The following is a 62,512-nucleotide window of genomic DNA, read 5'->3' as shown; positions in this document are numbered from 1 at the left end:
AAAAATATCCGATTTTGGACGACATAGTATAGTATGGCATTTTTGTCTAATTTTGGACCAAATTCTTATTCCAAAAAAATGGTCAGATTTTGGATGAAATAGTGTAGTATAACATTTTGGTCGACGACATAGTATAGTATGGCGTTTTGGTCACATTATGGAGTAAAAAAAAAAATTCTAAAAAAATATCAGATTTTGGACGACATAGTATAGTATGGCATTTTTTCTAATTTTGGACCAAATTTTTTATTTTTAAAAAATGGTCAGATTTTGGACGAAATAGTGTAGTATGACATTGTTGTCCACAACATAGTATAGTATGACGTTTTGGTCACATTTTGGAGTAAAAAAAAAAATTATTTTCAAAAAAATTATCCAATTTTGGACGACATAGTATAGTATGGCATTTTTGTCTAATTTTGGACCAAATTTTTTATTTAAAAAAAATGGTCAGATTTTGGATGAAATAGAGTAGTATAACAAATTTTGGACCAAATTAGTTTTTTCAAAAAAAAATGGTCAGATTTTCCACGAAATAGTGTGGTATAGCATTTTGGTCGGCGACATAGTATAGTATGACGTTTTGGTCACATGTTGGAGTAAAAAAAATGTAAAAAAAAATATCCAATTTTGGACGACATAGTATAGTATGGCATTTTTGGCTAATTTTGTACCAAATTCTTATTCCAAAAAAATGGTCAGATTTTGGATGAAATAGAGTAGTATGACATTGTTGTCGACGACATAGTATAGTATGACGTTTTGGTCACATGGAGTAAAAAAAATGTAAAAAAAAATATCCGATTTTGGACGACATAGTATAGTATGGCATTTTTGGCTAATTTTGTACCAAATTCTTATTCCAAAAAAATGGTCAGATTTTGGATGAAATAGAGTAGTATGACATTGTTGTCGACGACATAGTATAGTATGACGTTTTGGTCACATAGTGGAGTAAAAAATTTTTTTTTTTAAATGATGCGATTTTGGACGACATAGTATAGTATGATGTTTTTGTCAAATTTTTGACCAAATTTGTTTTTTCAAAAAAATGGTCAGATTTTGGACAAAATAGTGTAGTATGACATTTTGGTCCACGACATAGTATATATGACGTTTTTGGTCACATGTTGGAAAAAAAAAATGTAAAAAAAATATCTGATTTTGGACGACATAGTATAGTATGGCATTTTTGTCTAATTTTGGACCAAATTCTTATTCCAAAAAAATGGTCAGATTTTGGATGAAATAGTGTAGTATAACATTTTGGTCGGCGACATAGTATAGTATGACGTTTTGGTCACATGTTGGAGTAAAAAAAATAAAAAAAAAAATATCCGATTTTGGACGACATAGTATAGTATGGCATTTTTGTCTAATTTTGTACCAAATTCTTATTCCAAAAAAATGGTCAGATTTTGGATGAAATAGAGTAGTATGACATTGTTGTCGACGACATAGTATAGTATGACGTTTTGGTCACATAGTGGAGTAAAAAATTGTTTTTTTTAAAATGATGCGATTTTGGACAACATAGTATAGTATGATGTTTTTGTCAAATTTTTGACCAAATTTGTTTTTTCAAAAAAATTGTCAGATTTTGGACAAAATAGTGTAGTATGACATTTTGGTCCACGACATAGTATATATGACGTTTTTGGTCACATGTTGGAAAAAAAAAATGTAAAAAAAATATCTGATTTTGGACGACATAGTATAGTATGGCATTTTTGTCTAATTTTGGACCAAATTCTTATTCCAAAAAAATGGTCAGATTTTGGATGAAATAGTGTAGTATAACATTTTGGTCGACGACATAGTATAGTATGGCGTTTTGGTCACATTATGGAGTAAAAAAAAAAATTCTAAAAAAATATCTGATTTTGGACGACATAGTATAGTATGGCATTTTTGTCTAATTTTGGACCAAATTCTTATTCCAAAAAAATGGTCAGATTTTGGATGAAATAGTGTAGTATAACATTTTGGTCGACGACATAGTATAGTATGGCGTTTTGGTCACATTATGGAGTAAAAAAAAAAATTCTAAAAAAATATCAGATTTTGGACGACATAGTATAGTATGGCATTTTTTCTAATTTTGGACCAAATTTTTTATTTTTAAAAAATGGTCAGATTTTGGACGAAATAGTGTAGTATGACATTGTTGTCCACAACATAGTATAGTATGACGTTTTGGTCACATTTTGGAGTAAAAAAAAAAATTATTTTCAAAAAAATTATCCAATTTTGGACGACATAGTATAGTATGGCATTTTTGTCTAATTTTGGACCAAATTTTTTATTTAAAAAAAATGGTCAGATTTTGGATGAAATAGAGTAGTATAACAAATTTTGGACCAAATTAGTTTTTTCAAAAAAAAATGGTCAGATTTTCCACGAAATAGTGTGGTATAGCATTTTGGTCGGCGACATAGTATAGTATGACGTTTTGGTCACATGTTGGAGTAAAAAAAATGTAAAAAAAAATATCCAATTTTGGACGACATAGTATAGTATGGCATTTTTGGCTAATTTTGTACCAAATTCTTATTCCAAAAAAATGGTCAGATTTTGGATGAAATAGAGTAGTATGACATTGTTGTCGACGACATAGTATAGTATGGCGTTTTGGTCACATTGTGGAGTAAATTTTTTTTTCAAAAAAATGATGCGATTTTGGAGGACATAGTATAGTATGGCGTTTTTGTCAAATTTTGGACCAAATTAGTTTTTTCAAAAAAATGGTCAGATTTTGGACGAAATAGTGTGGTATAACATTTTGGTCCACGACATAGTATAGTATGACGTTTTGGTCACATGTTGGAGTAAAAAATTTTTTAAAAAAAATATCTGATTTTGGACGACATAGTATAGTATGGCATTTTTGTCTAATTTTGGACCAAATTCTCATTCCAAAAAAATGGTCAGATTTTGGATGCAATAGTGTAGTATAACATTTTGGTCGACGACATAGTATAGTATGGCGTTTTGGTCACATTATGGAGTAAAAAAAAAATTCAAAAAATTATCCGATTTTGGACGACATAGTAAATAGTATGACGTTTTTGTCACATTTTGGAACAAATCTGTTTTTTCAAAAAAAAATCTGATTTTGGACGAAATAGTGTAGTATAACATTGTTGTCGACCACATAGTATAGTATGACGTTTTGGACACATTTTGGACCAAATTTGCTTCTTCAATAAAATGGTCAGATTTTGGACGAAATAGTATAGTTCGACATTTTGGTCAACGACATAGTATAGTACAGGGGCCACCAACGTGGTGCCCGCGGGGACCTGGTAGCCCGCGGGCAGCCAATACGGTGCCCGCGGGCTCACTTCACTTCACCTCACTTGCATGTATCCGTATGATCTGTCAGTAAAATATCTTTGATATTGTTTACAAAAACTGGTAATCGTTAGGAGTAAGCACTGGAAGGAATGTGTATGCAGTTGAATGCATAATATTAATCATTTATATGGTAAACAAACAAAAAAATATTATATGGTAGCCCTCCATATTATTTTTTACCCTTAAGGTAGCTCTCTGACTCAAAAAGGTTGGTGACCCCTGGTATAGTATGACATTTTAGTCAAATCTTGGACCAAATTAGTTTTTTCCAAAAATGGTCTGATTTTGGACGAAATAGTGTAGTACGACATTTTGGTCGAAGACATAGTATAGTATGACATTTTAGTCACATTTTGGACTAAAATAATGGTTTCAAAAAAATTGTCAGATTTTGAATGAAACAGTGTAGTATGACATTTTGGTCGACCACATAGTATAGTATGACGTTTTGGTCACATTTTAGAATAAAATCGGATACTTTTTTTGAAAAAAAAAGTATCCGATTTGGAAGACATAGTATAGTATGACGTTTGTGTCAAATTTTGGACGAAAAATAAAAATTTCAAAACATTTTGGATGACATACTATAGTATGACTTTTTGGTCAAATTTTTGACAGCCTAAATGCTTTGGGTCCTATTCATAATTGATTTTTTTTTACTAAAATTCTATATTTACTCTATATCTGATGTCAATTGTCCAAAAGGCAACTTGAACCAATTTACACACTCGAAGGATTAAAATCCACTGGGAATACTTAAAGAAATGTAGGAAATGCTTATAATAATAATGTTTGTCTTTATTCATTTGGCAGATTTGTTCTTACATAACAAACAGTTGAAGTATCCTCTTAGAGACTAGTTGCTTGTCACTCATATTATTAGGTGACTGCTCTGTTTTGTCCTGATGCAGGACAGCTAATAATAATCACTGAATATAGTGATTGTTTGGTCAAGTCTCATAGTAGTTTTATATTTTATTTTATATTTCTTTAAAAAAGATTTTTAAAAATGTGCTGGAAACCGAGTGAAACAGTTCAGGAAGTCTGATGACTGTTGGCTCTCATCACTGCACAGAGAAAAAACTAGATGAAAGACTATCAGAGTAATCCAGTACTGTTACATGACAAGTGCGACAATCATCCGACATGAACACATGAATTTTTTGTCTCATATTTTTATTGCATTTCTGTAAAATGTGTACATTTTGTTTGTGTTGGAATTGGTTATTGAGAAATACAAGTTTCATGCCGATTAAAAAAAAATATCTGTTAGTCGTAACATTAGTCGTGAAATGATTGTCTCCAGCTGTAAAAAAGCAGTAGATACGGTAATGTCAGTATTTTAAGAGATTCTACATCAATTATATACCAAAATATCTCATGAAATAGTTTCTGTTTGACAAGTTTTGGCAGAGTGACAAGATCACACTCATGTGTCTGTGTGGTGAATACAAAGAGTCTTTGTTAGCATTAGAAACAAGGAGAAACTGAATGGCATGATGAAAACTATCCTTTCGTTCGTTGGACTATTTATTAACCTGGACTCGTTCAGGCTTAAATTAACAGCAATAAAACAGGAAATTATTATTTTTGTACAGATTCTAGACAAATTACATCAATTTTGTGAGCTTATTATTCACCGTACAGACACTAGAGTATTGGTTCTCAAAGTGCGGCCCGGGGAAACATTTCTGGCGGCCGGCAGTGAATTGTGTGTATTATTGGGTTATAAGCTGGTAATAAGCAGGTAGCTACAGCCCCCAATTACTAGCTATTTACCCAGTAATTATATGGTAACAGAAATGTGTTACTTGGTATTAACCTGTAATTAGAAGGTAAGAACACTGGCCAAAATACTGGGTAATTAACCAATAAATTATAAAGTGTTATAACATTAATGCTTAAATTACATTATATTAACGCTTATATTACTTAACAATAAACTGTAGAACTGCACTCTGGTCATTAAAATGATTACAAATGGGATTTCTTTCTGTTTTTTTTTCCTTTGGCGGCCCTCAGTTCAATGTTGGGTTCCTAAATTGGCCCTAAGGTATCAAAACTTTGAGAACCCCTGCATTTAGATGGTTTTATTTTTGAAGAATGAGGGACATTTTCGGTGAGAAATGCAGCTAAATACATGATTTTTATGGTTTATCTTTAGAGGTACGCACAGGGCACGAGAGCATCTCCTGAGGCTCCAGTCGGCTGAAAAGCTTCTCGATTTCCATCGTGTACACACCGTGTGATTTAAGTGCGTACATTCATAAAGAGAAGAACAGATCAGTGGCCTGCTCCTCAGTGATGCTCTCGTCACCGTCTTCTTGGTCTGTATTCACAGTGCAGACAACATGGACGTTCTTCTTGGCCTCAGGTTCAACAGTTGTAAACCTTCAGTGATTCGCTGTAGTTTGTCCACAGCGAACTACTGAAGGTGACACGACCTGGATTACTTTAGGCCTTCGGCTCAGATGTGAAGTGATGGGAATGGATTTTGATTCAAATTTTAAAACAACAGAAGTTAAACCATGTCGTGCAGTGTGAATACAGCACATTTTTTATCCTCTTATGGTGACATCGGTTCTTCCGATTCTCTAGCGTTGTCCCGCGTCAACTTTATTCTTCACCATTTGCGCAATCTGTTCGTATGAAACACACAAATACAAGTTCACTCATTATTAAGACACAACCATAAATCATGATCTGATCAGATTTACTTTAAAAACTAAACTTACACTACCGTTCAAAAGTTTGGAGTCAATACAATTTTGTTTGTTAAATAAAGTCACACTTTTGTTCATCAAAAGAGTTCCAAAATGAATAGAAAATATAGTCAAGACATTGACAAGATAAGAAATAATGACTTTTATTCCAAATAATAATTTAAAATAAATAATTTTATAATTGCACAAGGGTTTTCAAGGGTCTTCTAATCATCCAATAGCCTTCTAACACCATTAGCAAACACAATGTACCATTAGAACACTGGAAATGGGCCTCTATACACCTATGTACATATTCCATTAAAAACCAGACGTTTGCAGCTAGAATAGTCGTTTACCACATTAACAATGTATAGAGTGTGTTTCTGATTCATTTAATGTTAGATTCATCGAAAAAAAGTGCTTTTCCTTCAAAAATAAGGACATTTCTAAGTGACCCCAAACTTTTGAACGGTAGTGTATGATGATATTTTTATGAAATTGCAGATATCAGTGTCACTGACCTGTCTGGCATTGGGAAATTTTTTCGTCGCCAGTTTCGAGAAAATCAGCTCATTATTCACCGTCACCTCAAAGCTGTCTGTGTGAAAGAGCACACATGCAAATTAGATCCACCCAAGGTGATAAATCGAATGTTTTATCTGCAACCAGTCAAACAGGTTCATGGTGAGCTTGTGAGAGCGGCACACCAGGATGTAGTACTGTGCACATTGTTAAATGTCCGGGAGTCTTTTTTTGCTCTTGTATATGAAGCAAGTCATTGGTAAGTCTAGAGAACACGGACTGGCTAAAATGGAGAGATGTTACACAGAAACTGTGTGACTGGATGATGGCGTAACCTTTCTGCCACAAAGAAAGAAGAAAAGAGGGAAGGGCATTTTGCAATGAATCTAATTTCCTTGTATGCAAATACGCACAACATGAGTGACTTCAAAATACAGCAGTTTTACAAAACACTTTTTCAAAGTTTTTTCTGAAATGTTGTGTATTGTCTCTCTATCACAGCACACCAACAAAAACAAACAGTGGCTCACTGTTTCTTTGTGTCCCGGCTTTCTTCACCACCGCAGTAGGGACCAGGCCTTCGATGGCGGCACGCACTTCATTGAAGTAGGAGCCGTAACCTCATCCTTTGCTGTTAAAACAATGCAAAACGTGCAGAATTCATTCCCTGCTTCAGTTTGTAAATGAGTGTGCAGAGATGATCATGTTCAAACAAGATGAGCAAGAAGAAAAAATGCACTTGCACAAATGTCTATGTCATCCATGAGTCACTAAGACAAGTAGGAATGAGAAACTGTGGTAGAACTTTAACTAAAACTAAACTAAACTGATGAGGATTTGCAGCTCTTGTTGCTGCGAGTTTTTTTCATCCATTTCCCCCCAAAATGAGCCGTTTCAGTTTGCTTTGAAGTGAGCACATCCTTGGTTTGGCTCCTTTTCTCTTTCCCAATAACCACACCTTTGTTATTGAACGCAGGCTTATAAGCCTCATATTCTTAACTCTCCATCTTTAATGTCATTAGATCTCTTGGAATGCACAACTCTAAAAATGTGAGCCTCTTTTTTTTGAAACAGTCACTTGCTCCCTCCTCTGACTGGCTTTGATGGACTTTGAGCTTGGCACTGACACTGATCTGCAAAACCAAACAACAGAGTACGTTGACTTCTCTTAATGAAGTGAATTTATGAACTTACCAGTGTTCGATTATGACTTCAGCCATGGTTTTATGGTTGTTTTTGAGTAGACCTGCAACACAGAGATGGAGACGTCCTTCGATTACGGAGACCAGCTGCAACAAAATGCAATGTCATGGCTGCGCTTCCTTATATTATGAACCACACCCACGAGGGAGGAGAGCCAGTCTGTGTGGTTCTTGCAGCATTATTCCAGCCTGACTCACCTCATCATTACTTTAGTCTGTTGTTGTTTTTTTGCTGGTACTTGATCCAAGGCTGAGAAAAACAAGAGAACATGAGGAGTGTAGCATGCATGGGCAACATCAAAGTCATTTAAGTGCACTTTCTTCAAAGGTGTGGAGGAATTCCAAATGCAACACCACAGCTGAGCTTATAGACGTGAAGTGAGAAAAGCAGCCCGGTGGAAATTCGCTGCTGCTGCTGGTGAAGGGAAATGGAGACTTCTGCCGGGCCGACAAGGTTTTATTTTCTTTGCAAATAAAAGGTCAATCTACACACGAGTGGAGTAGATTGACCTTTCATAGCCTTTTTGTCTGTTGAAGGGGTCTGCCTCTCCAGGCCGTGCTTTCACACACTTTTGTCTACTGCAGACCCCCCCAGAGAGGTATCCTGCAGGATGTTGTATTTACTGTAGGTGCAAGTTGAGTCTAGACATCCTAATTTTAATACACAAAAGGACCTGGTATCTTGTGTTAGGAAAGGCACAGGTGCAGTCATTGCTCAGCTTGACAGAGGTTATTGAGAGTGTCCTATTTTTTTGGCATAACTGTATACGGTAAATTAGGAAAAATCTACTAAGAAATAGACATCAATAGGTCATCCAGGCTGAGGTAAACTAGTTGAGACTCAAGATTGGGGTGTTTCTTCCATGAATGGAAAGTGAAGCTTGAACATCAAATGCATTTCCAGTAAATGGATAATAATGTCAGAACAATCATTCTCTTGCATCGTTTTCTCGGGGCGAGGCCGAAAGACGAAAAGACGTGAGAAACGCGACTGGGTGATCCTCCCCACGTTTGCGTGTGCTCAGGGCGTCCACACGTGATGATAATGTTGGTCTGTGTGGACCAAAAGCATGGACACTTGGTTAAGGTTGTGTGAGGATACTTGCAGTACTCGAAATAATACCAGGAAACACAAATCCTGTACAAATGCGGGGCGGAGTTCACAGGCGTGGAACTCTAAACAGACGTTTGATGGAATGAACAGTGCAGCGGGCTTGCGCGCACATAAGGAAATGCAAAAGAGGCAGAGCGCATCAACTTTGACTACATATGACAATGCAGATTCTTTTTTTTTTTTTTACATTTATTTGTTTCAAATGATGTCCAGTACAAAATGTATACAGTAATACCCTTAACATTTGTCAGTTCCCCTGAATAAAATATTTCAATCTTTTTCAGCTCATGCCAGATAAACAGTATCTATAAGATACACTAGATTGCTCAAACAACAGTTGATGACAAAGATATAGCAATAGTACCTTTGTAACAATAAAAACCATCAGTCATATTTTGGTGGACACACTTTCAATACAATAAAATTACATACAACGGTCTGTAAAAGTTGCATTGCAATCTGCCCATAAATTACAAGACTTTCAAATTCATGTATATATTTTTTTTAATTAACTAAGACAAAACTCTGAAACACAAGCCTACACACCGATAAAAAAATGATCTGTTGGCAAACTGCAGCGCTGCAGTGACCGAGTGTCAGCGTGCCGTCGTCTCAGACGCTGCTTTAACAGGTGAACAATGCACTTCACGATTTCATCTTTTCTCTCGCTTTCTTTTTTTTTCTTAAAACAAGGCAACTTTTCAAACTTTATAATAAATAATAAAGCCTCTGCAATGGTATTGTACCTGTTGATATATCCAGTTTTCATAATATATTTCTATATATATATATATATTTGTTAATGTGTACACAATCCCCCCTCCCCCATGTACGTGTTACAAAACAAAAAGTTTAGATGCTTGAATTGTGTGCTGCACAGCATTTCCGTGGGATTAACAAAAACATGACACAGTCTGCATGCACTGGCTTTCATGGAAACCCAGGTGGGGACTTTTCCAGTTGATTGGATGCACCTTCTTCCTCCTTGGCTTTGACTAAAATTAAATCTTTAAAAAAAACAGTGAGGACTCTTGATCACTCACATCCTCTTGCTCTCACTTTGCTTTGGACCGATCACAGCATCAGCCTCATTGACTGACGGGACTCCTTCATGTCGCCTCCTGAGTTGGAAGGGTCGTCTTGTGGGAATGTCACCTTATCTGGCGTGTACTCGTTCCTCTTCAGATCTGAAGAAAAGCAAAGGGAAAGTCAAAGATACAAAGAGATTTTTTTTTTTTTCAATACTGATTTAATAATAAAAGGTATGAGCATGTTGAAGGAAACCAAGTTTAAGACCTTTCAGGACCTTACAGTCACAAAGTGTGTGCCTGGTTCTAAGCAGCAGAGCAATGATCGTCTTAGTTTGCAGTTTAAAATATACACCCAGAGGGAGGAGGATTTCCAGAAGGAGAGCAGATGAAAATGAGAGCTAATGGTCAAACTAAAGTGAAAGACAAACATGTAACCTTCATATCTGTGTTCAAAAATAACTTATACAATCATGATAACTTTATTCTCCACAAGATTATGTTTTACCCCCCACTTGCTGGTTTTCCGTTGCTCGCTAGCTACCAGTAGCTCCCAGCTTGCCAAAGGTCTCAGTAATTGAACTTACATTTTTATCCAGTCAAACATCTACATGCGAGTACTCTGATGAAGTGATACAGTGACATGTGGGCAGATACTAACAAAATGAAATGTGTGTTAGCCATAATATTGGTGCATTAGTGCTTTAATTTAAAGGGTGTGATATGTACTATGTACTGTGCTAGTTTTGATGTGTACACTTTCATAATTAAAGTTCTATTTGGACGGGGTTAGTTTTAAGATAACAGCGACTATCTGGGATAAAAAGGTCTTTATCCCAAATTATCCCAGGTAACGCTAATCCAGTGTAAATGGACCAGCAGTAAACGTGCGGAAATATTCCGTCATCTCCTGTTTACAAGTAGTTTTCTGCAGATTTTCAAGCATGGAGGCGATGTGTTGATGTGCGTCTGCCCTTGTGTGATATCAAGAAGCGGCATAGACGTGGCGACAGAAGGTGACGATGGTGCTTAAATCGAGCACCATTCGTGTCAGAGAAGTCGAGGTGAAGTTTGATGGCCGTGGCAGCGGCTACGTGACGGAGCCCAGTGAAGGGCTCCTGGGACAAAGCGATTTACCCCTCCCAATTTTGGTAGATCTAGAGGAGATTTCATATCCCGAGTGAATTGTCCATTAATATTACAGCTGTCCAATGGTACAATGACATTACTCCACCTACTCATGTTGAACTAATCCATTTAGCAAAAATGCAAAACACCAATTACAAATTTGTCAAATTGTCAACATAGACCCCCCCCCCCCCCCGAAAAAAAAAATAACCATCTATATTATAGTGACTGTTGAAAGCCAGATTTAAAGATTAATTATAGTTTTTAAGGATGAAACCCGGATATAATAAAACTTCCACATTTGAGAACAGACTGTATTTGACCACATTTGAGCTATAATTTAGTGCAGGAATAAGGAACTAAACAGCAGTTGTGATGCAGCTCTTACCAGGAAGTTTGAGTTTGCGACAGCAGGAGTTGCAGTGGTGTTTTGCACGGAAGTTCCTTATTGCGTCATCCCCAAGGTTGGCCGGTCCAAATATCATATCATATGATCTGCAGAGTGACACGCAAACCATTTATAGAAGTATTCATAGAAAAAAAGAAATGACATTGTTATAGCATTACAAGAAAAGAATGAATCACACGACTAAAAGAATTGTGTGATAAAAAGTACTTACCCTTTCTCACCACTCTTTATGACGGAAGGATCTGTCAGAATCTCCCCAACACCTGGCAGAGGAACACAACAAATACACAAGTGATGCCATTAAAAGACATTAAATGAATAAATAATGCTGATAATGCTGGATGCTGATTGGCTGCTTGAGTACAGCAGCTATTTGGACACTGTTCCTCAGCTGATGAGATGAGTAAAACATATATAACCATGTTAATAAACTACATACTAATGAGCGTTTGCATTAAGAGGCAAATCAAATGTTTGGAGTGCACGTTCTAGTGCTGCTGATTTTTACCCTGCAGGTCGAGCACCAGCAGCTCTCCTCGTGTGTATTCGTAGGTCCAGTGGCTGAAGGCCAGCATGGTTTCCTCCAGGAGGTTGGTGGGGACGATCTCGTCCCCGTTGTTATTGTTGAACTTCCTGAACTCCCCGGTGATGCACTCCTCGATGGCAAACCACTGTCCGGCAGAGTGACAGTAGAGCAGAAACACCTCCAGGAACCTGAATACACACAAAGTCAAACGCATCATGATTACAGACAGCTACGAAAGCCACTGTTGGATTTGTGTGAACGAGATTTCTGTGTGTGCGTTTACCTCGGTGAATAAGGAATCGTCTTGGGCCTGACTTGGTTGAAGGCAAAGGTCAGCTTCTGTGCAGCTCGTTGTTGTTGGATTTCCTGGAGGTATGCACAGAAAAACAAGTGATAGATATGATGTATATTATGATGCAATATGGCATGCAGTAAATTACATTACTAAATATGTGCATAAAATAAGAGCTTCCTAAAATAGAGCAAAATGTGTCGAAATAATGTTTGAAGAGATTGTGAAGTCAAGTGGAGTTAAAGGAAGTGTTGTGTTGTTTTCCTGTGCGTTTGCACGGTGGAGGATACAGCGGCAGAAAATCGATAAGCAGTTCTGATCCATAAGTGACAAATACACACAATAACATGGAAAAACAAAAGTTATCACACTTCATCGGGAAGTTAAAGAAGAGACTGTGATTTTGTGTACATCAGCAACAGCGGAATTGAAAGAAGTATACAACAAAAATTAAGTCACAAGTTGTTAATAATCTCTGAGCCCAGTGTTACATAGATGATGATACATTTCTGCTTCATACCCTGAGACAAAGGTGCAGAACTGTGTCCTCCTTGTAGATGCTCTGCCAGGTTTGGACCACCTCAGGGAGGAAGGACTTGACTATATACAGGTGTCCTGGTTTGAGGATGTCGTACTCTGACCAAGTGCAGAGCACCTTGAGGGCTCGTCTGAGTCCTCCACCCATTTCCTCCTTGCTGAGGAACTCGATTTTGGCACAGAGGCCGCGCTGGGCCCAGGAAGACATGCTGTTGTTGATCGTGTTGGGAGAGCTCTCCTCCAAACAGTACACGGTCACAGGCTCCCCTGATGAAGAGAGAGAAAAATTAAGAGAGTTAAGAGTCTGCTTCATGACATATTCTCTTTAACAACTGTCCACTGTTACCATAGTTCAAAAACTAGGCAATACCTGCTGTTAATCGCACTAGTGTCTGCCCATGAGTTGCACTTTGTTTATTTTACTCTAAATGGGAATATAATTTAAAATATTTTAGTGCTGTCAAAGGTTAACGCATCAACGGCGTCAACGTTAACGCACGTTAACACACGGCGCGTTTCCATGACGACTGACCGGGTAGACGCACGCAACGTCATGTTTACATGACTCCCGATTGTTAAAATGAGTCTCTACAGTAATGCTAAACTTTAAAAACAGAGACACACATACGCAGTACACAGGTATGCTGATTATTTGTAGCGCTGCTCTTTTCCTTTAATAAACACACCGCTCCAGTTTGACTGTAGGCGCGCTAGCAGCGCTAAAAGGAGCTAATGCAGCTAACAGAGCTAACTGGTAAACGGTGCCTGGACTCTGGTGTCGCGGCACGTAAACATGACGTCGTGCGTGTCTATTTCCGGTCAGTCGTCATGGAAACGTGACATGGGTTAACGAGCATTAACGTGCGTTAACTTTTTGCACAGCACTAAAATATTGAAATTTTTTCACATTTGTAATTGAGACAATTAACTCTTCAAAAAAAGTTAAGTTAATAGACGCTATAAATCAAACAAGTAGGCAAGCAGCCTTATTTTCTCATAGGCTACTATTGAAACTGAGTTTTAAACCTGGAGCAAGTGTCGTATGGTCTCTTAATCAACAAGGGTGTAACATGCAATAAATCAGTCAGTTTAATAACCCATTTCCTTTAAAGACCAGCAGATCAGTTGTTTTGCAACCGTGCCATCCAGTTTGTCAGCACCAAAACAAAAATGCAGACAGAAACAATGTGTAATTATTCTTTAAAAGAAAGATGTTGGACAGGAAAATGACAAGCATGTCCGTCTGAAACTGGCAAAGACGCAGTCCTGGCCCTGTAATTACTTCTTAAAATTCTATTTCAAGCTTCTACTTTTGATGGAAAAATACCAATTTAAGTGAAGTGTTGTCATCCATATTTACCTTTTGCCAGTTGTTTGTTGTGTGAGCAATATTAAGCAAAAAAGATGCTCAAAAACAAAAACAAAATGCATGTTTCCTCTAACTCTGCTCAACACTTACCTCTCGGGGGCACAGGAGTGAAAGGAATGCTCTGCGACAGCCTCATCAAGTTGTTTCGCTCAACAGCTACAGGAGAAGCACAAAAGGTAGACACACACACGGAAACAAAACAAAAGCATGTTAAAAGAGCTGTAGAGAGTAGTGCATTATTCATTCAAATGCAATGATTTTTCAACTTTGTATAATGAGCAAAAATGAAACACATTTAGTTTTAATGACAAATAGTAACACAGCAAAACCACCATGTCTACATATCCATTCCTCACCTGAGTACTGGTAGCTTTCCATGGGCTTGAAAGGTGATCCAATAGCTGCAGAGAACACAGATTATTCTCAGTAATCAGTTGCAGCAGGAAGGAAATGATGGTGGTGGTTTGACATGCAACAAGGTTTACAGGATACGTTCTAACCACGCGTATTGTGGACAAACGTATTGAAAAAGTTCATGTCATTTCAATGAACATGTAAATGAGAGTTCACAGAACAAGCCTTTGTTCATGTAGTAGGCAGGAGTGAAAAAAACAGCTGATTGTGGAGTTTCATCCACAGATTATTAAAAATACTTTTCAGGGCTGTTGTGGGATCATGTCCGTCTCTCCTGAGGCCGGATAAACACACTCATTTCATTCATCACAGACAACCTGAGACGATCTTTCCATCTCAAACTCTCTGCTGATACCGACACGGGTTTTATGGCTTTCATTATTCATTGTGATGCGTCAGAGGGGAACTGCATAGATACAGTGAAAGAGTCGAGGAGCATCTGCTCTGTCATTGGTCAAAGTCTCCCATCACTCATATAACCGCCCTGTGATCTGATTGGTCAAAGATTCATGCTACAGATTTAGTTGTGAGGCTTTTACATCTAGCCCAGACGAGATCACTTCATTTATATTATGCTGAGGTTTCTATGGATTTACTGATTAATATTGCCTAAAACTCCTGCGTAGTGAATCTTTATTTCAACTAAAACGACCTGTAGATGTCACTGCACAATAACAGATACAGAGAAGCAGGCCCTCCATTGAGTCACTACACCCGTTTCGTTTCCTTCACCTACAAGCGTTGATGTTTTTGCTGGCATTTGTGAGCAACATAAATCAAAAACTTATGAATAGATTAAAATAGTTTTTTCCTTATAAATAACTTTTATAATAACCTTGTGTGTGTAATGACAGTGTGAAATTGATCTGCCACTTTCCAAATAAACAAATAAAGAGCAACTAAACTAAGACTTTTGTTGATTTCATAACAATGACAAGATCTATCTCAAGATCTCATTTTTAATTTATCTGCACATAATTTTTACCTTTTTTTTTTTTTTTTTAATCCAAACAAAGGTTATAGTTTATAATAAGAGAAAAATCACATTGTAGGAGCTCAAAGGGTCTAAGAAGTCTAAGAAACTAATGAATGAATCCATCATTAAAACAAATGCACACTGATTTCCTTCTGATTAACGAGTAAATTCATGTCTGTGAGTGTTTTCAGCAGTGCACATATTAGGCAACTAGACGCGTTTTACTTTTCTTGGGAGATGGTTTGCCTCTCATCCAAGACGGAGGGAAAACATTTCAAGACATCTCGAACAAGTTCCAGTTGTCCTTTATCGAAACTTGTGAGGATAATTAATTAATGGACTTGGTGCTTAAAGGTTTTGTTGGTTGTGTTGATTACTCACAGTCCTTTCTGGCTCCCAGGTGCGTGTGTCGTGGCATGTAGAGAGGAAGTGCAGCTGTGACCATGGGAGGAAAAAAAGGACAGTCAAACTTCCACCCATCACATATTTACACACAAGAGCCAACATCCTGCTTCTGTAAAATATGCTTTAATTTCCATAATTTTGTTAAAGGGTTTTCCCAAAAAGTAGTTTTTTAAATGACAGATTCAATGGCAGAATGCTGCTGAGTGCAATTTTGTAAGCTGGAATAATGAAGAGTTTCCTTTCTCATCAAACTAGTGATTGTCAAATTATATACAAGAAAAACACATGACAGGATCCTTGGATATTTCTTTTCAGAACTTTGGCTCAGACAGAAAAAACCAGTGGAAAAGAACCACTAATGTAATGCAATGTCCACAATATTGATCCTATCTGATTATTTGAGACTGTCTCATATTACACACTGATGTTGCTTGAGATAAATAACGACCAAACAGAAACGGCAATCCAATAATGTCAACGTTGCTGGACAAAATAAATCCACTCGTCTTACCATTTAGAGTATCTTGGTCAGTTGATTGTCTAATAAAAAGGAAAACACAAGCAAAGCAGAGAGTAATGAGCTAAACAAGAAAACAAAATATTACACGCATACATATCACAGGAGCTTTTACTGCTGGATTGCATTAGAGAAAACAAGCGAGCAATTTAAACACAAACTGGTCAGACTCTTGTCTGTATGCATTTTCATATAAAATAAATAAAGTATTATTGTGTGTCTGCACTTACAGGCTGCTGGCTTGGGCTGATTTGAACTGAACTTTTTCCTGGTGAAGAAATGATTAAATGTTAAACAATGACTGATATTAATCAAGTTAGTTAGAGATCTACAAACAAGACTTTTGTACTCATGGAAGTATAAACAGACAATTCTTACCAGTACTGCCCTGGGATCCTCATGGATGAGAATGTCTTCAGCGGACACTCTGCTTCTATCCCTCTTTGTTAGAGCTAAACAAATGAATTGATGACCAACGGTCATCATGTGTTATTGTAGAAACAGCATTTATGAGATGAAAAGGTCTACAGTTAATTTGAGAAGAGGCATAATTATTATGGGCTTACTGGAGTCAGGGTGGAGAAAAGCTGGTTTTCTGTCAAATTCTGTGAAACCAGCGTAGGAGTTGACAGCTCTGATCTGACCGTGACCTTCATGCTGAGCCTGCGGTCATAAAAAAAGACACAAACAAAGAGAAGCCTGAGAGAGTAAAACATAACTCTGAAAAACTGATTACTTGGCTACGCTAAAATGCAGCAAACTAGCATAACACTGAGGCTGTGAAGGAAGGAACAATGATTATCACAATTTCACGATTCAAGTTTTCCTGCTGTTTTTGGACTGGAGGCCATTGACCTCTTCTGAAATAAAGTGCACCTGCAATAATGTTATTTACCGAGTAATGCGACTCAAACCCACCATCAAGTATGGACTAACTGTAAATGATTAATCAGAGAAGCTGGTGCACATTTGATTTGCTGCTTCCAGAAGCTGAAATGTGACGTTTCAGTTAAGTGTGGTATTTCAACATTTTCTGAACTTTAAAGTAGACGTACTATACCGTTTTTCTACAAGGGAACCTCGTTCTCTGGTGTCCTAATGAACAGGTCTGTGACATGCTTTGGTCAAAATACCATAAGGATGAAGCACCACAGCAGTTTAATCACTCTGCCAAAATAGCCCTGTTCAGAACGCTTGCTTTTGAGTGCCTGTCTCTTTAAATGCAAATGAGACACAGGAAACTACGTCAGCGTCACTGTGGCTACAGGGAGCTAACAACAGTTAGCATTTGGAAAAGCCATCATTTGCCGACTCTAACAGGCACATTGCTGTCATATATAAAATGTATCCACTGGACAGATAAATCCTCTCAGGCTGGAAGTTAGTGTAGGACTCTGTGCTGCACTGTGGAGCCAAGAATAGGACACTTCAGGGACTCTTCCAGATACTATTGCCCTCGTCTGCACTCTCACGTTTTTTTTAGGGACAAAGCGGAGCTCTGCGAGACAACAATTCCAGGAATGTCTCATTGTGACGTAGCAATGAGTGCAGAAGTCAAAATTACTTAGACTGAGGTGGACCACAAAAACATGAGTGAGTCATCTTTTTTTCATACTTTGCCTACTCATAGGGCCTCCAGAGTCCCAAATATAAGTAATAAAATTATTAAAAAGTTGATTTTGCATAATGTTTCTCCTTTAATGCATTTCCACTCAGGCGTTTTATACATAAACTGAAACTGTGCATAAAACCACCTGATGATGCATGCAAATAATCACCTGTAATCTGGTCTGTGTGGATGGGCTTTGCCGTGTGCTGGAGGAGGTGGTCTCTTTGGGTGTAGAGTGCTGCAGGTCCACACTGTCTTTATGTCCTGACAATAAACAAATAATATTAATTATTTTTGTCATATTATACATTTTTACCCTATTTCATCAACACAATTGTTCATATATTCAGGACCGACACCACAATAATACAATCAACAGTTCAGAAGGATGATTTTTATGAGAAACACCTTCATACACCTCCACCCACCAAACAACTTAATCAATCACTGGAATAAAAAATTATTTGAACTCAATTGTCATTAGGTCTTGAAACTTTTGTTTTTTGAAAACCTCAGAACCACGCAGGAACAGAAAGTAAAAAAAAAAGGCTTCAGTTTGAGCAGAGAAAGGAAAAAGATCAAGTAGGATCCTGATCTTGGAGATGGACAGACCCGAGCACCCTGCAGATGAAGCCCTCAACTTCAGACTGAAACTCAAACCTCTTATTGTGTCTGGCTCTCTTGCCGTGTTCCTCTTGTCAAATGGGCCCTCTGACTCACTCTGTCCCTTACAGAACTCTGGTGGTCCTGAACCGTTCTGCTTCCTGTTCCTTCTTTTGCAGGGTCTCCTGGACACCACAGCAGGGGCCCGGGCAAATCTTGGCTTTGAGTTTTTTCCGTTAGAGTGACCCAGTGGTCTTTCGGCTTCGGGAGCCAGAGGGAGTTCTGCATTTGTTGTCTGTTTATTTGGAGTGCTTGAACTCCCTTCGTCATCACAAAATGCCTCATTCACATACCCAAAACTGACCTTAGGGTCTCTCTCCTCACTTCCTAATCCCTCTGTGTTCTCAGGGTTCACAGTGCAAGCAGGCAGGCAGGGAAGCCGAGTAGAGCCCGAGACAATGACAACAGTAGGATACACACACACACAGCTTTCATCCTCCTCTTTCATCTCTTCATCTACACCAGATTCACTCTTACACTTACCCACAAATGCACCAAACTCTACAGTGGTGCTCTCTGGCTGGAGGTGCTGTTGGTAAAGCCCAGCTAGCGCAAGCTCTGGGTGGCTGGAGCCACTGGGCTGGGAAGGGGTGCTGCTGATGTGGAAGTGAACATCAGAGGAGGAGGGTACGTTGGGTAAGCTGGAAGGGGAGTCGGAAAATCCCGGCTCTTGTGGACGGGTCAGCTTACTGTGGGTGAGGGAGTGGCCTCGGAGACGAAGCCCTGGAGGGGAAGTGGCCGCAGTACTTTGGACAAAGGCACTGGAGCCAGCACTGCCTGAGGAGCCAGCCTCTACAGCAGGATGACGGAGCCAAAACAAGTCTCTTCTCTCTGGACTCAATGATGGGTTCATGATGGGGTCCTGCCCCAGTCCTGCTCCAGGGCTGGGACGCACTCTCCGGACACCGTCTGTCCCAGCTCCTCCCCCCACACCTATCCCAAAAAGAGAATCTGCTATGTCACCTCCTGTCAGGGGGAAAGAGGACTCAAACAAAGGCCCAACTCTGCTTTTGCCTATCACAGACGATTTCGAGTGGGGGCCAGTGTCTGTTGCCACAGCGGCAATGCTGGGAACCACGTTCTTTGACAGGCTGAGCTCCCGGGTGATCTGATTGTGGACCTTGCAGGCCTCTGATGCCCTCTGAGCAGTGAGGGTCTTCAGAGTGTCCACAGTCAAAGCTGAGAGGTCCTGCAGGTGGCCGATTTGAGAGTCCAGTGTGTGCAAAGAACGTTTAATAAAGTTGACCTTGTTCCCGACCTCCTTCAGCTGCAAACACATGGTCTCAACTCTGGAAATGACAAAAATGAAGCTTTAGTTAACTATAGCTCATCTCATGTGTAAAAAAAAAATCAATGTTAACATTTAATTGCTTAAGTGAAAACATAAAAGGATTTTTTTTTTTTAACCATTTCTATATTTATAGTCTCACCTTTCTGAGGTAAGACGTATGCGCTCCTCACTCCCAGTGTGAAATTGATCATCCTTTTCATGGAAGTACGTCTCCACACACTGCTCCTCAAAATCGTGAAGCTTCTTCTGGTCTTCCTCAGTTAGAAATAGCTCTAAAGAATATAGAGAGATTAAAAACGAGATTAAAAAAAATACACAATAGAGTACACTTTTAGAAATAGCTTTGTTACTTTGTTAACTAGTGCACTAGTTTACATAGACATACAGTACATCCTGCACTAATGTTCAGATTAATCTACATTTGTTTAATCTTTATTGAATATGAACCTTCTTTAATCATATGTTCTTGTTAATGCGTTTGTTATGCACCATAATACCAAAAATCAATTCCTTGTATGATAATAACAACTTGGCACAAATACACAAAGAAGATTCTGTTTCTGAGACTGGGGCCACACTGGAGGCATTGCAGAATAAATCTATTACTTTTCATTTCAGCACACACATTAACAGATTTAAGTAGCCACCAAGTGAGCCATGCTGCTCTTTTTTAATAATAAGAGTTTCCGTCTACTTTTAATACAAGCAGCACACAGTTCACAGCAAAACAGACAGTAAAAATGATGTTTGACCACCGTTTAAACATCTGCATCTGTTTAAATATGTCAGAAATACAACAGTCTCTACCAATTTTGAAGTAACCGTAACATTTCAGGTCCCTGAATTTCTTTATTATCAAATATGTGTAGCATAGGCAGAAGCACTGGTTCTTTCTGAAGCATTCTGGCATTTAGTCAAATACAGAGGCATATTTTTATTATTTGCACGTGTTCACTGTGGCTACGGCCTGACACGTCGCAGAGAGTGACAGCACGGCGAACGTACTTGGTCCGTAGGTATGCTCCTTCTTCCTCTTCCCACACATGCAGAAGAGGGAGTAGATATGGCACAGGAAGATGAAGGGTGGCGGGAGGACAGGCTTCTCATGGTAGGCCATTATGAAATGGTAGCGCTGGTACTTCCACACCAGGTTAGAAATGGACTTGACTTGAATATACACATTGCTGTAGGACAGAGTACATTAATGGCACTCATGAATGTATTCTGTGAGGACTGCTGGATTAATCGACACTGAAAAGTTGTGCACTTACTTGAAAAAGGCGATGAGGAGGTTAACCATTAGTATATACTGTACAAAGAGGTAGACTGCTTGTAGAAGAGGAGTCAGCCATACTCCTGCCGTACACAGCTCCTTCACTTCACTGTTATTGGCACACACTGTGAAGAGAGGACGCAAGACATTTGCTGCTTATTGGCACCTACTTAAATTGGGGACACAAAAACACTACAACAAGGATTGTGCTTGTACTGCCCTGATAAAAACCTACTAATACAGTGATAGTGATAGACCACGTGAAAAATTTCAATGGTGTGATATTGTCAGGATGCCAACCCAGGTTAGGGAGCAGAGCTGAGTGATTTGTTCCACCCGAGCTTGATTTTTGCCTTTCATAGATCCGTTATAGCCGAGTAAAGACAGTCAAAGCTGCCGTGAAGCAAAAAAAAGCCCTGCATCCAAGGACACCTGTGTCGGCTGCCTCTGCCTGTGAACCATGTTGAGTGAAAGAGGCTGTGAGGGTGGAACAATGATTCGTCCATTGTGGGTTTGATTTCAAGTGCTTGTTTTCTGTGGCAATCAGCTATCATGCCGTGGTGAGAGGCTTTGAATAAAACTGTTCTTACCCTCGTAATCTCCCCTACCATCCTCATCGTCCTTACCATCGATTTCATAGGCATACACTTCACCGTACATCATCCAGTACGGTTGGAAGACCACATCCTTGGCCAGTGTCCAACTGGGCTCCTCCTCTGGGTACAGAATCGCTTTCCTGGGTACGCCATAGCTCAGCAGGACTATAGCCATTATTACCACAATATAAAACATGTTGGCCACCTGCAACACATGTCACACAGACTGAATGTAACAGGATGTATGGTACTTTGATTACTTATGAGTGAGTTATAAAGGACAAACCAGAGAGTTAGTTTAGTCTATTCTGGAGATCCCAAGCCCAATCTATGATATTTAGTTTGCTTCAAAGAAAACATCAAAACAAAATTAAGTTCCTCTATTTGATCTGGTGTTCACCGTTTCAAACTAAGTTTTATTCCCAATATTGAAATCCTGTGCTAGCTTCATAACAGCTATGAGGTGTCTGCGGTGGGTTCTAATTTAATGTGGTTTCACTTCAAGGAGGAGTTCACTGCTTTGGGGTTGCAATATTTTTAGGAAAAACATATTTTGTTTCTATGTTAGCTTAGCTTAGCATAAAGACCCCCCCCCCAAAGCCAAGCCAGGAGACATTGCCAAATATGGCCCCCTATACAATAACTGCATCCTTTAACATTCCTGTTTTAGTTGTTAATAAGAGTTATTCGTTAATCCCCAGTGGTAGTCAAGTTAGTCTAAGCTGCTTTTTCCTTTCACAAAATGTCAAGCAATGGAGCTTTATGGGACAGCATATAGTATGTCAAATGTAGTATAATACCTGGTTACAGCGATGCAGGTGACTTATGATGCATGAGTGTTATAAATGTTTCAATAAAACAAAATTGAATATTACTTCAACAACTTTATAAATGCAACAAGTGCTGCAACAACTCACAGTATGTTTGGACTACAAGCTTTAACACAAATGGAGGGAAACATCCATAGTGTCACAACCTGAAGTAGCATAAGAGATTTACAATGATATTTAAAAAACCATGATCCTGATGATACTTCTCGAAATCTGTTCTAGTCTTATTCAAATGCAACAAAATTAACCTCACTATCATTGAGATGTTCCTCAACAAAATATTCTGGCAATTCAAATAACAAAGCACTCACCATCTTGGCGATCATCATGACATACGGCCCAGCTTGCTGGTTGACAGCCAGGATATCCAGGAGTCGCACATACCAGAAGATAATATTGAGACAGTAAACTGTCCTACCAGGGACAAAGGCTGTGCCTCCAGCCAACCTCAGACCAAAGCCGATAAAGAACATCATGATGGCCACAAAGTCAGACACATTGAAATAGTCACTGAACCAGACCTTTATCTTCTGGCTAATTTTGCCTGCTTCAGACATGAACATCTGGGGAAAAAAAGAGGTCAAATAATGATTCGCTAAAATGGAGGAGGTTAGCTTACAGGATAGGAAAAAAGGAAACTGGTATCATGCATGGAGTATGCTCACCACTTTGTAAAATCAAAGTCTATCAATAATGATTCCTATTAAACAAAAAACCTCTGGATAACATACCTCTCTGATTTTCTCAATGGCAGAGGTGAAGATGTAGAGAATGACCACCCACTCCTGAGGAGAAGGCCACTTGGGCATTTTCACGAGAACCACATACGAATACAACATCAAGAAGGCAAGGTAGAAGAGCTGAGAGTGGGAAACACATAACCAAGAATAAAAACAGAGCTCAAAAGGGTAGTAGGTGGGCATATGTTACATTTGGAACAACATATCACTCTTTTATAGAAATTTAAATATAATAAATTGGCTGTATGTAAAGGAAAATGAATTGCTCATAGTTATTAAACTATACAGAATCACCACTACATACCGTTGGGCCTCTTTTGCTTGTTTGGATGTACCACACTAGTACACACAATGGAACCGCAAGTCATACTAACTCTACTATGAATTTGAAGTTTTAACTTTTACTGCCACCAGATCTATAAAGCAGCTAGGTTCACATTTTTTATATTTTCCTGTAGAGAAAAAAGCACATGTAACATGTAAACCAAGGGAACAAAAAGCCCCTTGACTGTGGGAAAGCTGCTTATTTAGCATATAGGCAGGTAAGGTTGGATAAGTCAACCTTTAAAAAATTGCTGAACCTTGACATGCAACAGGTGAATTTGTTGGAAAATCAGCCATTAACTCTGCCGTCTGATGGTCAACATGTTCAAATTGAGAGAGAAGCAGGTACAGCAGATGTAGATAAGCTCAGACACGGGCGATATTACACAGACTTGCAGTTTCAGTGATGTTATCAGCACCACTTGGTTTAGAATGGCCAGAAAAAACAGCCCTGACGAGAACAGCAAATACGAACCCTCAGTGACGGCTCCCAGGCCCCTGAGAACCAGCCTCAGGCCTGTATATATAAATAAACATAGCCCAAGCCACTCAATTCAGTTGGGAAAATCCTGGCTTCACCCACAAACCAGAACAATATTATCTTACAATCAACTGTGACATCATAATGAGATGCATGCTGTAAATTGAGAAATAATGAATGATCACGTTCTGAGTGTTGGCGGTGCCATGAGAGCATTATGTACAATGCGTGAGCCATACACTGCTAACATAACAAAGAGCGTGTGTTTCTGTAGTTTGTATATTGTGTCTGATTAAGTCGCACCTTGATCTCTTCATTATATCAAAACATCTAACGGGAATTTACAAGTTAATTAAAATAAAGGGCGAGATTGACCACTTGCAATGGTTTCAATAGATCCGGTTGTGTGGGCCATGCCTGTGTGAGACAACAGTAAGCTCCAAGGCAGACATCTTTTCACCTTCAAATAAATGTTTAAGGACATGCATCTGCATTCTGTAACATCTTCCCTTTTTAGGTATTTATGCAGATTCGACACAAGAATGGACAGACAGAATGCCATGTGTATAGATGAGTTTTCACTTCTGTAATATTCATACCGTGCTGGACCAGAACTTGACGATGGGAGCGTGGTAGAAGGCATAGATCTTCCTGGTTAAAGGCAACTTCCTGGAGCGAACGTGCGTCTCGATCTCATTTTTTACCTCCACGTTGTCATGGGATCTGGACTCCTTAAACACATCCTGCAGAGAGGGTCAAAAGGCCCATATTAGGACATAGGATATAGATTTTATTTTGATTTTTTTCACAAAAGATATGCAGCACATGTACAGCCAAGCATAAACAAAAACACTTCTTTGATGGATTTATACTTTTTAAAGATTTCATTATGTCACACTTAGGCCACAGATATTGTGATCGCACATTTTTAAGATGTCAAAAGGGGAGATAAAGAAGGATAAAACAGTGGTACTGAATAAATCTGACCATTTGGATATCTTCAGGTATGTTCTGAAAGTTGTGTTCGCTGTCTTCCATGGTCATCTGGTGGTCATCCTGACTCTGCGGGATGTGAGCCATTTCAGCCTTGGATTTGTACTCCAACAGTAGGACGGCAGGCGGAACCAAGATACTCAGAATCACCTACAGCCAAACATACAGACGTATGTGGGTGGATGCTGCTATATTTGTCAAGTTCGTCCTCTGAATTTTTGAAAATGTTAACTTTTTAATGGCATAAACCCAAATGTAAATATGAAAATTAAAATGACATCTACCTTAATAAAAGCACATATTTAACACACTATCCTAATTTAGCCACTTTTAGCCAATTTCAATTAAAATTACTTGATTGCATTCCGGACTTATTTTCTGTTAAGCATTGACATTGACACCAGGGAATTTGTGCTTTGGCCTATTGGGTTGTTCCGATCATCAAGTTTGTAGAGCGAGATCAGACACCAGGCTCTAAGCAGGTGACTAATCAAAAAAGACGAAAAAATTAAAATCTGAATGGAACATGAACCTTGTACCAGGAGTTCTTGCGCATGTTCAGCCGTCCCATCCACATGTCTGAAAGCAGCATCTGAGTACACGTGTGAGCCACAAATGGCCGCAAGTGGGAGGAGACGGCCAGCTTCAAACAGGTGGAATTGCTCCAGTTCTTCAGCTCATAGGTCAACAACTTCATGGCCATGGTCTCATCCTGCCTGAATGATTGCTCCAGCAGGTCCACAGCCAATGTTCCAAACTCACTGGAAAACGACAACACACAACACAGCTTCTACATACAGTTTCTGAAAGAAAATAAAGTTTAATAGCCATCTAACATGTAGCTAATATACTTACTTTGAATACTCCTTGAGCTCCTCTGATGTGTCGTCCACTACATCGCTCTTCTTGGCCTCGTAGCCCATAGATCGACAGAGTTTGCAGGCCACCAGGGCCTTTGCCATGTTCTCCTCACCGTGCTGCCAGAAGAACAGCGACATTTTCTGCCTCTTCAACAGCACGGCCCATACCAAGAGTTCATTGAAAGGGTAAGGAAATCGCCGTGTCTCTGGGTCATCTATGTCCACTATCTCTTCTTTGCTCCTCTTTTTGTTCTGCTCTACGGAAGACTCGAGCTGTGAGGAGAAGAAAGAAACAGTGAAAGGATAGAAATAAACTAAATAAATAAATACCTCTTTTAATAGCAACTGGTAAGACAGCTGGTACAGATAAGCAGACAGGCAGGGCTTTACCTTTGGTTTGTATGGCTGTGCAGTCTTGATGAAGTGGTTGTGCCTTGTCTTCTCCTTCTTGTCGGCCTGCATGCTGAAAGACTCGTGATTTTTCCGCAAATGAGAACCAGGACCTGCTGGGTGGCGTCCTGATCTCTGTCGCCAGACATGAAAATATCATCAGATTTATTTATTTTTATTGATTATTAAAATCACCCCATTGAATGAAGTTAAAAAAACGCAGCAATTTCAGATATCATTATCAACTCGATAAAAAGACTCAAGCACTTCAAACTCACTCTACTGTTTCCATGGAGATTGTTGTAAATGATCCGGAAGCGTTTCCTTGTGTAGTTGCACCTGTAAGTCCCGCCCATCAGGAACTCAATAACCAGGCCCACATCAATCAAAGTGATTTTGTAATTTGGAGGCAGATGACTCTGGGAGAAAAGAAAAAAACAAAAATAAAACAAGGATGGAATTCAAAAGACCTATATATACACACATATATATATGTATATATACGTATACATGTATACGTACATATACACACATATATATATATACACATATAGACATATACATACATACATATATGTACTGTATATATGCATACAAAAACTATGCAATTGAGCCAACTACCTGTTTAACATCTCTAACCAGGTGGAGGAGGGTTGGGTTGTAGGGGGGTTGTTTCTAAAAAGAGAGAAACAAAAAAAGCTTTATTGCATGTGATGTAATGTATATTCATATTTTGGTTCGATGTTTTATAATATTACCGTGTTGTAGAGTTCCTCCAGTCGACTGATTGTCAGGAAACGGTGCATGCTTACACCGTTCTCGATGAGCAACTTGACAAAATCCACCCTGTCCATGATGAGTGCATCCAGCATGGCTTGCTCTAGTGAGCTCACCTATTCAGAGATAAACATGATTCTATTAAGTACATTTTTTTATTGTAACTTATTAATCGAACAATAAAGGTGAAGACTTAAAACAAAGTTTAAAAATAAACACAAGCACAGCTCATGAAGGCAACAGCAATGCAGTTCATGTTGTCAAGACAAGCACTTCACAGCAGTCTGACAGAGTCTAGGGGACGAGATGTCCCGTGCAAACACATGCGTGCCAACACCTTTTATTCACACAAACATGCAGACGTACCAGGAGCTGCTGTCCGTACACAAACACATGATTCTTGGCGATGTCTACGCGGTCCCAGGCCAGACAGAGCACAAGCTGATCAAAGGCAGATGCGTGTGTGCCTAAAATACAGGTGTAAACACAGAAAAAACTGATATTAAATTGAGTGGAATTCAAGCCTTACTAAGATTAATGAAGCCGTACTTCCTATTAGCCAGCTAGAAGAGTGAGGGAGTAACAAGAACAACGATATTAGTCCCAAAGTAAATCTCTGCAATATACAGCTTTCTTTCAGTGTAATCTGCCACGTTATCCTAAGGAATCCTTCTAAAAAATCATCATCAATTGCAGGGATGTCAAATAAGTATTTCAGTTTGATTGAAAAAAATAAAAAAATAAATCAATAAAGGAGTAATTTCACTCAATGCTGTGGTGGTCTGTTTAAAAATCCACACTTGAAAAAGATGCAATGTGCTCAACTATGATGATATCATTTTCAATGATTCTCCAAACCTCCCATTTAATATCCAATGTACTCAATTAATTCTTCCATTGTAGAAAATGGAAAAGTCTCTTAGCAGTCGACACATTATTTAAAAGGTCTGAGAGCCTTTGTACCCCAGGGTGCTCTTAACGATGAGTTACTGTTTCACTAAGACGAATGTGCTCTTGGCCAACAAACATTTGAATGGGTGGGCATTTCTCTCATAGTCCAGCAGTTTGTCTTTTGACGCCTAAACCCGTTTCTCCAGATTATTTATCAGCTGCTGTCAGTCACAAATTCCCAGGCTTTGTTTAAATTGATTGGAATGTGGATGAAAAACCAGCTCTGCTGTGGACAATTTGTCACACCGAGTTTCAAGTGAAAAAATGTGTTCCATACTTGAAATGTGTGTTTAACAGAGTGCCTGTTTTTGCCGTTTCTTTTGAAAATGCATTCAAGCTAAAACAGAAATGGAAGCAATAAAATTGCCCAGGTCAGTGTCACCCTTTTCTTTAACAGACTGACAAAAATAAGAGGGAATAAGACCGAGAGGCATCTAGCTCAGTAACTGACAAGTCCTGGAATCAGGAGGCCCTGTGAAGATGAGCAACATGAGCTCCCCAGGAAAAGAAAGAAAGGGGAGCACAGAGGGGTAACTGTGTTCTCAAAGCATATCGATATCAGAATGAAAACATTACAGCCTTGAAACTTTTATCCCCAGATCAACAACCTCAGCTTGTGAATAGCCTGAATCAACTGTTACGCGAGAGCAAGAAGGGAGAGGAAAAAGCATTTACTCACCTTGGAGTAAAGCCCTCAGAATGGCTACATCGATGTCCTGGTGCTCCTCGGAGCTGATGTGAAACACAGTGATCTGTTTGCCAAGAAAGAACACAAATTATTGATGAGTTTGTGATTTATTAAAGAAAGCTAACACTGAACCATCAACTGATGAGAGATATGTGACAAATGTAATTGTGGCAGGCGGACCAATTGATTAATTTGGCTCATGGCTGCTCTTTTTGCCCATTTAACCTGAAGCTTCTAAAGAAAAACACCACTTTCATGCATTAAACTATATGTGTTTCGTCTCGCTTGGTTTGGTTGCTTTCACACCAGAGGAACCGTACCAAAGTAGGGCAGATAAATCGGTCCGAGAACCACCCCTTCAGGCAAGTCTCTGACTGGTTGATTTGGTGCGCACCAAAGTACAGAGATTACATTCACACCAACACAAATGAACCGAACCAAGGGACCAAACACGTTTGGTGCGCACCAAATGCTGATGGCATTGCTGATGTGACTCTAACCTAAAACAGAGTGAATAAGGATTTACCAGTTCTTTGCTCTTCATGCACTCCATTAGAGTTTGAAACAGGTGGATGGCATCATTGTGGCTGAAGTTGAAGGTTTTCTTGATGGTTGCGATGATGTCAGTTTCCACTCCATCAGGAAGACCACTACAACAACAAAAAAAATACAGCAGAGAATAATTTCAGTTACGCCGCTTAAATGGGTAAATATTTGAGATTTATAAATCACACCCGCATTTGTTCTGATTCAGGGAGTAATATGTTACAATATTGCACTTAACCTTAGTTTGATTAATTTTCACACCGCAGTCTAGACTCAACATGCTCTCAATCCTACAAACAGTTTTATGATTGGTCCGAATTTTGTAGGAAATTTTGTAGGAAATATACCTCTGGTGATGGTGATATACCAGTGTTCAGTATAAGAACTAACAACTAGAGAAGATGTGTTCTGGAGGCATATAATGACCTATTCACCGGACAGTTTGTGTTCCAAAGATGCATCAGGTAAGTTGCTTGGTTATATAGCCAATTTAAAAGCCTTGATTCAGAGCCTGAACTCTGTTTACCAAAGTTGTTTCTGGCAGTGACGCTGTGGCAACAGAACTGTTGGTCGTACCGGTTCATGGGTAAATGCAGCTGGATACTACTCATAAATTGTGTACACACTGCAAACGAACTGCTACATGGAGTGATTGGAACCAAGTCTCAGTCTAGTTGATTTGTGCCAGAACGGCGTGCGATTGCTGTGTTTACACAAGCCCATTAGAAACGCTCCTGGTTTCAGAATAACAATAACACCGTGCCATGAACTGGTGGATCAACCTAAGCTTTCTATGTCTAATGACTACCAGATTCAGGTGTACAGTGCAATGTCACAACCATCATCTCTTTATTATAGCATTTTAGACATTGATATATCATGAAAGTTGCCAATAGGGTTAACAAAGTCTAAAAGTATGCTTATATCATTATCTTAATAGTCTGTAATTAATCTTTAGGAGAGAAGCGCACACACACTTTATCGGCAGTTGCATAGACCAGAGAGACGATTGCATGGTTGCGGAGTCTTGAAGTGGTGTTTTTATGGAGTAATTAATAAAGCATTACAAAGGTTACATCTGAACAGTATCAAAAACTCTCTGTCCCTTATTTATCACATATCTTTTTTTATTGCTTAAATGTGCCTTGGCACTTGATGCAGGTATAAACAAGGCTTAAGAGAGTCAGTGTTTGGCATCATGCAGCCAATTTAGTCGATTTTTTGAAAATCTTGAAAATACTCTTCCTTTGGTCTCATCTGTCCTTTACTTTGATAGTTCTAATACAGAGGAACTGTTTCTTTCCCCCGCCCACCCCTGTTCTCTGTGTTTGTGTGTCTTTGTCTTACCCCCCCTCCTCAGTCTGCTTGTGGACATAGGCCAGTATGTCAGCAGCACGCCCGGTGCCCTCACACACCACCACAGGGACAGGGGGGCTCTCCTGAAGGTACTCCAACACAGTCAGGATCACATTGGGACCCCCCTCAAAGATCAGGGCCACAACAGGAACACCCTGACCGATACCTACAAGAAAAAAACAAAAAAAAACAAGGCTTGAATGAGCAAAGTGACACAACTCCCCTTCAGCTTTAAAAGCATTTACTTAGTGCAGCTCCACCCAAGTGACAGTTTGTTAAAGGCTGCAATGATAATGCCAAGCTCACCGTTATCATTCAGTATTCAACAGGCAGAGACAAATGAAGGGTGTGCCACAGTATACGGTGCATTCATGCATACTGCTACTGTTTGACAATTTAAAATCTATTTCACAGACTAAATTACTTTACAGATTTCTAATAATGGATTTTATTATGTAGTGTGTTGAAAATGTGTGTTATTTTGCTGCGCATATGGGGTCAAAGTCAAAGTGTAAGAACAGTTATATTTCAGTCTGTGGGTGATCCTGCATTCACTTGTAAATAACAGTTTTTCACTAAAGTTAAGTTACAATTATCTCAGTTAGTTTTAAATGATGTACGTAAATGATAACATTCAAAGTGTTAAAGTTTGTTTTCTCTTGTCAAAAGGGGGACACAGATTTTGGACTTCAATAAACAGCACAGTGTAGAACTAAATATTTAGTTTTAATATATTATTATTATATTGTAATGGATTTCAGTATTTCATAGTCCATTATTTAAAGTGTTACTATATTTTTTCCCCCATCCTTAGGTATCCAAGTTCTGTACCTAAATTTGCACAAGATTGCATTACTGTCTCTCGTTTCTCAGATATCAAACCGGCACACAACTGTTGCATGAGAGAAGTACTTTTTGCCGTTTCGCTTACGCGCATGTATTCTTTGAAGGTTGATGTGCTTCTCCAGGTCCCGCCGCAGTTTGACCTCAGCTCCGTACTTGCCCACCGTCCCATCGTCCACCAGGAGGAAATGGGAATGCAGATTGTTGAGAACATTTAGTTTACTGAGAGGGTTCAGTAGTGTCTGGTATGGAGCGACTATCTGTGGTGTGCAAATCAGAAAATGTTAACTTTTGTCCTCAAATAAAGTACATTTACAAATGAGACAAACTGGTTTTGAAAAAAAGTCTCACATCTCTGCCAATCAGATCGTTCCGGTTTTCAATTACTCCCCAGGGTGCGATCCCGATAGTGCAAATTTTCTTCGATGATGTGGAACAGTGCTCTTTGAGTGCGTCACCGACATGCTTTGCCACACCTTAGAGACAGATAAAAAATACTTATTTTGAATATTTACTTGCATCAGTACCCTATTTTTTTTACATTTCATGCCTGCCTAAGCAAAGGTTTCTAGTGACAAAAGAGACAAAATGCCTCATGGTGTTGAGCTACACAACTGAAGATTCTAAATCTAAGATTCAAAAGTCTTTATAGTCAATTCTGCGATATGTTCAGTACATAAAGAGGAATGAAATTCAGTTTCCCTTGGCCACAACAATATAAAAATGAACATCAAAACTACAAATATGTACAGTATCTACAATACTACAGCTTAGGCACAAGATGCTTGTGTTTAAATATATAACTTAAGATGCATCTCTGGCAACTATCAATGACTCCTGACATCTGCTTGTGGTTGGCAAACTGTCATTTGTCAAGTGTGAAGAAACGTCAGGGACACTACCACCCCACATAGATTTTTATCACCAATAGCTAACTATATCAATTATTACCAATTAACCATAAAAAATCAATAAAACATATAGCTTGCACAAATATATGACCAGTAAAATTACAAGAGACACTGTAAATCCCATAGTCAAAACAACAGAGCATGTGTAACCAAAACCCCACCTATGGGGCAAGTCCACAACAAGTGCATTAGTCCTGCAGATGTTTGTGAACCACAATCCTCAGCTAATGGATCTCTTGGTTTCAGCAGTAATTTGTGAACTTGGAGACCATCCCAACTGGCCAGGGTGCAGCAGAGGCATTAAAAGTAATCACTGGTATGGGTAATTGACCCTGTGAGTAATGATTTAAACACTATGATCAGACCACACCATCTTAACGCGGCGCTGTGGCTGCAGACACACCTCGGCCACCACACACAGTCAAATGACATGCTTAGAGCCCGGTATTACAACTTCTGCTACATCAGCGCATCACACTGATACCGGCTGTATGTTTGTGCAGGTTTGTGTACAGTGTCTGTATATGTGTGTTTTATCGAGAAATATTCAATTAATATCTATAAAACGAGCTGATAAATATTATTACTTCAAACAATAAAAGCAATTGTTATTGACAAAGTGCAATGCTATGTATTATTATTCACAGCAGAGCTACAGTATCAATGGTGTGCCAACAGCAGATCTAAGCCAATATATGTTGCCTACAGGCAAATAAAGTCAATTCAGTAATGAGGAAATAACTTGAGTGGTTAACTGCATCTTCAAAAAAAAGAGGCTGCTACAGCCATCACTAGCCTAACATGTATTGAGCTTGTTTCACAATAACTTAACAGCTCCACACCTGATAAAATCTGTGCGTGTAAAAACAAAAAGCCAGTCTTAAGTTGTCCCACTTGTTTATAGACTGGATTCTATTCACACAGCCAGGAACAGAAGCAAACAATACATTCCAATTTCCCCGAATTTAATGGCATTTTAGAAAACCACGCTTTCAGCAGAGAAAGTCTGCACATCATACAAGAATTAAACAATCTCTATACAACGGTTCTCAGACATGCACTGGACTCTGGCCATGTCCAATTGTCTGTTGGGGCTGTATGTGTAAACACACATGACCACATTCTTAGGTGAACCAGCAGGAGAAGCTCAGGATAATTAGGCAAATTGGGTAAGTATTCTGCTTCCTGCATGCTTCACTTAAGGCACTGCCCCTCACCTGGAAGCATCAGACTTTCCCCTGTTGTTGGAAATGTGTCAATTTCCCACTGCCTTCCTCACATGTACATGACAAACCACAGAGAGTTCTCTCCAGACATTGTCAGTCTAAAAAAGACTTCTTATTGCATACCTGTGTTGACCCCTCCAGTGAGAATCCAGGCCCCGGTGGTGACTGCAGCTTTGATGAGGCCCTTGCCCACCACCTGCTTGATGCGTGGGTGCAGCTCAAAGTTCTGCACGCCTCCATGGACAGAAATGAGAATCTTGGGTAGCTCCATATTCCACTCCTTCAGCATCAGCCGCAGGAGGCTCTCAGGCCGTGAGTCGTGGGACAAACGCACATACTACACGTTTGGACAGACGGAAAGCAAAAAATATTCAGGTCACCCAATGAACAAAATACTTGTGAACACCATATTGGCTTATTCTCTACAATCCATGCCACAGCTGCTAAGTTACATGAAAAACATGCCCTCCTACCTTGGCTCTGTATGAGTGAGACCCTCCCTGGAAGTTGATGACACCATAGGCGTCAGTGGGGCTCGCTTCTGTGTGTTTTTCCACTGACCACTCCTCCAGCTCAGGCATGGATGGGCTGGGGTTTTCACCCAGCTTCACATCCGAAAACTTGGTGGCCAAGCTGGCTGTGAAGCCAACATGCTGGCGCACCAGGCGTCCACAGCAGCACCTTGAGGGTGTACACAAACATTCCAGTTGGTAGAAATTTAACAGAGAACATAAAATAAAAGGAAATAAATAAAATAATTTACAACCATTAATGACTTATGGTTTTAAAATAAGAATAACATTCTTCAAATCTCAAATTAATATTTTTTTTAAAAGAGCAATGCTGATTAGTTTTGCGGCAAATTTGTCTCATTTAGACAGCTAAATAAATTATGAATAAATTAGTCCTTTATCAGTACCGCAGGGGAAATTCCTTCTATGGATTAAACCCATCCTCTCCTATGGGCAGCCACTGAGCAGCACGTGGGGAGCAATGGGGGTTGGGTAACTTGCCCGTATTGCCCAGCCCTTGTGCTTTTTGAGAAGTCCACTGATTCTGTTGACAGATACTTTTCAAACTTACATTTTCATCACTTACAGACCAAGCTAAAAAAGTTTGTTTGTTTTCATAGTTCCTTAAATCAGGATGTGAATCATTTCACTTGATTTCATCAATCACTTACCGGACCAGCTGCTGGCAAATCTGGCATCCTGGAAGGCATCTAGAAGCAATTTCACAGAAACATATGCAATCACTAATTAGAAACTAAAATATGCTTGACCATAATGTGTTACATACAAATATAAAGAAAGAGTTAAAATGGTGTGAGCTGTCCTAGTGAGAGGAAAGTTGTTTGTAGACAAAGCTGTTTGAGGAAATTGAGCGAGGTTATCCGTCAGCTGGGACAGGCAGCCCAATAAAACTGGCCTTTAACCAAGATGTTATGTTATGAAACGTGCCGAGTGGTCCATCACTTTGAGTCAAATACAGGCCTAACCAAGCTTATGTTCACCAACATCTCAGAATCATCTATGAGCGAAATCACCGACTGTAGTTAGTGGCAAAAAGCCAGTGGCCAATAATTAATGTAAAAGAAAACAGGAAACAGGAGTCACCTCATAGCATTATGAGTTTACAAGGAGAAAGAATGGAATGCAACTTCTTAACAGTGTAACTTCAAACAGGAATGAGTTGGTTTAACCCAAAGCAGGTGACAAAACAGTAGCATACATGGGAAAGTGCTTATTCCCAAACTACTAAAATATTCTGTCAATTTCTTGATAAGTTTTTGATGGTTTTGCACATCTTCTTAAGCTAGTGTGTGTTCGTTGCCTCATTCAGACATGGTACGACTGCCTGTGTACAAAGCCACTACGAAGCTTCTGTACAATTCTGACACTGCATTGTTAGATTCCTGCGAGTCTGCAGAAAAATCCTGCTTCAACTGACAAAAGAAAGAGCTGCGGTCACATCAGTTCTTCACCTAGAAATAAATTCAGATCAAGGGTGATTCAGGATATTCAGAATAAACTGTGGGGTTTGCTTAATAAAATTGACAGACGGGTGATAAATTAATGGGAAATCCCATTCATGGCACAAAATACTAAGATAGACTGGTTTACTGGTCGTCTTCTTGGTCATTGAACACTGTAATTATATTGACAGACATAAACATTCAAATTGTACAGAAACAGACTCATTTACTCTTTGCAGAGTAGTGGTTAGGGTTTGGGCCTACTTTAACACAGACCATACAATTACACCGTTCCCATGGCATCACAAAGCTAATTCACATGCACATACCTGTGGGGGTCCTTTGACACGGTAAGTATGTACACACATTCCCTCTTCGTGAAAGTGCTTTCTATCCAGGGTTTCTGGGACTGTGAACAAAGAGGAAAAACACAGTTGTTGACAGCAGGTAACGTCTCTCATCTTGAGGTTTACAGCTTTCGTGTGTTCAAATTTAGGGACTTTTCAGTGCCAAGTTAATTGTCCCTGCAGGATATTAAAAACAATACTCATCTGGAAAGTAATTGAATGTTTGTGAAAACTGGACTGACATCAAGGCTCAGTAGCCTCTAAAGGACGGGCTTAGTAAATGCAAAAAACATAAAGACACAAACATACAGCTATGTTATGCTTAGTCAGAATGATTTTCTCTGTAATTAATTAATTTTAAAAAATCTGAAAAAAGCACAAGGAGGACCTTGTAAACCACCAATACAGGATTTAGTTCTGCAATACTAAAGATTTAACATGAAAATAGGACAACTACAGTTCTAAAAGGCACACAGGCTGGCTACAGACATCTGCCAATGTTATGAGCCATAACACAATTTTAAAAAGTCAAAAGGTCTATGTTGACAATTTAATAAAACAAATATGTATGGCACAGGAATTTTCAATTAATGCTACATTGCCCCCCCCCCCCCCCAAACTAAACCTCTCAGAGACTCACAAGTGATTAACCACATTAATCCCAGCCAGCACAAAGAGGGGGAACCTGTTAACACTGCAACCTGCTTAATACCAAATACTTTGTTTTCTACTTTTCCTGAAATTGTAATCTTGTTATAAGAAGTAAAAGAGGTGAGAAAGCCGATTTAGCCTGCAGGCCTTTTTAAGCTGGTGCAAGCTGAAGATGATTCACAGAAGTCTATATTAGCAAGAGGTTAAATACAGATAGTGATAGACAAACCAAAATGACTACACAATCCCCAAAAGTCTAGAATTCAATCAGTTTTTCCATCTCTAAAACAAAGTTAAATCATTTCTGTCCATAGTCCCATCCACAGTGCCCCAGGCTCCATGACATCTACAACCAATGGCATTTGTCCAGTAAACATTTAAACAGGTCATCCCACTGCTTGACCAGTGAGACTCTGCGTGTACCTGGATGTCCTCCTCTTCATCTCTGTGTTTAAGGGCTTTGTACAGGAACATACCAAGGCTCCTTCATGCATTTCCTGGACAAACCACAGTCACCGCAACCTCGTGTGTGAGCGCCGGATAATAAGAAACGAGTCACTACGCTCCTCGCAGTCCCTGTGCCTCTGAAGATGTCCACAAGTCTCAAAGTCTACAGTGCTGCAGTTAACATCCAGATCCGGCCCGAGTTAAAAGTTGAGTGATCAGTGAGAGGCTGCATCCTCCAAACTCCATCCACTGTTAATCTGTAAAAAGCCACTCAGAGGGCAGATGAATGTGTCTGAGACAAACTAGATATTATACTTTGGCTGGTGAGAAAGAGACAAGGGGGGTTGGAGGTGTGGAAGTGGATTAGTGGATGGGCTGAAGCTTCAGTGATTTATACCTAGTTGTCTACTAAAGACACACCACCAACTGTGATTCATGCCGCACACACAAAACCTCTCTCGACAACTTTTCAGCTCCGCACTTAAGCTTCGGGGGGGGGGGGGCACGTTTGTTCTGGAACTAAATTCCAAGTAAAGTGAGATTTAAAAAGTCCTCTAGGTCAAAACGAGTCCAGTGACCGAGCTTTAATAGACTGGAAAATTAGGGCAAAAACTGTGGTTTTGTTTGAGTTGCTGTCAGATCATTATACCACAAGCCCCACCATTCTTTGCACTCTGCAAAGAACTGTAAATCCAGTGATTTATTTGCAAAGCAAAATATGTATTTATTTAATAAAACATTTGAGCTTCTTTTTATTTGCAAGTATAAGGTATGATTATAAAGTTATCATTGTGTGTGCTGCCTTGAGGATTGACCTACCCCACGTGTCCTCTCGTTTACTAAATTAGTGACACAATCTGTGTCTAATTTCTACCGTCTCTGCTCTATTGAGACACACCCATTCTTTATTTTTGCTTGAACAAGGTGTTAATGAGGCAGATAAAATAGGACTGCGCTAACCTGTAACCATGGCACCTGAGAATGTCAGGCAACAAAGGATTTGAGAACTCCTGCCAAAAGCACACACACACTTCCTCACGCCCTCCCTCCCTCTTCCCATCTGACCTCTTTCTGAGCTTTTAGTATTACTTTGTTCCAAAAGGAAATACAATACATTTCCATTCTGTGTTTGTTTGCAGGTTAACATGGTCACATTTATTTGCCTTAACATGTGCCTCTAAAAGTAAATCTAATCACATCTGGTTACTTCTTCTTCCTATTGGAATCTCCCGGGTGGACAAAAACCACACTGAACTCAGAAACCTTACCAACTGAGTTCTTCCTTTCCTTTTCCTTCCTTCTTTCTTTTCCACACCAACAATGTCACAAATCAAGACCGGTCAACCCATCAATCCCCTGGCACTGTCTGATGTAACATGGGGTGAGATAACATCTGGCTTAGCAAGTACATTACCTGTTAGAAAAAGACAACGCTATGGGGTCAGCACACCAAAAAAGAAGAATGGTTGTCAAGAAAAAGGACAAAAAACTTTCTAAATGTAACCCTTTTATATGATTCACGCCAAAGAGCACTTGATCATTTAATTATTTGTAAAGGTAGACCAAGAATATTGATTGTGTTATCAATAAATAAAAGCAATCTATTGCGACTGACCGACCTTTGATATGTATTGCTATAATACATTTTACAACAGTTGTAAATTGAAAATTGCGATATTTATTGGTGTATATATACATAAAAATATTGAAATCACAGTAACGAATGCCTTAAGTGTGCCCAACTGGTAGCTTTACAAGAACACATTGAGTGCGTTTTCATGCACACTAAAAAAAAAAGATTACTGGCAATGATTGGGTAACAGGAATAAACAGTTTGAGGTGTATAAATGTCTCGAAGAAATCCGAATATTGACAGAAACCTAGGTGTGTTAAACAATTTTAGTGAAAATCTCAGTCTGAGTGTTAAATTAAGGAAGGGGTTTATTACACTCATTAAATAAAGTTCAGGCCACAAACATATGTTAAGTTAGGTCATAGAGTCATGAGACCAAAGTGTGATGGCTCATTCACTCACAAGCTTTTACACTTGTGCCTCCAGAGCACACAGAAGCTCTGAAAGGCTGCACAGCGGGGGCTGATACTATGCTGGCAAGCCACCCCAAGCATGTGATGACTTTGTCTTATCAACATCTGGCAACCTTGGTTATGTGAACCTAAATAACCCAGATTTGAGAGGTTTAGGTTAGGCGATAGCAGCATATATCTGCTTAAATGGGGACTACAACAACACTAACCAAATGTATGTCAAAATCTAATAACATTTTAAATGTATTTTATTGTCTTGGACATAAAAGGTGAAACATCTTCATGAACCTCAAGCAAGTCTACTGGTTATCACCGCCAACCCCTCAAAATGCAGTTAAAATATTACATCATCATTTAAATCATTATACTTGTGACCTACTACATTATTTTTCTCTAGTTATATTATTTTACATTGCAAAATTGGTCATCATAATCAGAAAATACAAAAACACATTTAATTTTGTTTTAAATTTTGGAACCACAGTAAACTACAGCTAACAAGATAATACAAATAATTAATTTATAAAGAAAGTCACTTGAATGTTTCAATATCTTTTTCCAAAGCAACAGGATCACAGTTTGTTCAATGTCTTTATAAAACTAGAAGTCAAGCAGAAACGTGCACATGTATAACTGCAAGTAACATCAGACAAACAATAAATAAATACCAAGTTGATACCACCACCCCCCATGGCTCTGTGGGTGGTTCAAAGTGCATGCAATTCAGCTGCGTGCCTGACCAAAAGCTAAAGCTCCTGGAAGCGGTTTTGTTGGGGGAGTTGAGCAAGATAAAAGCTACAGGGGAGCAACTCCAGTCATTTTTCCAGTCAAACAACCTGGCCAACTTTACCTCAAAATCTATTTCAAGGCCCAGTCATCTTCAAATTGACTCGTGCATGTGGTGCAATTAGAGCAAGCGACAACAGAGCTCTGTGTCTGAGGATTCTTAGTCATTCAGGTCATGGATTGTCTTTTGCATGAGAGACAAAACATCGAGTCCAATCGTCTTTGCATAGCACTTAAAAACCTCAGAGACATAGTGTAGGTAGAAACACGCAACCAGTTACACCGCCCCATCTCTTTCCAAATAATACACCGTCTCTTGGACAATAACAAAGTGATGTAAACCATTTTCTCACAGCTCAGAGAGCACAAAAGCCCCAGCTGATGACCAGTTCAAGCATCCACAATTACATAAGAGATGGACATCAAATAATGCCCCGCTACTACTGACGAACCAGCTTCACTTAAAAATCACACAGAGCAGTCGGGCAGTAACAGTAGCCCTTCTTCTCCAGAGGTAAGCTGGGGCATGTGACCAGCTCACGCTGCAATGTGGGAAATAAAGGGTTTCACAAAAGAAAGGCTCCCATTGAAAAAGACAAACACAATGGAGGAGAATGTGACATTCAATACATTAATAATGGGAGATCAAATGACTTCCAAGAAACAGGAAATTAGCATTTATCATGTGATTGCAGGCCACAGCACAGAGATACCATAGCTTTTTCCTATATCAATTTGTGTGCAGATGCTTTTGTGGCATCTCTCCATTCTTTCTCTTAAAAAAGATGAAGCCATAGGCCATTTGGACATGTTTCAGCAGGACAGGCAAAGGTGTTTACTGGATCACAAGTGGTCAGCATTAAGTACACACATGGCCAGAAGTCAACATATACAGTTTTTTCTGTTATTATCAATAATTATTATTGAACCAAACTCCAATCTACTTTTTATATTTGCACTGCAAAGCAATTCTATACATAATACTCAACTAAATAACTATGTAATAAATACATGAAACCTTTAAAAATAAACTTTTGCATGATACAAAATAAGTTTTAGTGACTTTTCTTTGACTTTACCAAGTTTTTGTGAACAAAATGTGTAATCTGTAATACAGGGTCTCTGCAGGTTTCAACAAGTCAAATTTAAGACTTTTTTAAGACCATAATGAATACAATTTAAGACCCATTTCATGAGATTTAGGAGAATTTAAGACATTTTAAGGCCTTAAATTCAATTTATTGGATTTCAGACTTTTTAAAACCCTGTGGATACCCTGGTAATAATTGGCTAGTTTATAAATAAAAATTAGCCAACAAATAAAAAATCCCACAAATGGTTAAAGGTGCCATATGTAAGAATGTGGCCAAAAACAGTTACTATATTCAAATTCAAAATACCAAGGTCTTTTAGGTTTCCTTTTCTGACGTAACTGGCAACCCGAGGTTGCTCAGCAGCTGAGACTCTACTGACTGCAATGATTGGTAGACGGTGGTAGGTGGCGCCACATGCCAAAACATGATTTGCAGTCTGCAAAATATTTTTTTAATGCAAATATTTTGGCTGTACTGTTGTTGTTGGTGAGTTCAGTTTGTTATATGAACATTATTCCTGAGTCTCTGTGACATATTAGGAGGATTTTATGGCCAGTTGCTTTAGATTTATTACATAATGCACCTTTAAATATCTGCCTGATTAATCGGTCTAGTATGCAGCGCTTATGACCACATTTGACACACTATTGTCCCAGTCAGACGTACAAAAACACACGTGATGTCTGCTTGTTGGGACAATGTTATGCTTTTAACACGATAGTACAGATGTGCCTGCTGTTGGTGGGTTTGTGTGAGTGAGACAGAAAGAGAGAATCACCTGACAACAATGTTTTGGTCAAATATGACTCAGTTTAGGTGACATGACATCTCCTCTCTCCACACACGAGCTCTTTATCTGGGAGGAGGAGGAGGAGGGTGCTTACAACGTACTAACAAACACTGGGTTGACACATGTCGGCAGCAGGCCTGAAACACCGCTGCGCATGTATGTTTAATTTAAGTGCTCGGTTTTTTAAGTTTACACGGACTTGGCTGCCACTCAAGGCGGCATTATTAGCCTGTTGCTGGCATTGACAGCGTGGCTTTGACGGACATGTGAGACAGCTGACAGAAACGTGTGTTTGTCAAGTCCCAGCAGCTCTGGCATGTGTCTGTGTCCGGCGAGTGGTGGGCGAACGGGAGCAGAGGGAAAAGGGGGGTTAGCAAGCTACCGCCGATGCAGTTGCTAGTTAGCTTGAGGTAACGTAACTAGCAGTTAGCACTAGCGAGCTAGCTATTTAGCCTGCTAACGTTACGCCCGTGTGTGTGTGATTCGGGGGGGGGGGGGGGGGGGGATTCCTTCCTGGACGTCAGTGTGTCAACGTGAACATTTGATTTGTAACGGGTGAGTCGCGCAGTTGAGGTGTCAGCTAACGCCGTAAACACCACCGGGAGCTGGGGCTGCGTGTTTGTCTGACAGGAGGGAGACAGCGTGCACTGACGGGGGACCTGCCACTCAAAGCACCCCCCGGATCAGTCACGACGGTCCTCAGCGCCAATTTGACCTGACCGTGTTAAAAAGAACGCAGACGTAGGAGAGGACACGTACCATTCTCTTCACCGTTGAGACTCAGGAAGAGCTGCGTCGTGGCCTTTATCCATCTATCGGCGGTGCTCTCGGTTAGCCTTGGTGCAAGGAAAGCCCGGTGGACGTTGGAGGGATCCGCTTTGGCTGCAGGTCCAACGGAGGGTTGCTTTTTCATAATTGTGCGACTCCAGACTGACGCTGCGTGACGAGCCGGCTGACTCAGCCAGCAGCTCACCGTCACGTGGCTGAGGAGGAGCCAGCGACCACATGTGCGCTTTGTTTGACCTCTTCAGAAATACACAGAGCAGCGAAAAAGTGCGTTTCAATAAGGCAAAAATAACAATATGCGAAGGCTAAATAAGAACTAATATTAAGCATGTTGTAGCTTGTATATTTATGTATTCAGATATCCATGAACTGTGGAACAATGCTCACATGTATCATCCATGATCAGTAAATCCATAAAATAGGAATGCACGACATTTGACTATTTGCCGATATACGATATATCGGCAGTGTCAGGGCCGATAACTCATGTGATACATGTATATGTAAGTATTTCCTTGGGCCAATCAACCAATCTTTTCTCTCGTGAAAGTAACATCATATTTTGCTATGTAGATACAAATGTACTTCATTGAGCAAAAATAAATACACGCAAAAATAATAAGTTATAGAGGGCACCCATATAGTAGTCAAGGTGGTAGCAGCCAATTTAGTTATTTTTATACTGTTGTAGTCATATCTGCCAATACCAATATGATGCAACCCTAATATATAAAGATTTTTTATTAATATTATTTCCAAGTTGAACAGAAATAATGACTGACATCAATTGGTGAGACTGCCAAGTGCAACTATTGAACAACAATAATAATAATAACGATATAAACACTTTCACAATTCCATATTATGGCGATGCAACATGGCAGCCTACTTAATGCTAGGCCCTTTTCAAAAAAAATACATTTAAAAGCCTTATACCATGACTATGAAAACTAAACATTTTTAATTTTGAAGTGATTACACACATGACCCTAATTTTCACATGCATAAATGTTAATGGTCCAAAAGAAAACCCAACATCCACCACATCCAAACTGAAATGACTTTATTTAGAATCACTAAAAAGAATGACAAACTCTAAAGCCATTCGGACTATACTTTAGGTTTTCTCTTAAATGCCTTTTTTAAATTTTTATTCTATGTGTTTGTATACCCTATTTTTTTGTTCTGTGTTGTTTACTTTCACTTTTTGCTCTCCTAAATTGTAATTTGAATAAAAGTTGAATAAAGAGTTGAAAGAAGTATTATTTTAGAAATGTGCTTTTTAGTAATAAACATAATAGTTACCAATAAGACAAGAAAAGTGGTTAAATACTAACTATAGTCTATATAAATAGTTAATGAATAATTTTACTAACACCATACAGGTTAGTCTGGCACCACTAAATAAACAGCTGTTTTCTGTACGTGTGAAAATCGATAATTTACTTGGGACAACTAAATTTTTTTCTTTTAACCTGTAAACAAACCTTTGTAAATGAGAAGTTATGTTCCTACTTTTATCTATGATTTAGTCACATGATGCAGGAAGCTATTCAAGTGTGGCTGAATGTACTTCCTCTCTTTGACTTAAAACGGGAGCATATTCGGATATCATAACGTCAAACTCCATACAGTGTGTAATATGATTATGGTGGTGGCTGGTGATGGGGGACAAAGAACCAAAGAGCTGCTCTTCCTCAGTAAGACGGTCGTTTTATCAATTTGTTCCCAAGCAACATATTTCTATTTGTCTGAAGCTGTGCTGTTTTAGCTTCTGCAAGATTTAGTTTCCTTAAGTATGATTCAATAGGACGAAAAAACAAACACAAGATCACGAAATAGAACATGTTCATTTAATATAAGGCAATGAAAGAAATCACATTATACAAACAGGTTTCAGGGAAAGCCCCAAAACAGTTATCACAAAATGTTTTGTTTTGTAGCTACAATAAATTTCGACCCCTATCCTATCCATGTCAATAATAAACAAACTGCCAAGCTAAATATTATAAAGTGCTTTGTCATTTTATTGTTTGCAATTGTCAAGGCTAAGTCATTACAGTTGTCTGAGCATTAAGCTAAGAGACATTTCAGACACTTCTCACCCCGCCCCCCCCAGAAAAAACACCCAATGCCCACTTCAGACAAATCAGTTCATTTCAAAACCATTCACAGCAGCTAGTATTAATTACAACATATTAAGAATGTGTTGAGCAAGAACACTGCTTTGTGTGCTTTGTAAATGTTATATTAAAAAAATATATATGTAAGAAAAAAAGCATCCAGCAATTTGATCCACGCTATACATTGTAAAGTCAGCACCTTTCTCCTCCTACGGAGCAATCAGTTCTTCCCTCTAAAAGAGAAAGGGAAAGACACAGTTAAATTCACTTCAAATTAAAGTTTTAATAAACAGAATACTAATGAAAAAACAATGTAGAGGGAGGGGTTTTTAAGTTGTAATGCATACTGCATATACAACAGTGGATGAGAGGTACAGTCTACAAACACAGACATAACATATTCCATCCCACAATTTTCCCAGGTTAGCTGCAAGCAACAGCATGCAGGCGACAAACATTGACTTCTAACTGCAAGTAATTGGAAAAGCGGGATGAGCAGTGAAAGAAAATCATGAAACAAACTGCAAACTAAACAAAAAATAAAGCAATTGGGTTAATGGTATTCCAGGGTCATGACTTTAAAACAAGTCCATGTTAGGATGTCGCTGAGCATTTTTATTATATTGTTATTTTCAGCAGACTAGAGACACCCAGTGGACAGTTGCTGCAAACACAGTAAAATGTCACATTTCCGGAAATGTTCTCTGTATTTTAAATCACACTGACCCTGGAAAATAGGAGTTAAAATGTGAAAAGAAAAGACAAAAACAGGAGTCTGGCTGGTAAAGGAAGAGGAGGCACTGCGGTAAGCAACACTGTTAAAATGGCTGCAGGGATGCATGTTGGAGAGAATCACACCTGGCAACAACGGTTCCCTGGATGAGTCCAAAACCTGGTGAAGATGAAGTGAGATCAGAATTGTATCTTTTCTTTTTCTGCCGACTGTCTGTATTCACACTCAAGCTGCTGTTGATGCTTCGATGCATCTGCTCTGCATGTCCTAGCTGTTGTAACTTCAATGCTGGTTGTTTTACATTTCAAGTTTGACTCCATAGATTACACCTGCTTTTATTTAATGCATGTATTACTTTTAAATAAAAGTTAAATTGGCATAACATTATAAAAAGGAGTTAATGACAAGTTAGGGGCAAGACAGTATTGACAGTGTCCAGCATTGAAGCAGCACTGAAAAGCAGTCAAGACAGTGAAGAAGAAGAAAAACAGTGCTCATGAAAAAGAAACTTTCATGCTGTAGACCAAATTACATCACAAAAATCGCTTCAACAAGCGATAAATCAATGCACTTTGAAGTGGTATCGACTAAAGAGGTGAATCCTCCATTTCCTCCATTTGTTTGCTCCTTAGTGAGCCGAAAGACAACATGGATTCACACATGCGTCATAATCAAAGGACAAGTGCACCTGAAGAGAAAACAGACTAGAATGCTGATGCAAGATGGGAAGATCAAAGGCAACAGGAAAAGAGATGTCTCGTAATGGTTCAAAAGGCCTGGGTGCACAGATATTGGAATTTAGCCTCATATCAGTACATAAGGAGGTAATTTTATTTGAGAAACGTTATTAATTAAAATTTGAAGACACAATTTTTAAGGATTTAAAACAATCCTTAGAAATGTATTTTCAATTTTGGTTACTAATACATTATTTCCATTACACGGATGTACAACGCTTTCCCATGGGGAAAGGTTTTCTTTTAACTACATAAATACTTAAATGGAGCACATGTGAATTATGTGTTTTGTGCATCCGTTTCTATATCGTCAGGAGCTTTTAGAAAGGAAGTCAAAAAACTGGGTCTGTTTTCGATTCAATAATGACATATGGCCAGCTTATTCAAATGGAAGCCCGTGGGCCACATGCAGCTTCTGCACATGGGACTTTCCTGGCTAAATATAGGACAAATAAATGTTTTTTAAAAAGCAACCTCTGAGTGGCCTGGCCCATGGTCCCACAAGAAACACAGAGTAGGAAAAAAGAGAACTGTAAAGATTCCTACATAAAGTCTTACAGTAGTACTGACCACAAATGCAGCACTGCACATAGCCTGATAATTCTTTCATATTCTGTTATATGACCTCCAAGTCCTATATTTATCCATTTTCCCAAGAAAAACTTATGTTGTTGCTAATATTGTGCACCTTTGTTGACTTCAAAGAGCTGTTTTCTACTTTTATGCCATCTGAGGTCTGCAAAGAACATGATGAAATATTTAATACTTAAAAAAAAAAAAAGTGAGCAGGTGAATATTGTGAATATGAGAGGGTGGGGCTTGTTGAGCTTCTACTGGAGTTTGTCATAAGGAAATCTACTGAGATGAGACACATCAACACACAACATAAATATTACATGCAACATCAGCGTCATGGAGACCAACGTGTGTAGTTAATTTTAGGTCATGTTACACGCTAATATCTTAACCATATTATTTCCTCTTTATTAAATGTCTTTACATAGTTTTACAGCACAGTTTTTTACCATACTACAGGCAGCTGGTTCTGAGTTCTCTGGTTACACTGCAGTGCTGGTGTAGTTTGTTATATACCTCCATCTACAGAAAAGTGAGTATTAAGCTGGAACCAAACCCCTGATCTGGCTTGTGTTTTCACCACTGGTTGTGTACTGTAGGTCAGACGATGATAGACATAACAGCGTTTTTCCACTATATAGTACCGCCTCAGCTCTACACAGTTTGTTTGGTTTTCCATTACAATATAGTACCTCCTCAACATGGGCGGGGTCACAGGTCATAGTATCAGCTCAGCTCGCTCGGAACTTCGCCTGAGTAGGTACTAAAAAAGTACCAGGTACTATTGCTAGTGGAAAAGCAAAATAACCATGCAGTGGCGAGTCGCACTAGTGGAAACACGCCATAGCTAATGTAAAATCATGCAGGGACAACATAATGTAGCCTGCCAATAAATTCAGTGATGGGGAAGAATTTTCCACTTTTGACAATTGAAATGCCAATAACTGCATAACATGCCAAGCGGAATCATCTGTTGTCTGTTATTTGTGTTATGTATATATGAGCTAATAGGATTGCAGTAAAGTATGTAAACCTTGTTAGCATTAGTAAGCCTTTACAACATCACCAAATAATGATAATAAAGCCTTGCTGTGGACGTAAATCCTTGGAATCACACTGTGTTGTCTTGATGTTCTTGAACTGGTCGAGAAAATGTTTGTCATAGTAACAAGAGAGCTGAAGGTCTTCAGCCTTCACAGCCATCAAACACCACTACTATGTGCCAGCCCCATAAAACAACAGTCGTCCTTCACCTCATACGCCGTGGTCCCTGCCCAGAACTGCTTCATCTCTCTCCGACACGCAGCCACAACAGCGGAGGTGACGAGGGTGAAAGGCACCAGGTAAAGAAGAGCGGGCTGACCCATTCCTGACAGCAGCATCACAGCGAACGTCAGGATCATTCCCAGCAGATATGCTACAAGGATTAAGAGGGAAAGAGAGATGAGCAGATGTAACAGAAGAAGTACCCTTAATGCTTGTTGATGCTTGTTAACTAGAAGCCTGTGAATGTTCATCGTCAAATTGCTTAATAGTGATATGTATTATTATATTTAGCTTTCAAAATCTACTTGACATTTTTATTATAGTGAATATTTTTCTTAGTTTTTTTCCATTGCCATTTTTGAACAGCACCCATCTATATGAATGTTGCAATTATATATATATAATGTCAATTTTAACAAATTAAATTAAGATATGCAACATCTAGCAGTCAGCAAAAATCATGCCAAATTTATTATTTTATACAGCTATTGCATGTAGACAGAATTTTGTTTGTGTCAATCAATGAATTCAAAAAGGTTTACTCTGAAGACAATGAAACAAAAAGTAATAACTTGTAGATATGCGCAATGTAAACATAACAAACTTGAAAGAAACTAGCCTACGCTGTCCGGGGCCGACAGCAAGGTGTATATCCGCGAACTTGTCCAATCCTCAACTTTCCAATATACCCAAAGTATATGCACTGGCACCTGCCACTAACTGTTTTAATTAATTACTAATAAATTCAACAAAATAACTGTTAAATATTATGATATAATGCTGACTACACTTTATACATGTTCAAAGTATCCATATAAACTCGATATTGAACACAGAATATCTGAACTCATACATTTCTCTCTAGTTTTTAATAAAACTAGTTAACCTATTATACCTTGTTAAATATTATGAATATTAAAATGCTAACCACACCTGCCATATCTTCAAAGTGTCCAAATGTCAAGAAAAAGCTTACACTATGTTTATTAAATTTCATGAAAAAGCATACAATATGTTCAAACTTTCCATTCAATGCATTAATAAAGAAATAGAGGCTTAACTTTTTTTTATATGATAATACATTTATATTATAATGTAATAAATATTATGAATAAGTGCTAAATAAACCCATGATATCCTCAATGTGTCCAAATGAGCTCAATAATAAATAAAGAAAAAATGCCTTAACTATTTTTTCTAGACTTGCACTAATAAGTTAACTAGTTAACTTATTATGTAACTATTACCAATCATAGCCAAAGTAATAATGATTGTACTTGTAGATAGTTGTTACATGAATCATTGTACAAAATGTGAAGGCAATATCTCCATCAGTCTGGAAGATAAAGCCGAAAATTAGTTTTTAGCATAATAAATTAATTAATTTGCTAATTAATAATAAAGCTACAAAGATAGGGATAATTCTCAGGTGGTATGTGATGCCTATGCAAAATTTGAAGCCAATACCTGTAATACTTTGGAAGATACAGGCGAAAATATGGCTTTTATATCATTAATTAATTAATTAACTAATTAATAATAAGGGTAGACAGCTCAAAATCAATAGGGATCATCTACAGGTGGTATGTGACCCATTAAAAAAAAAAGAAAATTTAATCTCAAACACCTTTCCAGTTATCGCGTTAACGGCTAAAATACATGCAGTACTTTCATGCTTTGCGTTAACACACTAAACTCGTTCTTAAAAGGAAACAATTGTATCATGTTGACATAACTGTTTAAATAAGGTGACAATTAATTAATTAATTAATTAATTAATTAAATAATTAAATATTTGTGAGGTACCTATGCAGCAGCTGACAAAGTAGATCTTCTTGCTACTGTTGATCCAAACATCAAACCGGCTGCAGTAGGCCACGAGAAGACCTGTTTCACAAGACAAAAATATAGACGGTTCAATTGAAAGAACAAGCAATGGACAAACCTGCTTAGTGACATCTGATGTGTCAACTGTAGAAGAAGAAGCCACTGTTGTCTGCATTCAAAATTGTTTTCAACCAAGAGTTTAAGTGACACTTTAACATCACCTGGTACAATGATATCACCATAACCCAGGATGGAGAACTGCATCCCACACAAGTTCTCTGCAGAGAACCGTGGAACACGCATCACCACCGGCAGCTGAGAAACATTGAAATAAAACAGACACAGAGTGAGCCACAGTTCGTGTAAAACACATGAGACTCAAACTGGTGACAATCTTTCTACTTCATATCAATGTCTTAAAGGTCCCATATTATGCAAAATCAAATTTTTAATAATTTAAATCCTTATATTTGGGACTCTGGAGGTCCTATCAGTCGCCAAAGTGTGAAAAAAGATGACTCACTCATGTTTTTGAAGAAAAGAAAAAAAAGGCATGAGTGCCAAAAACCTAGTCACTTACATTGATGCTTAATTTAGCCTAAAATGAGGACATTCCTTTCTGTAAGCTCAGCACATAAGAATATTTACTTTACTCAAATATAATATGAATACATTTCCCTGCACAAAGTAAGAACGTAAACCTTCAGAGCCAAATCCTATTGCTATGACTTAAGGAAGAGGAAGTAATTTCCTTACTTTCTCAGAGGGAGTCTGGGGTTCAGCAGGGACTTCCACCATGTTACCTTGTGTCTATGACAGAACCCACCCAAAATCATTGCACAGTTAGTTAACCAATCTATCCATCAGTCCACTCAGGTCATTAACAACAAGAAGAGCATGTCAACTAAAGTGCAGAATTATATTACATCAATGGGAGTCTTCAGCAGAGTGCTAAACCCAAAAAAGTGCTCAGTGATGCAAAATAATACATCAAAAGGTAGCCTCCAGCAGTCACGACAAAATACATGCTTTCGCTTAGGCTATTTATTGGCTCATATCATATTATGAGCATGATATGACATGTTTTAGTGCAAAGCCTTCATCAGAGCATTTGCAGTCAGCCATAGATTCAAATGGACAAGAAAATTATATTTTGAGATTTCAACGATAACGATAATTAGTCAATATGCTTCAGATTTTTTTTAAATCATTAATTAATATATCAATGCACACGATGTTTCAGGAAAACTACTCTTATTTTCTTTCAACTTTAGCATTCAAGTAAAAAAAATCAAAGACTTTGAACTACAGTGTAGAAACTATAAACTCTGGGTAAACAGTCAGACGGTAAACGGCAAACAAACAAGACGAAATTATAAAAATAATTATGGGCATCTCCATGTTGACCTCTTATAAGGATAACAGCACACGGCTAACTTGTGTGGCAGGAATTATGCTAATGAGAAGGTGTGACACTGAATCCTGCTCACTGTTCAGGGAATGTGTGGAATGTAACCGTGGGCTTATTTCCTTATCATTTAAAAACTCGACATCTGCAACTGCACCTCTTGAAAACAACAATCGTGATATTATCGAAGACAACACATCTTGCACACCTCTAGGTTTTAGATGTTTTTGCAAATGCTTAGAAAAACAAAGGAATGCAGAGGAACTAACCTTCTCCCCAGTTGCATCAGGACCTAAGGCAACCTGCACCATGATGCTAACCCCATTCTGTTGAGAGAAAGAAGCACTCGTATAAGGCTAATCATCTTTATTTAGACCCACTATATAAAGGACTTTTATCAAAATAATGCTGAAATAATTAACTGCGTCTCTTAGTCAAATACGTTTCATTACCATCAATAAAATGTATTTCATTGCAGACCATTTAAAGCAACATTTTTGTTATATACAAAACACAACACATTGCCCCACAAGTAAAACATAAAAAAATCAAAATGCAGAGGAAAAAGTGCATGTCAAGCCCTGAGAGAACATACTCATACCTTGGTGAAGAAAGGAGTAATGAAAACGAAAAAGACGTCATACACGAGCAAAAGGCTCAGCAGGATCACACAGATCTATTTGAGGACAGAAAAAAAAAAGATCAGATGTTAAAAATGCACATTAGGACATTTATCAGATCTGCATTATTGCCAAATTTGCAATAAAACATACTAGTGGCAGAAGACTAAAAACATTTATATATATTTAAAAAACTGCAACAATCACTCGATGAGCTCAGCAACAAACAAAAGTGTAGTGGCCAAAGTACACTTAATTCCAAAGCCACTGAAAGTCTTCAGCTGTAGTAAGGTTCTAATGGGCTTGACTCGTAGGCACTGTTTTAATTCATCAATCACGAAGGCAAGAGAAAGTTATTTGCACATTTATTTTCCACTTGCTTTACATCCAAGTTATATTCCTGTTCACATGTATCCAAGCCTGTCTAGGACCACCAATGCATAGAAATATTCCTTTGACGTTCCAGGTTGTGAATGACGATCAATAGGTTCAAACAGTAAGACAGCGTAATCCAATATCACATAGTGACCTGGCGGTCAAAAAACCTTGTTACACCTAAATTAGTAAGCTAAAACGGACACATGAGGCCCTAGCCTGCTAGACATTCTTATGCCTCTTTACATCATAGCCAGCAAAGACATCAAAGTGCCCATGGTGCCCTTTGGCCAAAGGGCAAAATTAGCAAACAAGGGCTACGAAGCTACACATATTTAATAAAGGCTTAAGGCCAACAGTTGACATTAACTATTTACAAATCACAGTATAACAAGTAATCATGTACCAACCACTTAAACCAACCCCAAACTAAACCCCACATTGGCTCCTACAAAAAGTATTAGCAAGTAAATGTTCAACGGCAAAAAAAGAGTTACCTTGAAATTGGACAAAGAAACCGTCTTCATAAAGTTGAGGCAGAAAGCAACGCCGAGAAGGTCCTGCAAGATCCAGATCCATCTAAGTGGAAACAAAAAAGATCTTTGACCTTGTTTAAAATGTGCAGTTTTAACAGGAAGCAGTGACGCACGCTCTCTTACAAATACAACAGGAAGAAAAAGCACAGAGGATCATGGCATCTATTTGTCACCCGATACATTATCTGACTTCGCATCATTATGATGTTAAAACGTAACCAACTTTAATGCTCAGGTTATTATGACTAATTTTGCTTTTATGGGGGATGGGGAGATTAAACGGTGAGATGAAGAATAAAACAAAAGACATATTTCGCAAGAAAATACGCTGTGACACAGCCTTCACAAAGCAGGTCACGTATTGAGTTTGTTGTTTTTGTGCCAGCTTGATAAGATAATGACCAGTGCCTGAAAACATAAGAAGAGAATAACGAACAGAGCGTTCACTTCTACAGTCAAGGTCGGTTCTTGCTTAATTATAAAGATGCCATATTTTAAACACCGAATCAGAAAATGCAATGCTACATTAAAAAACAAAAAATAATCTGTGCCCCAACAGTACCGGTCTTCATTTCTGTAGACGCCCCAGATCACAGCAATGGTAATGCACACAGCAGCCAGGATGAGAGACCTCAGTGAGAAGTTCCAATTTTTGATAGAAAAGCTAAAAAGAAAAAGAAAAGACAGACGTAATAAGTTGAGAGAATTCTGCACCCTGTTCCTCACTGTGACCAGACTGTTTATAGAACAGAGCTGTGTAGTTCTATCTTGTTTATCTAAGTTATCATTGAAAGACTGTTTCTTATACCTCCCAGTGCCACAGCCAAGTTTTTCCAACACTGCATCAAAACAGCTGAACAGTGCAGAGGCAGATGCCAGGCAGAATATGACAATGATCGCATAAACTGGGGAAAGAAGAACACAAGACATTTTTTTTTAAAAGCCACAGGCTCATTAGTTATTTGAATACATTACAGATGTTCCTTCCAACTCACCGAGGACATGGTAGAAGAAGTACATGAGCAGCAGCATTACACACATCATGCCCACAAAGATTACAATTTTGAGAGGAGAGTACAAGGAAAGCTCTCCACTGTCTCTTTTATCCTCGCCACCTCCTCCACCCGAAGTAGCTGAAGCACCACTGTTCACACGCTCTCTGCCACAAATACAAAAACACACGATTTCTCACGATTCTCATTTCAGAACTGTGTCACAGAAATATTATTTTTCACTTTTTTTTTGCTGTGCACCCGTTTCTATCAGGTTGAATGATCGATTTCTGTTTAAGTGAAACTGGACGACAAAGAATGAATATCTCTCTTTTTGTCACATTACTCTAGTTTTAATACATCATATACAGTATATCACGTGTGCAGCTGCAGCACCTCACCTCTCACATGCCCCGCTCCAGTAGCCACCCAACACAATTGTGACGATGGCAATCAGCAGGATGAGTGCTATGCTTGGATCAATGCTTGCATGAGGTGGAGCATACAGCTTTACCTGCATGTCTTCTCCAAAAACCTGAGGAGATATATACACAAGCATTCATCAAATCATCAACCTTTGCAATGTGAGCAGTAACATCCAAAAAAACAATTCAATTTCAAATCACCATAGAACCTTAACACTTTGTGTGCTCGGACCCTTATAACAACAATGATCAGAAATGTTAAGACTATCTGACCTGTTGTGCATCCAGGAAATCCCTGTACCTCATCAGAGCCAGAGGAATATGGACCTTTTCATATTCCGAGTTATTAGCTGATGGAGTGATCTAAAAAACAACGAGTACAGAGATTTCTTGTTGTTTTGTGTCCTGATGAAGAGTCGTCATGTTATGCTTGGCATACAGAGAATGTCAAACTGAATTAATCATGGAACACAGCAAATGAGAACTTTCGATTTACACAGAAAAACAAATCTATATTTAAGACAGAAACCCCCCCTGATCTAGAGCACGGTTTCCTCACTTCCGTATTTTTGAATCACTACTGTCTGTGTATCAGACAGCTGTATTACACTGTTACATTCTAAAACCACAAAGAAAGCATTAGATAATAACACACTGAAGGGAAATAAAACAAAAATAATAGTTTGCTGTGTTTAAACTATTCAAAAAAAACAAAAAACACAGATGGATGTAAATATCCTACCAATGTTTTGTTGCTCGCTATGAGCAAACTCAGAGCTCCGAGGTTCTGAGCAACCTGAGCTTTCCTGCTGAAATCGCAGTCCCCCCTCATCACCACCAGTGCTTTGCCCTTCACCAGATCTGGACTGACCCCCGAGCCATCACACAACGCAGAGGAGATCATGTTCACCAGCGACAACTGTGGCTGCAAAAAGTGAAAACAATAGGTGATTCAACACGCGATACATTTCCCCACAATTTTTTTTTTTTTTTTACGGAACATGTTACAGTTGTGATTATGAACAAATGCAAATGGATAAACCAATTTAGTTGGAGTGATAATCAGGTTGTGATATAGACTGTAAGACCACAATAGATGAGATCATATTACCGCATCTGGGTTTATGTTCCTTTACTTTTCCAATGAACACAGTGGCATATAAACACTATTTGACTGTTGACTACTTTTCTTTAAATGTGAAAAAAATTATAAAACAAACTAGCACATACATAATAAACAGGATAAAGGCAAAAAGATTCACAAGCTAACAGTTTGCAAAACTTACTGCTGCATCAAGGGATTGTGACAGTTTGGTCCAGGAGTGGTTGTGAACAAGGCAATATTCCTTATCTATATTTCCATTTGAAATATGGAGAACTGCTTCTTGGCAGTGTATCTGTTTGAAGAAAGAGCAGTTATTCTCTCACTAACCACACGTTGTTGAAGAAAATATCTGAACCCAAACAAACCCTTAAGGAATGAAAACACATTCAAAAAAATGCCCACTTCACACAGTGACTGCTAGTAAACATTTTCCTGAGAAGGTCATGCACTCAATTGCTTCTTCAATGAAGCTCTGGTAGCTGACGTCACACAATCGTATCATGGGAGGAAGCAGTGCTGTTCACATCCTCAGATATAAATAACTGGCAGCATTATACAGTGCTTCACAAGTGCATTAGAACACCATAAAGTCATAAAACGAGAAAATAGAAATATTTTAGAAATCTTTCAAAAGCTTGTTTAAAACCACTAAAACAGTTTTGTCTGTCAAGGAATGCACATTACATCAGTCAAGAAATAATAATATGCTTTACTATATTTTCAGGTTTTTTGTCAAATCCATGGATAACAATAATAATTAGAGTTTGGCACTAAAAAAGAGCCTCTAAATACAGGGCATTAACCATTACATACATAATGTAGGGCAGATGTGGCTTTTGCTCTACAAGGACAGGGAATAAAAACACAGGAAATAAATCGCTTCTCTAGCTGAAGTATTAAAAAATGAAGTTGGTGGACGGTTGTTCTGAGCCAGGTTGCCAAAACAATCGGGGATGGGACAGCATTTTACCAGAACACTGGGGACAGCGGAGGTGGATCACTGCTATAAAACACACACCCACAGAACACGGAAGACCATAAACCCACATAAAATTGATTCTACTTGTTGAATCATCACTTATCAGGTACTACAGTGAGTCATGACGCTGATGTTGGCATTCAGATTCTCAGCTTCCTGGTAGTAAGTTAAGTGAAACTTAAGGGATTCTGATGCTAGGTTTGAACCTCAGCAGCTCATCTTGACCATGTCTACATGTTTCAGTGCATTGCGCTGCTGATTAGATGTTTGGATATGCCCGGAGAGTGTATTTACTTGCATTTTATAAAGATGTGCCCTTTACCTGGCTACAGTCAAATCTTCCTCAAGTGGGATAATAAAATTTGATGATGATTACGACACTATTTTATACAAGAAGTTTATTGTCATATAAAATCGCACAGTCATTGCAATGCTGTTGTTATACTTGAAGTCAACAACACAGGGTCTCTTGTGATGTAGTACAGCAGTTCATGATTTTGGCTACGTATGTACACATCCTCCATGCCACCTCCAGGACTAATTCAGGTTTATTCGTCAACATAGCGTCACAGATATGCATCATTTTAATTTTCACATGTCAGAATGTCACTTTCGCCATGTGTCATTCATGTGTATGGGTTATCCACAACTGAATTGTAGACACCTTTAATTACTAGTGCTGAATCTATTGCTTGATTATTAATCGATCACTAAATTAATCGGCAACTATTTTGATAATCGGTTTGAGTTTGTTTTTTTCATAATTAAACAGTTTTCTGCTTCTTAAATGTGAATATTTTCTGGTTTATTTGCTCCATATAACAAATAAATCATTAAAACTGAAAACTTTGGTTTGGACAAAACAATACAGTTGACAACTTCCTCATTTCTAGGTTTGAAAGACAGCAATCAACATTGTCTGACATTTTATGGACCAAATTGTTACTCGATCAATCGAGAGAATAATCGATGACGGAAATAATCGTTGGTGACAACCGCACACACGCATGGCAAAAGTGACGTCATTTTGACGTATGTTCATTCCAGATAATAGTCAAACTTCGCGATTAAATGTTAAAAGCCACACGTTGCACAAAAGCTAATCGCTAGCAGCCGTTTGTTTCGTTATGTATCGAACAACATGCTAATTTGGACACAGGATAACATACACAGGTTCAACGTAATTAGCTAACCTGTTATCTAGCTAGCATGTTTACGGACGGTAAGTGAGCTCGGTTAAAAAAACAAAAAACAAACACATATCTTGTTATTGTTTGTGTCGCTGTCGTACTTACCCGTGTCACCATGAGAGCGACACACAGAGTGGCGAGTTTCAGAGCGGTTTCCATTGTGATCACACTCGCGTTTCACAGAGGCTTGGTGCATCGGCATGAATTTGGACGATTTTACACGGAGCTACTTTCGTTATTCGCCAAGTTCAGTGATTGAGATGGCCACTTCCTGTGTTAACTCCGTGTGACGCACGACGTGACACAAGCCGCACCAGCTGAGAGAATGGGTCTGTCGGTCTGTCTGTCTGTCTGTCTGTCTATCTGTCTGTCCGCAGTAGCAAGTAGGAGTGAGACCGCACCGCAGTTTCCTTTCATATTTGCATATCGCAGATTTGATTGGCTGATGGCAAACAGCTTTTCGATGTATTACCGCCATCTACCGAACTGGAGTGTGGAGTGTGATGGAGGGGGGCGACAACTTCAACATTCTGCCCATTATTACCAGAGGCGGACAGAGTACACAGTTTCATTACTTGAGTAAAAGTACATATACCCCTTGTTAATTTTTACTCAAGTACAAATAAAAGTACTGAAGTACTTGTTTTTAAGAGTACTTGAGTATTAAGAGTACAATTTCTAAATATCGCATTACTACTGCCACAGTGCTTACATTTGGGTATAGAAATGTCCTACATGGAGTTATGAAAAATGTTAATGTTAACATTCCCCTTGAAGAATGTAAAAGGAATTGAAAGTAAAATCAAGTCATTTTCATCTTTTTTACCATGTTGCTTTATTTAACATTTCTCACTTGCCCACAAGGAAATAGCACAATGGCAACTATCTGACAAACCTCTGCTAGAGTTTTCATGGCTTACAGAAATGTGTAATATCACTGGTGGTGAGGAAGTCACTTGACACTTGAAGCGAACACTATCATTAACTTGTTCAGAAAATTGAAGTAGTCTGGCGATGGAGGTCGATGGACCTGCTGCGTCTTCATCCATTGTTTGGTCCATGGTTTCATCTCTCAACTAAATCTGACCATGAAGTTTTTTTTTGTTAATGGGTACTCATGGTTATGGATAGAAATGTAGTGGAGTAAAGAGTACAATATTTACCTCTACTTAAGTATCGTTTTTAGAGTACTCCCTAAAAACGATACTTGAGTAAAGTACAGATCCCCCGGCTCTGATTATTCCTGATTTATTACAGTAATTCAACTGTGAATACAGATAAATGGTCTGTGGTCCTTTCCTTTATAGTTATTGCGTACCATAGAATGTGAATTGCATCAACCGTACGTCCTGTTTGCAGATCTTTTTAACCATCATCATCTTTTTGCATTTTCCAACTGTCTGCATAGTGTTGTTCCATGTGTGAGTGTACTATCTGTCCAGTCGATGCCTTCTGTTGCATTTTGTCCTGATGGAATTACACACAGCCAAGGGAGAATGGTTGAAATGGTTGAGTTTCTGCTGCTGACATATATGCTTTGCATCCGTAATCCAAAGTAGCTTTTAGTGGTGGATGTTCAGCAGTGCCACTGTAGTTGCCCCCCAATCTTATCCTGGCAGACCTCTTGTTAATCTTCATACATGAATCCATTAATTTTTCAATGTTAATTACTTAAACCTGTTGACTACAAGCTTCTTTTTTCATTGTTCTTCCTTAAAATTGTAAACAAATACATCTATTTCCCAGCGTATGAATATATGTATGAACTTTTTTGTACATTTACACAATTTACATTTGTAACACAATTTACACATTTACACAAGGGTAGACTGTCTGAGTAAAACACTCTTTACTGAACAGTATTACTGAATGGTATGGAAAATAACACTTATTCTATTATTATTATATTAGAATTCTTCACCTTTAACCTATTACTTTTAGTTCAAAACACTTTTAGTCTAAACATTCACACCACACTGGGTAATGCCCAAGCAGAACTGATTTGCTAATCTTCCTGTTCCTGGGACCCAAGGCTATATTTCTCCTTTCTGCTTGCACAGGTGCTTTTGTGTGCTTATACACAGATAAGTTCATGACGTGAGAACTGGCTATAAAACTATGTAAACTTTCTCTGTGCCTCAGAGCATTGACTTGCCTCTGAGGTGTTGTCCATCTTGACTCTCTCTTTGCAAAGAAACAACGCTTCAACAATCATTATTGCACTTGCCTTGTCTGCCTTGCTGCATTGTGCATTATTATTAGTAGAAGTAATCATGAACTACTCCATGAACTACTTGTAGTCACTGTCCAAACTTTATGTGCACATATATATGTATTAGGGGTGGGGGAAAAATCGATTCACATAGGAATCGCAATTCTAATCATCCACGATTCGGGATTCATAAACTTCAAAAATTGATTTATTCATTTTTCAGTTTCTATTTTGGAAAAACCACACAAAACACCAGTTTGTGTTATTTGTGTAAAGCTTGATTGGTGTTTTATAACATAACAGTTGTCAATGTTGTTATTATTTGCATCATTAATATGTTTGTATTGTGAAATATACATCATTCTGTATCAAAACAAGCACTTTTTTTTTCTCTAGACCGGCCCCCTCTTGACCAGATGAGATGCTCATTGGCCCCCAGGCCATTTGACTTTGACAGCCCTGCTCTGTGGGATCTCCCTTTGCTCAACACTTGAAAGATGACGCTGATGATGATCACAGCATCTATTGTTGGCAGATAACAGCATGAACTGACATGTGTGTGGTTTCTGAAAGGATGAAATAATTACAATTACAACAGACTCAGTGTCCACTCAATAAACACAAGCAGGAAAATACACAATAATAATAATATAAGATATGCAAATGCGTGCTTTAAGCTGGATTTTAACTTCATTCGCTCTCTTTGTATTGCTATTCACAGAGCTTGAGTGCCATCATGTGGCTGAACACATGGACTACACCAACACAGTATCACTGTATTCATTTACTGCAACAAATGAACAATACACTAATGCACAGTGTAGTATAGTTTACAGAAGATACACATATGTCAGCCAAAATATATATTGTGATCATGAACAACAGAGCTGTGAACAGTGCCGTGTCGAAGAAAAACCTAACTAGGGCCGTTTCTAGCTTTGTGGGGGCCCTAAGCAAGATGCTGTTTAGTATTCATAAAAAGACGGTCAAGATATTGTATGTTTGGATGCCAGAACTCTGGGACAAGGAAACAAGAGAACATTTGAAAATCCAGAGGATCACTGCCATAAAAACACTAGAAGCAAGCATTAAAATTCTGATGGTTGCCGTGGCCATGATCTTTTGAATCTACGAAACCTTTTGATAACTTTTCATCTTTGATCTTCATGCTCAGATGAGTTTCTTCATTTATGAAGCGTGCGAATCACCAAGATGGACGTCAAATCCAACATGGCCGACTTCCTGTTTGGTCAAAATAATAATAATAATAATTTGGGGAGGCATTTTAGAGTGAGGGCAACAAACACAGCGAGTTTCATTATGAAGTACTTTTTACATTAACTGTACGCAGTGTTGTTTTCTTCTGTTTGCCAAAGTCTGCCATCCCACTTTACGGTAAAGTGTGCTGTGATGTGCGCAAATCACCAAGATGGACAACAAATACGACATGGCTGACTTCCTGTTTGGTCAAAAATAATAATAATTGGGGAGGCCCTTTAGAGTGAGCGAAAACAAACTCAGCAAGTTTCATCGAAATTGAAGCAACTTTGAAAAATGACGACTTTCAATTGGGGGCGCTATTGAGCCATAATGCTAACGCCCATGCACCTCCTTCTTCTGAGTATTAATGCATGTTAACCCCCTCCAAAATGGCCACAAAGCCATGGAATAATGATAATAATAATTCGAAGCTGTAGCTGTAGAGGTGAAAAGGAGGGTTGGCCACTTTAATGCCAAAAAAAAGTGTTTTTAGTTGTTGAAATGGCAGGAATCCAAGGACTGTAATGGCAGATGCATGGCGGAGAATGTTCCTTAATTTAAAAATAACATTAATGTACTGTGAACTGAACCGATTAATGTACTGTATAATAATATTGTACAGTACATTAATCTGGATGTTATATTATAACATCCTGTGTCACCCAGTCACCTCTGATTTTGTATTTGTCATCAGAATGGCTGATGACCTGGTGACAGTGGGGGGAAAATGTGAAGTGAGATATATTAGAGAGATATATTTGTGTTTGGATAATGACAGCTTTGTGCAGTATGATACTATAATATGACTCACTTAATAATGTACAGCACATTAATGTTATTTCTGCATGATTTGTTTTGTTTTTTTACACTGTACACTTCTCATGACCTCTCACTGAACATTCTATTTTCTGCTCTTTCTCCAACAAGTGTGAGGGTCCAGCCTTATTCATCATCATCATCATCATCATCATCATCATCATCATCATCATCCTTTATTTAAAACAAGGAGAAGTCGTTTAGAACGAGCTCCCTGCAAAATGACACAAGATATTACATAGTAAAAAAAGAAATAGTCAACAAAACAGCAACACAAACCATAGTTAATAAAATCATTCACAGTCACACATGGATTCCCATGCACATGCTCTAGGGCAGATAAGATGTGTTTGATTTGAGAAAAAAGGATCAGCTTGGCAAATTTCTCACATTTTTTGGTCAGTTATTCCAATTTGTTGGTGCATAAATGTTCCACTTTCAGTGTTAATACAGACATAGACTTTCAGGGCAAGTCTTGCAGTCCTGAAATGAGTCCATGTGTATGGAAGAAAATCTTATGGAAGTAAATCTGTGCCATCTTGAGTTTGAATTAGAATTTCT

General features: G+C 38.6%; 2 protein-coding genes and 1 long non-coding RNA gene across 4 annotated transcripts; all 3 read right to left on the bottom strand.

Annotated features, from left to right (window-relative positions):
- Window positions 1–4,534: 4,534 nt before the first annotated feature.
- On the bottom strand, window positions 4,535–7,875 carry LOC310936842. The gene is made up of 4 exons (XR_014593013.1): window positions 7,779–7,875; window positions 7,115–7,215; window positions 6,584–6,660; window positions 4,535–5,996 (listed from the first exon to the last, which is right to left on the bottom strand). It is a non-coding gene; the product is annotated as an uncharacterized lncRNA (long non-coding RNA).
- Window positions 7,876–9,113: 1,238 nt separating this feature from the next.
- On the bottom strand, window positions 9,114–42,992 carry trpm7 (transient receptor potential cation channel, subfamily M, member 7). The gene is made up of 40 exons (XM_083901267.1): window positions 42,745–42,992; window positions 36,154–36,233; window positions 35,033–35,071; window positions 34,323–34,530; window positions 33,973–34,186; window positions 32,064–32,188; window positions 31,801–31,972; window positions 30,861–31,035; window positions 29,494–29,617; window positions 28,959–29,031; window positions 27,695–27,795; window positions 27,310–27,444; window positions 27,173–27,226; window positions 26,830–26,970; window positions 26,552–26,686; window positions 26,157–26,434; window positions 25,834–26,062; window positions 25,296–25,451; window positions 24,908–25,051; window positions 23,495–23,623; window positions 23,075–23,326; window positions 21,964–22,138; window positions 21,336–21,462; window positions 21,070–21,248; window positions 20,204–20,336; window positions 19,257–20,062; window positions 18,280–18,374; window positions 17,068–17,164; window positions 16,880–16,953; window positions 16,732–16,769; window positions 16,496–16,524; window positions 15,961–16,014; window positions 14,546–14,590; window positions 14,280–14,345; window positions 12,804–13,087; window positions 12,275–12,357; window positions 11,974–12,179; window positions 11,677–11,728; window positions 11,445–11,551; window positions 9,114–10,087 (listed from the first exon to the last, which is right to left on the bottom strand). The coding sequence occupies exons 1-40, from the start codon at window positions 42,745–42,747 to the stop codon at window positions 9,975–9,977; spliced, it is 5,730 nt and encodes a 1,909-aa protein (XP_083757393.1). The 5' UTR covers window positions 42,748–42,992; the 3' UTR covers window positions 9,114–9,974.
- A 1,920-nt stretch (window positions 42,993–44,912) lies between these two features.
- sppl2a (signal peptide peptidase like 2A) lies at window positions 44,913–57,918 on the bottom strand. 2 transcript variants are annotated; one of them, XM_083900448.1, is made up of 17 exons: window positions 57,769–57,918; window positions 55,676–55,786; window positions 55,132–55,314; window positions 54,663–54,752; window positions 54,366–54,499; window positions 53,968–54,131; window positions 53,781–53,877; window positions 53,535–53,636; window positions 52,934–53,015; window positions 52,043–52,117; window positions 51,711–51,767; window positions 50,790–50,843; window positions 50,255–50,348; window positions 50,013–50,093; window positions 48,194–48,357; window positions 45,753–45,786; window positions 44,913–45,127 (listed from the first exon to the last, which is right to left on the bottom strand). In XM_083900448.1, the coding sequence occupies exons 1-17, from the start codon at window positions 57,820–57,822 to the stop codon at window positions 45,087–45,089; spliced, it is 1,617 nt and encodes a 538-aa protein (XP_083756574.1). In that variant the 5' UTR covers window positions 57,823–57,918; the 3' UTR covers window positions 44,913–45,086. The 2 variants fall into 2 exon arrangements, with proteins under 2 accessions (XP_083756574.1, XP_083756575.1); XM_083900449.1 differs by lacking the exon at window positions 45,753–45,786.
- Between the last annotated feature and the right edge of the window lie 4,594 nt (window positions 57,919–62,512).

Source organism: Microchirus variegatus (genome assembly GCF_963457635.1).
Source record: "Microchirus variegatus genome assembly, chromosome: 14".
In the NCBI taxonomy this organism is placed as follows: Eukaryota; Metazoa; Chordata; class Actinopteri; order Pleuronectiformes; family Soleidae; genus Microchirus; species Microchirus variegatus.
Note: the sequence above shows the minus strand (reverse complement) of the source record. Positions and strands in the feature narration are given on the sequence as shown.

What these genes read in the sequence shown, in the direction of transcription:
- trpm7 (XM_083901267.1), bottom strand. An exon ending in GAGCTCAAGGAGTATTCAAA is followed by an intron (nt 26,063 to 26,156) that starts GTAAGTATATTA and finishes GTCGTTTTCCAG; the next exon opens with TGAGTTTGGAACATTGGCTG. An exon ending in CACTCCTGTGCCCCCGAGAG is followed by an intron (nt 13,088 to 14,279) that starts GTAAGTGTTGAG and finishes TCTCTTCATCAG; the next exon opens with GGGAGCCTGTGACCGTGTAC.
- sppl2a (XM_083900448.1), bottom strand. Translation starts at nt 57,822, where the DNA reads ATGGAAACCGCTCTGAAACTCGCCACTCTGTGTGTCGCTCTCATGGTG. An exon ending in CTTGGCTGTGGCACTGGGAG is followed by an intron (nt 53,637 to 53,780) that starts GTATAAGAAACA and finishes TTTTCTTTTTAG; the next exon opens with CTTTTCTATCAAAAATTGGA. An exon ending in TTTCTTTGTCCAATTTCAAG is followed by an intron (nt 52,118 to 52,933) that starts GTAACTCTTTTT and finishes GTCCTCAAATAG; the next exon opens with ATCTGTGTGATCCTGCTGAG.